This window comes from Rhipicephalus sanguineus, chromosome 6 (assembly GCF_013339695.2).
Source record: "Rhipicephalus sanguineus isolate Rsan-2018 chromosome 6, BIME_Rsan_1.4, whole genome shotgun sequence".
NCBI lineage: Eukaryota > Metazoa > Arthropoda > Arachnida > Ixodida > Ixodidae > Rhipicephalus > Rhipicephalus sanguineus.
The window spans coordinates 112,531,076-112,603,164 of record NC_051181.1 but is presented as its reverse complement, the minus strand read 5'-3'; the positions used below and the strand labels follow the sequence as shown (position 1 = coordinate 112,603,164).

Here is a 72,089-nt window from a genome sequence, read left to right as displayed (position 1 = left end):
TCATTTAACCTTCAAATGGGGCTTCGCGGCAGTGCAAATTTTTCCTGGAAATGTGTATTCACGGTATAGCACCCTTCCACTGCAGCGAAACCACCTTTAGGGGGGGTTACATGTAAACTAATACACACTTATTCGTTCCCATTTCAAATACTTCTAAATTTCCAATAATTTAAATTTAAATCGAAGTGAATCCGAATACTGTAATATTTATTCGAATATTCGCACAAGCCTAGTGATTTCTAAAAAAATGGTATGCCATAAATTGGAATGGACTAAAACTTTCCAATACAAACAATTGCTCTCGAGTCGATAATTAAAAATTCCATGAACTAGCTTTTGTTAATTAGTCTCGTCCATATCATTTTAGTTGTGGCAATGCATTTCCACCTCGACATAGAGTACGTATGTGAAAATGACTAGAGCCTGACTGTCATAAAATATTTATAAAAATCTATTGCCTAAAGAAAACACCGTTATTGGAGGTCTCAAGGCTAAATTTCGAAGCGCAAAATTAGGTATTGTAGAACGTCATGCTTAAAATGCTCATTCTGATTTACCAAAACTGCCTTTCTTCTACAAATATGGCGACGTTCAGATGAGTCAGGAGCTTTTCCCCCCTTTTCTATAAAGATTCCTCGTGTTCTTATCACATCAGTACATCCTCGAAAAGCCGTTACTTGTACCCACAATATTGTTGCTGCAAACTTTCAGGTGGCTGGGATGTACATGTGCAAAATATAAGATATTCAATCAAATCTAAAATATCAATTTTCGCACCCATGTCAATCTCTCGTGGAATCACCCCAAAACACATAAGCAGATGTTTTAGGCAGGCCCGTAGCCAGGAATTTTTTTTGGGGGGGGGGGGGGGGCACTTCTGAAAACCTTGACTTTTTTGAGAAAAACACCTATTTTTATTATTTATTTTTGGTAAAAACACGTACTTCATCAAAATTTCGGGGCCTGGTTTTAGGAATACATGAAGAACAGGAGATGTTGAGAACCTAACTAGTGAGGGAATGAACAGCTTACCAATGATACTGACAGCATCCTTTCGCACAAGAGGCTCTCCACCAGTAAGACGAATTTTGTTCACACCAAAAGCAGCAAAGAGACTTGCTAACTGCACTATTTCATCAGCAGTGAGCAGTTTTTCTTTTGGAGTCAATGGTACGCCTTCCTCTGGCATGCAGTAGACACCTGCAACAAATCAAACACACACAATAAAAGTGCACTATATGAATGCACAAAGATTATTGTCCACCATGGTACCTCTTTTGAGTGCTATGGTACAGGTACTGGTCACTATTATGGCACAGGTCCTATATAAGTGGTTGGCATGTTGTTGCCTAAAGGGACACTAAAGGCAAATAATTCATGTCAGGGTGAAAGGTCAATCTGTGAGAACATCTAAACGTCAATATTATCAACAGCAGTGCTCTACTAATCGAGAAATTAAGGTAAATGTAGAACACGATGTGCGCCACGAGTGGCACATTTTGAAGATGATCCCGATGACGTAAAGAGTCCCGAGTACAATTAACCACTAGTAATCAAACTAGTTGTGATAACAAAAGAACCTTCCGTGCATCACAAGACGTAATAAAATGCTGCTTGTTCGTTTCTGTTTGATTCATGGAAAAAAGAACCTCTTGGCATTACCATGGGGAACAACTAAAGTGGTCCAAAAAGTTCCCTTTTTGCCTAGCTGCACGTCTCAGTGGTAGTTTCGATCTAGCGTACTGCTGCGTGTGCTTGGCTCTCACTATTTTCGCACTATTAATACTTTATTGCTGCTGCTGGCCAAGTTAAGCTCCGTTACAGTTAACTATACAGTTTCGGAGTGGCCCGTGGCTGCGTCTTGGCAAGGTTGATGGCCGCTGTTGCGCAAGAAACTGTAGCATCGGCGGCTGGGCAGTAAAGGCGGGCAACATTGGGCACGGCAACTGCTACGTCAGAAGGCCCGTTCAGGTGAGATTTCAAATGCGCTAATGCCATGCAGACCACTAAAACATGATTTTCTTCCAAAATGAGCATTTCTTTGGCACGAAACAAGCACTACAAGGTTTCTGGAATGCTATTTCAAAAATCAACGTCGACTTAATATTTGCTTTTAATGTCCCTTTAACGATGGGATGCATTGTCGAAGACAATTGCACGCAGTGGGGAACAACATGGCATGCATGCATATTGATGAAAAGTGAGAAGACTTCTTAACCAAAGTGCCAGCTTAGTAATGTACCATGAGTTGAGGCAAAAGGTCGCGAATCAGACTCCTGGCTGCAGCCTAAAAGCCAGACGTTATTGACACGCCTCCAAACTAGGCCGAGGCAGTGTTCCGTTCTCAGCAATGTAAATTAAGCACACAAAAATTATTTTCTTTTTTTTTTATAATACGAGTGCTTCAGTAATACGTAGTTGCTCCAGCTGTACAGCCTTACTTTATACCAGGATGTAACAGCTGTGCATGGCACATGTAAGATAATTATACAATGTAAAACAGCATTGTGTCCTTATTCCAGCAATTTTCAATGAGAAGCAGCTTGTAAAACAGACATCCACAATACACACATGTAGCAATTTTATCCAATATGTTGCCAACAACTAGATTAAGCTTTGTTATACACTGAGGTTACAGCTGCGGCTTCTTTCGTAACATGGTGAAACACGGTGGTATATGTGAAGGGTAAAAAATTGAATATTTAAACTAGGGGTGTGCGAATAGTGAAATTTCATCTCGAATCAAACAGTTCCGAATAGTGGCCAAGAATATCGAATCAAATATCGAACACAAAAGATTTTATTGAAAATTGAAAGAATAAACAAAGCAATGAAATCTGACCATGTCCTAGAGCACATAACGCGGTGAGTGCCTACCACCGAAAGACTACAAGTAGTCATGCAGAAACACAAGCTGTTCCACATGACCTGTCTTCAGGCTCTCTCGCCGTGATGTTACATTGTTTCCTGCGGTTGAAAACATGCAGCTCACTGGGCACCTCAGTAGCAGGAATGGGAAGGCATCGCAAAGCGATTTCCATGATACATGGATAAAGTGTAGCTCCATGCTCGGCGGTGTGGCAGTGGCAACTGCACAGCGTGAACAAATTGTCACATGTGAAGCCAATCACCAAGGGTTTCACGGAGCAAAGTCTGGACGTTTTACGTTGCTTGCAGCATACGCAACTGAACTATGCGAAAAGTCCATGCTTTCGTTTCGAACGCAAAGTTGGCAAGGGCTTGATAGTTTTCTCATGCGTTTCTTTTTTTTTATCCTTTGCAGAAATGACATAGTATTCTTTAAAATAAACATGTTTGCTTGCTTTTGAACCAGGATGTCGGTGAAAGTTTTAACAAAAGGACTGCTGTAACGACGTTAGCGTCAGTTTTAGCCACCCACTCTAACCAAGTTGCACCATTGGCCTTAGTCGCATTTTAGATATTCGTCCTTTCGAGAAACTTCGAATACTGGCTATTTGAAAGCTGAATCGAATTATTCGATTACGTATTATTCGATTCAAATTCGATACTTGAATATCCGCACACCCCTAATTTAAACAGAACTTTTTATACACTTGGCTGTTATGCTCTCGTTGCACAACATATCTCAATTTACGCTTAAGAATGTGTATGTAAGTGTTCATTGGAAGTCATTATTGATAAGTCTTGCCTGTCTGCTACCTGTATTTTATCCACCCCCTAAGATAATAGCTATCAACATATATTGTGTATGTCCTACAGATGTTTTGCTGTTTAGCACAGTGAAAGTAATGCTGACTTTTCGCACACGTCCTGTTGGAAAATCCTAAAACCAGCAGCACTCAAATGCCAATGACACATGATGTAGGCAACAAAACGGCAAATCTGCATGCGACAGCAAATGACGTGACAATGCAGCAGTAATCTAGAGCCAACGTGACAAACCTTACACCTAAGGCTGCATTTTTCCGTCAAAGAAATGCGTAGATAGGTGTGTTTTCTACCGAAGCTGTCCACCAAAACCCCACCGGCATCCTGAAAACAACACATCATTCGTTAGACTGCCAGCAAGCTTGCATGTCCGAGACTTACTTTGCCACTGGATTCAATGCCAGTGGTGTCTTTTTTATCAGCACTGCAGTACTGCTTTGCTTGTGACATGGTACGTAGTATCCGGACTGCTTGGTCCACACGACGTAGTACTGAAGCTCTCAACAGCATCCTGAAGCAGTTTCTCTACAAACTTACGTTTAACGCTCTGGCAAATATCCGAAAGACCAGACAAAACTTCCTCTGGTGTGTCCGCACAATACCTGTGCACAAAATATCCGTACAAGTAATTAATTATCAGCACGCCAGCGTTTCGTGCCGTCCCAGTATCGCTTACCTCGACAGTGGCTAATTGATGATCCTTCGATATATGGTGGTGGTGTATACGGGCAGCCTGCGTAATGGAAGCACAGAAAAAAGCTATTCGTTTAAAAACCGGCTGTCTTGAATCAGCATGTTTTATGAATAGCCGGTGACGAAAGCGCTAAGAACTATAAACCGGCAAGGGAAGGAATGGAGCATTCAACTATCCGATCAATCACGTGCACACACCAATCGATGGTCCGGATACAACAGGTGCGACATAGCTGGGACTTCGTTGTGCTTATTTAAAGTTGTTGAGACGGGGGGGAAAAAGCTGCATTGGGACAGCTTGACTAGCCCAGTTCGCGATGGCAGGTGCTTTAAAAATACAACGTCACGCATCCTTGTCTCGACGGCGCTCGCAGGCTGTTGTTAGTATTACCTCCATAATATAGAGCTTTTTAGGCCTCCAGGTTGGTCCGTAGAACGCCTCGATACGGCATCGATATTTCAGCCGACGCCGCCTCCAACAGTTCACCGAAAGAACACAGACATTCATAGATGGATAGACCACAGATAGACTTCGTTCTCCCGAGAAACACTTCCATCCCGAGCCATGCTCCTGAGTTTTCGGCTCTAGCGCGGCTCCAGCTGCACTCGCCATTCGTCACGTGATTTTGCATGATCACGTGGCCACGACTCGCGTGAGCGCGGGAGATCCGGACAGATCGAAAACGTTATAAAAGGCAAGTAACTCTAGAAAACGCCCTCCGAATGCGTACGGGGTCGGGTAACGCAAGTCGAAATATGCAAAACATTGGGAAGCTGCTTGTGATGCTTTTAACTGGGTAGCACTTGACGGACCCAGCTTGTCGTGTCATCCATCCACTGCCTCAGGTCGAATGATCACGCAGTGGTAAATACAGGTCTAAAACAAGGCTGAAATGCTCATACCAGCGCAAAATAAACCATTAAGGCCTAGAATGATATAAACTACAGAAATAACCAAGATTTAATTGCGATAATTTACCTAAAATCGCGAGTAACGCTTCTGAAACGTCCGGCTGAGACCCGCGCCGCGCCACAGCCTCGGCAAGCGCGCGATTGCCAAGGGAATTGCTGGGTTGCCCGTTAGTGATGCCGAACTATCGTTAAATTGACTATCGATAGCATCGATAGTTTTCATGAAACTATCGATAGTGCAATCGGTGGTACGATCGTTAATATTACTAGCGATATTACTGTCACGCGTGTTTGTTGCTTTGTTTTCATATACTTGGGTTTCACCCACAAAGACTATTAGCACCGTTTGACCACGCCGTAATGTTTAGAAGCTTCACGATTGTTTGAGATTATTCTGTTAATATTACGTGCTGGACGCGAATAGTCAAATTTATTCGAGAGCTTATGGGAGCACCAGCGATAACGCTGGAAGGTTCGATGACTGATGTATAAAAGACGACGCGTTCCACTGATGATCAGATTACTCGACGGCCGACGACTGTTCTCGCCGCTATCAGTGTGCAGCGTGTATCGCTTGTACCTTGAGTTTTGATTTTCTGGGCAAAAGTTCGCCCAAATAAAGAGCTCCATATTTCCCATTCTTGCTGCAGGATTCTTCACCGTCACAACCACGTGACAATAGTATCGATGATGGTGTTGCTGGCAGGCCATATTGCCAAAATATTTGCGATAGCCTACTATCAGCTTAGCTTAATTTATGAGCAACTTTTGGCGAAAGCAATAAGTTATTTCCGCAGTGAAAATGGCGGAATATGTCCATCAATAAATTCACTTTTAAAAACAACCAGTCACACCACACAATTAACAAACTTAGTTTTTGATACATTTTTAAAAAAATTTGAAATCATGTAATGCAATATAAATTTGAAGCCGCGCAGTTCCGCCACATGTAACGCCTTCCTTTCCGTTACAGCTGATCAGTTTTACTCGATGATCATGTGTCAGCAAGCACTGTGGTGAAGAACATAAGCATGTTAATTTTCTTGCCCTTCAGCCTGCTCCTCCTGCTCCACGCGCGCGGGGAAACAAGTTTATTCTGCAATCAGTTGGTGCTCTTGATTATATACTATCGATAGTACCATCGAATTTTTTACTATCGATAGGCTATCGATAGTATTTTTTGCCATCGATAGGCTATCGATAGTATTTTTTACCATCGATTGTTCGATAGTGACACAGCTATCGATAGTATCGATAGTACCATCGATAGTTCTGCATCACTATTGCCCGTGCTACGCACGTCCTCAAGTTTCACGTTAGTGGAGCTGCATTGAGCGCGGGACTTAGAACTACACCAAGGCTTACACAAGAACGACATATTAGCGCAGAACTTAGCTCGGGATTTCGAACTACACCACAGCTTACACAAGAACTACATCAGCGCCACATTGAACGCGAAATTAGCGCTGGAATAAAGCAGAATTAGCGCTACACTGAGCGCTGGATTTAGAGTTTTCTTTGTAACGATTTCGTCGGCATCGATTATTACGCTAGCAATTGAGCACCTGACCTTTTATTGCACTTTCGAAAGTTGGCCTGTTAGGATGAAATGAAACCGGGGCAAAAATAAAGGTGGCGGTAGTGGCTAGGGGCGGCGGAATCCAGAGGGGGGGCGGTAGGGGCGATCTCTCCCCCCCCCCCTTCTGCCTGCAATGCCTGTCGCCCACCTTTATGAAGTTGCTTCGGCTACCATTAGACAAAAAGGGGAAGGAGAACCTTGACACCGTCCTCTCTCTCCGCATCCCTACGCTACCACTCCCTCCTCTCCCCCCCCCCCCCCCCCCCGTCATATGAAGGAACCGTCCCCCCCCCCAAAGGTAGCACACACCAAGAGAGGAATCCGCCCCTGCCCACGACAAGTGGGTTTGAATACGCTTGCTTTTAGGGTGGCAAAGGGAGGGCAGGCGCTGATTTTAGAGGGGCTGTTGCCCACCGCTGGCGCCGCCCCTGATAGTGGCGCACCACTTGGAAGTGCCCCTTTTTTCTTTGGTCTTCCTGCGCTTCTAAGTGCTGCCCTCCCCTTTAATTGTTTCCCATCGCTCTCCCTTTTCTCTGGTTAAAGTGCCTGTCTTTCCTTTGCCTTTCTCCCTCTTTCTGTCTCGTAAGGTGAAGGAGGAGCGTTTAACTAACAAGAATACGCAGCAAAACAGTCAACTAGTTGGTGTTTGTTCATCTTAATGCGAAATATGAGGCGCTCTAACAAACAGGGACAAAGGAAGAAAAAACGCCCGTGTCGTCGTTTTTTCTTCCATGGTCCCTGTAGAGTGTACTAGTTCCTGTTTGTCAGTGCGCCTAATATTTTGCATTAAAACAATAATAAATTGAACAAACTCGCCAAGAGCAGTGTTTCGATGCCAAATTGGCGCATGGCCGCAGTAGTTCGTTATTTCGGTTGCCCACGGGGGCGCTTCAATTTTGTTTTGGGCATCTATTTTATGAAGTGGCACGGGTCAGTTAGGCTACCCCAACTGAAAGCTTTCCGTATTTAAAAAATCAATACAGCAAGTACTCAGAGAACACGTCCTAAACTAACGCAGCTTACCGGTTTTCGGTGTAGCTGGGCAGACGGCTCACGACAGCTTACCTATTTCAAACTTGGTCACGTCGACCGTCCAGAACATCAGTGTCCACATGCGTGGACATAACTTGCGTTTTTTACGTTTCTGTCTAGTGGCGGCAGGGATGAAATAAATGCATGGCATTGCTTAATTAAAGCAATAAAGGCAGCGTTATCACGACAGGAACACACAAAACAGGGTGCAAAAAAATGAAAGGTGACGGATGAAGCGCGTAGGTCCGCCGCGTGCCCGTTATTCTAACTAACGTTTATTATTTTTTTTTCTTCTTTCTAATGAACCGACTAACCCGAGCATACCTTCCAATAAACTCTGTCATTGCGCTAATGGGTAAATTGAACCATCTGCCAACTAAATATGGCTTCGTTTATATTCAGCGTGGTTATATTTGAATTCCATTTCGGCACAGGCCTTCCTCGGTAAATTAGCATGCTGCAGTCGACGTGATTCAGTGCTTTGGCGATGCCGAAACACTTGTGTTAACTAGTTTGTCCTAATCCTTCGAGCGAGTCATTCAGTTCTTTTTCAAAATAGACGCAGTAGGAATGATGACGCGCTATATGGATATCAATATACGTTAGAGTTCAACTCGGAGTAGAAGATATGTGACATCCTCATACATTTTCTACTGCTTACTACTTGACCTTGCTTCAGTATAGTGTCAGCAATCGTTTTGGAATAAAATTACGCAAGTTGATACATTTAACGCCTCTCTAACGCAGCTCGTGACGTATATAGTGCGTAAAAAATCGTAATTCTTAAAGGGGTCATGAACCACTTTTCCAAGTAATGATCTAATGGCCTCAGTATCGGAGTGTACTGCCTCCCGAATCGATTGCCACAAAAATTTCTCGAATCCGTCAAGAATCAGCGGAGTTACGGGGGTTTGGCGCACGCTCCCAGCGCTTTCTCTCTTTTCTCGTGCCGACGAGCGCACTGGAAGCTAGACAGGGAGGGATGGCATGGGGGAAAGAAGTTACGCCAGCGCGCGTCATGAAACGCGATCGCTCTCCCGCTGTGATTCGCTTGCGCGAGTGCGGCTACCGTGTACTGAGGAGTGCGGCGCCGGCAAGTGGCGGCACCCCGCGGCAAGAAGCGCATCTGATCCGAACGCCGCTCTCGATTTACGTCGGCTATCGGCCAATAAGCATGCTATGTCTCTTGCGACGTACAGCGGACAGACGCCCCGCCCACCGACGAGAGTGAGAACCGGCCTCTGTTTGAAAAGAGGGTGCCTGGGGAAACGGCAACTTCGCGCTCCGCTTGTGGCCATTACGCGGCACGCACGACTGTAATATTTGGCAGAGCAGTTCACAGCCGTGTCAGCTTTCCGCAGGATGTGTTTTTTCAATCAGCCCAAGGGGTGCTTCATGACCCCTTTAAAGGGGCCATAGTGTCACCCAGCAATTTAGGGTTTTGTGCGAAAAGTAGAAGTAGAGGGTTCATTATGCCTATGCATACACGAAAAATGCACGGTAAATGAATATTTCAGTGCAAGATAAGCCCTGGAATTCGCCGGCTACAAACCCCACACACCGCCAGGGACCGCCATTTTGCTATGGCGCACGCCCTGCATGAAACGGAGCCGTCGTCTTCTACCAAAGTTTCAGCCACTGAAAATCGTTCAATTTCTCTGCCAAGCTGAAGAAAGTTGAAATAGTTCAACTGAGTGCGCAGCTGACCACGCAACAATATCGGTCGCCGGAATGCAGACGCTCGCACCAAGTAACGTTGGCTCGCACAGCAAGTGTCTCGTGAGCGCGCCAGTGTTGCCCAACTCACAGACCGTTCGCGTATTTATAAATATATTTAATTATAATGTAAGTGCTGGACCAAATGCGCTAAAATTTCACCAGCTTATTTGATAGCGCATAAGTCCACATAACACATATTATGATAGAAAATGGGGTGTCAGGGCCCTTCAAAGGGACCCTGAAACGGATTTTTGAAGTTTCGACTGCTTTTAGGCTAGAACATCATCAAATCATTCGCACCACAAATTAAGCGACGCACCGCGTACCAAGGCCGCGGCGGGCTATTATATGTATACAGGTGGTATTCACCTCCGAGCAACCCTGCGCTCCGACACCATCACCACCCGTGCGGCATGCCGGGAAGCCACCGCTTCCGGGTGTCGTGTGCGACCATGTCTAGGGTCGCTTCCCCTTTGTGTGCCTCTGCGTGATATTAAGTTAAGCCGTTTTTTGCGCCCGCCATTCGATATCATGGTTAATAGAGCCGAATTTGGGTGCAGCAATCGCACAAAATCGAAGGGTGACACACGTGAGAACGCAAAACCGGTTAAATTTTATTCGTTGTAGTACGTTATTCGCGGCAAATGTAACCGTATACTCTGGAGGTTTCGGCGAAGCGTTGTGACGATTGGTTCAGCCGCCTTCGCCCAGCTCAAAGGCTCTGTGGTAAGCGCCTGAGAGTGGTTTACCTGCAATTGGAAACTCAGTTAAGTTCAGATTGTGACAGCTGTGTATAGTAAAAGAAAGGAAAGCCATTTAATCAGATGCGAACGAAACACGACAAAAAAAAAAATCGCATTGACACAGTAAATGCATTCAGTTTCTGCCGCATTGCACTAAATGGCGAAGACGTCTGCGAAAAGCACGGCACAGTAAAGTACTCAACGTTGGACTGTCCATATTTACACGTGCGCGGTACATTGCGAGCTAAAATGAGACGTGCACGCTTTTGTCTTTCTCGCTAAAGTGGACTTTGCCCGCGAGTTTTTGTACAGTTGCATCAAAGCACACGTGACTTGTAACCTTATTTTGGTTGGTTGATTGGTAACAACTTTAAAGTTGTAACCTTACTTTCGTGAAATAATTTAACGCTCTGGAGACGACGTTTCATCGCGATTGATCAAAGCTGTGGGCGAGCCAATCACGTCGAAATTTCGGTCTCGTTCGCACTCGACTGCAATCGAAAGTAGACCCCCGTGTAACGGTGCTTTTACATGCATTCCTTCGTAAGCGCTGTTAACCCCGATGCTACAATCAGGTTCGTAGAGAATCGCACTACATCAAATTGTTTGGTAAGCTCCCCGTTCGCGCTTACAGCTGAAATATAAGTTAAACGCTAAAGATTGTCTTACCTTTGCGCGCACAACGACGCAGTCGCCGTAACTTTTCTGCGAAGGTTCCTGGACACACCCTCTTCCAAATATTTTTTGGCTTTCAGTTCCTTATGCGTCACAAAACTTGTAGCGTGCACCAAGTACTTCTTCATGTCTGAAAGTTCCACCGTCGGTACGGGTGCGTTGTCAAATGAGGCGTCCTTGCTCGTCAGGATAAGTGGGTCAACGCCACCACTAAGAGCCACCTTGTACGCGTATCGCTGTTTCGCACTGGCGTCCAGTTTCAGAGCTTACACGCTCAAGCGAGCCGAGCGCTCATCGCCCATGGCTGTAGCAGCTTCACAACCAGTAAATGTAACATCTTTAGAGCCAAATAAATTAAAACAAGAGGAATTTGCAGGAACTACAGCGTGTGGGCAGCGGACGGGGAATGCGCCGGTCGGGACCGACGGCCTCCAATATGGTGGCCACGCGGTTGCCAGCACAGTCGGCGCACTTTCCGCTATCGTTTCCGCCAACATGACGCCTCTTTCTCACCACAACACCGCTAGGGCAATTCATTGTGTCCAAGAAAAGAAACCTCGAGACAAACTGTCACTCAGCTCGCGTCAACACGGAGCACGTTGTAACACAAGCAGACGACGCTCGCTTCCAATAGGAGGTTCTGTGATGTAGACTCGACATACCCAATCAGATCAGTCGCTGGTGCGACGTGAATTGCACCAATTCTACGTGTAAAATGAGCGAGAAGTTGATAACAACGTTCGGCTGAGCCACTACGATCTGTAGCGATTCACATGTTTGAAGTCTTGTAATAAATTACACAGTTGACGTAGAGAGCTTAAATGGGTCTCTAAATGATTCTTAGGACTTGCTTTACCGGCTGAATGCGTTTATACACAATCGTCAAAACCGTTTAAGGGTCCCTTTAAGCACATCTTGCATTGTGACTGTGAGGAACATGGTATGGTGACTGCGCGGGGAAATACAATACAATACAATACAGTACAACACAATACAATACAATACAAAACAGTACAATAAAATACAATACAGCACAAAACAACACAATACAATACATACGCACAAACACGCGAGCTACAGACCCTGTCATACACACGGAGGTTTCATTCAGTGCCAATAGTGCAAGCTGATACTGCGTAACATCCAGGTCACCAGCTGGCGTATCTGTAAAGTGCGTCTGGTTCACGAGTGCGAAGGCCGGGGTAGCGCCCCGGGAGGCTTACACACGTGTCAGGCTTTAGACCTTGAATGATGATTTAGTGACTCGAATTGTGTAGCGTAAAGAATGATACGGTGAAGCGGTTTCATACTGCATCGGTACCTGGAGCACAGTGATGCAAAGCTTGATCGGAATACCGTTTCCGAAAAACAAAAACACGAAAGTTTATCTTTCTCTCTCTCCTTCGCTTTCTCACGCGGTTGCTTCTAACTGTACTGTAGCCATAAGCAGCGCCAGCTTACGTATTGTACCGTGGGTAAGGACAGATTTCGACTTTATGTTCTCCGGGGCGTTTCTTTAATGGGATGTATACCAACATTGGTATGGCAAATCATGACTGTATGACGAACATAAATGACAGGCCATAACATGAAAATCATGACATGTATGTCATGATTGGCATGATTTACATGCCCCGGTCTTGATGTGCTTGTGGCCGTTTCGTTAACTTTACATACACCAAAATTGCTATGGCGTGACAAGATTGTATGACGAACATAAGTGACAGGTCCTAACATGCAAATCATGACACGCATGTCATGACAGCATGATTTACATTACATGGTCTCGGCGCGCTCACGGTTGTTTAATTAAATGTATATATACCAAAACTGGTATGACAAAATATTTCTGTATGACGAACATAAAGGGCAGGCGGTAACATGAAATCATGACGTGCATGTCATATTCGGCATGAAATATACCTGCCATGCTCAGGTTGCGCTCGCGGCCGTTTAGCTAGCTTGACATGCACCAAATTTAGTATTGCGCGACGTCACTGTGTGACGAACATAAATGACAGGCGGAAACATGGAAATCATGACATGCAGTCGTATACGGCATGATTTGCATGACACTGTGTTGTTGTGCTTCCTGCTGTTCTGTTGACCGGATATATACCAAAATTGGTATGGCATGACATGAGTCCGTGACGAACATAAATGACTGGTCATGCATTGTATTTACCAGAATATACGTTTCATTAGCATGGTGATACCATACTGTACATACACGCATGCATGCATGACAACCATGCAATATATAGTGGACTAGATGTCATGACAAGAATGCTTTCATTTTCCTCAAAGACAAACAAGGTGATGTATGCATCTCTTTTTCTCTTTTTTTTCTTTTGTCTTTTTGCACTTTTAGGTGCTGTTGCCCCATTTCATTGTTTCACATCCCTTTCCTTTTTCTCTGGTTAAACTTCATGTCCGTCCTTTGCCTTTCTCTCTCTTTCTGTCCAGTAAGTTGAAGGAGGTGCGTTTAACTAACAAGAATACGCAGAAAAACAGCCATTTGGTCTAGTAGGTATTTGTTAATCTTACTACAAAATATGGGTCCCTGTTTGTCAGTGCGCCCTATGTTTTGCATTAAGAATAACAATAATAAATTGAACAAACTCGCCAAGAACAGCTTTTCCATGCCAAATTGGCGCATAGCCGCAGAAGTTCGTTATTTCGATTGCCCAGAGGGGCGCTTCAATTTTGATGTAGACCTCTGTTTTATGGAGCGGCTCAGGGAAGTTAGGCTATTCCATTTTAAAGTTTTCCTTATTAAAAACAAAAACAAAACAGGAAATACTCAAAGAACACGTCCTAAACTAACGCAGCGTATCTGTTTTCTGTGCAGCTGGACAGACGACTCACAACAGCTTACCTAGAGACCGTTCCCCCTCAAACTTGTTTTAGTCGACCGTCCAGGACGTCAGTGTACACATGCGTGGACATAACTTGCGTTTTCTATATGTGTGCCTAGTGGCGGCAGGGATGAAATGCCTGACATTGCTCAATCTAATAACAGCAGCGTTATCACGACAGGAACGCGCAAAACAGGGTGACAAGAATGAAAGGAGACGGATGAAGCGTACGTTCCGCCACGAGTATCCGTCCGTCATTTCAACTAACGCTTAGCGTTTTTTTTTTTAATGAATGACTAACCCGAGAGTACATATTCTAATAAACTCTGTCTTGAGCTAAGGGCAAATTGAACCATCTGCCAACTAAATGCGGCTTCATCTATATTCAGCGTGGTTATATCTCATTTACATTTCAGACCACGGTAAATTAGCATGTTTCAGTCGACGTGACGCAGTGCTTTGGCGATGCCGAAACCCTTGTGTTAACTAATTTGTCCTAATGCTTCGAGCCAGTCAGTCAGTTCTTTTTCAAAATAGACGCAGTATAGGAATGATGACGCCTATATGGAAACGTCACCTGACTAGGCCTCTAGCACTATACAAGCATTCACCGCACACAATAATCGCAAGCGTGTGGTGCATAATATACAAAAAAGTACTAGCACTAATAAACAATAGAAATGACATGCAGACAATGGTGGAATTGCATAACACGAAAATGTGACAACTTAGTGCAAGATACATCACATACAGAAATAATACAGAAGCAATGTCCGAAAAAACAGAGCTACTGGCCTCTCGAGAGTAATGGCATTACAGAACACAAATTACAAGCAATAAATAAAGAAAAAAATCACAGCATATCCACATGGTGAATGATGATGAGTGGGGCGAAGCTCCGGAGGTATTCATCGGTAAACCGTGAATCTTCCGTGTAACGCCCCATCAATCATCATATAAAGAGTTCGAAACACTGTGTGTGTATTACAAACATCAAACTTTTATTTTTCTTAATTAGATGATGCTTGGCTTGCGTTGTCCCTTCATTATCACGGCTTTATGGTCCGTGAAATGAAGGGATAGCGGTTCCTGTACGGGTTGCAATTGGAAATTTGAAAATACCAGGTCTATACACGTCCCTCGGATGGTCGTTGGTTTCATATGATCAAAGGACGTGCACATGAGAGCATATTTGGCTGCCATATGTTGTATTAACCACTCATTGTTCTTTTCGGTAATATCGACATTCAGGTCACCAACTAACACAAATGGTCTATTCTTGTACTTGTCATAATTACACAATGCCGTGTCAATGAATGCCTTGATATTCCCACTCGACAAATTGGGTGCAAGATACATGGTCATGATGATGCATCCATCAAAATCGATGGCAGCATATTCACCGCTGTGGCTCTGGGTCGTTGCTAGTAGTTTCAGATATTGTGCCTTTTCTGTTTGTTTGACGTATACGGCCACACCACCTGCAGGACGCTCTGCATCATCGATGAACACGACTGGAACGTATCCTTTGATATACGGTCTTTTGGCGTTCCACGTCTCGGCAAGACAGAGAACCTCCACCGCAGTAAGTATGGTGTCCCGTTCCACATCGTCTACGTGGGCATGCAAAGTTCCAACGAAAACAGTTTGCCTTCAGCCATTTTATTTACATTCCTCCTGGCTTCTTCTACCTCTTCTTCTAGCCTCTTCTTTTCCGCCTTGTCCAACCAATTGCTTTGGTTCCTTTGGAACTATGCTAAATCTAGCACCATCTAGCGATATTATATGCAATTATATATATACATATATAAATACCCGCAAGGATTTAATGTCATGTGTTACTGCATATCACACGCTGGTAACATCAATCCAAACAATATTTCCTTGATTGTGATGCCCGTGAACTCTTATAATTTCATTTCTTTTAGGGGTGAAGCTCCTTATGCCATGGGAGCTTCACCACTATAATATATATATATATATATATATATATATATATATATATATATATATATATATATATATATATATATATATATATATATATATATATATATATATATATATATATATATATATATATAGTGAGCACTTCACGAACTAGAGGTGGCTACTACAAACAAATAAACGGAGGATGGACAGACCCATGGCATAAGCAGCTTCACCCCTAAAAGAAATGAAATTATAAGAGTTCACGGGCATCACAATCAAGGAAATATTGTTTGGATTGCTTGCTGAATGTTACCAGCGTGTGATATGCAGTAACACATGACATTAAATCCTTGTGGGTATTTAAAAGATTTGGAATTTGCCAGTTTGATAACTGTAGTCCATAATTTGTTCTGGTCTTTGGCATAATGAAAGCCGAATGTCTGAAGTGATACTTAGGGGAATTATTACTATAAGCGGATAGAAACTTTTGAGAATCGGCTGTATATTGAGAATAAATGAGCTCGGAGAGTCGATGAGCATACATCGCTCGGATACTATGTAAACGATTCATGATTAAATAGGAGGTTACGTGTTCATGATATGATAAATTATGAACAAAGCGGAGAGCTTTCTTTTGCATAATAAGTAAGTTATAATGTTTTGAGATGTAACCCCCCCAAACAAGTATGCAATAATGAAGGCGCGAATGTATCAAAGAATAGTAAAACTGTCGCTTAAGGTATGTAGGCAGTAAGTTGCGATGTTTGTTTAACATACCCATTGTTTTGGAAATACTGTGTATCATGAACTCTACGTGGTTAGTCCGTCGAATGTTTTCCTGAAACTGAATTCCCAGAAATTTTTATTGCGTAACACACTCTATTTTTTCACTTAGAAATGTAATAGCATCATTCAATATCACCTATTTATTAATGGCGTGAAATACCGCAAACTTCATTTTACTGACATTTAATTGTAGACGATTAGTATATAGCCACGCTGATAAATTCTGTAGCCAGGCATTTACCAATGGTACGAGAGTAGCTAAGTCTGCAGAAGAATAGAATACGCTCGTATCATCTGCATAAAGTACTATATCTGGGGTTAATGGAATTGAAACTATGTCATTAATGTAGAGAAGAAATAATATCGGACCTAGAATTGATCCTTGAGGGACGCCATACTTAATTGATTGCAAGTCTGATTTTGTGTCATGAATACCAACTACTCGATTTCACAAATAGCTTTGAATTAAAGTCAGATACGTATCACGTATTCCATACTTTGGTAACTTACTAAAGAGGATATCGTGTTTGATAGAATCAAACGCCTTCTTAAAGTCTAAAAACACGCCTAAGGTATATAAGTGATTTTCAGTGTTGGATAATAATTTTTACTTGACATAAAGTAACGCACTTTCCGTCGATTTATCTTTCTGGAATCCATATTGACGATGTGATAGTAGGTTGTGCTTCTGTAAATATTTTACGACTCTTGAATGGATAACTTTCTCTATTAGTTTCGAAAAACACGGGAGTACAGATATGGGCCGGTAGTTATTAAAATCGTGAACTGAGCCACCTTCATGCAATACAGCGATTCTCGCGATTTTAATCTTATCAGGAAATACTCCAGTAGACAAAATAACATTGGCTATGTTAAATAATTCTACACTTAATATATTGGAAACAGCTTTGATAGGTGGTACCTTACTCCCGTCAAAGCCTGCTTATCAGTTGTTTTTTAAGCTAAGAATAATCTTTAAGATTTCGCTCGGCGAAGTCGGATCAAGAAACAAGATGCTAGGCTCGGAAGTTTTAAAATGCAAGTCAGAATCCTTTGAACTACTCCCCGAGTCGAATGACCCAGATGTGAGGAAGAATGAGTTAAGTTGATCGGCGAGATCATTTCCGGTGTAAATCTGGTTACCTGAGACAATTTGAGTGGGTAGAGTAGTATGTGTTGTTTTAAAATGACTTTTAGAGTTAACCATGTTCTACTGGGATCAAGATGTATTTCGGCAAATTTGTTTGCATAGTACTGATGTTTTGACTTTTTTATATCAGTCCCCCCCCCCCCATAACTTGTTTCTAAAATGCTTAAATTCTGCAAAGATTTCTATTTCTTTAGGTAATAAAAACATTTTAAAGAGCCTGTTGCGTTTCGATAAACGTTTTAAAAGAGAACGGGTTATCCAAGGTTTTCTAGCTTTTTTGCATTGACGTCTTAAAGTTACGGGGAAAGCGTGATCATATAATTCAATTAACTTGTCTAGAAATGGATCATATAACGCATTAGGGTCATTTTTGTCTTTTATTAGCTCCTTCCAGTTCACTGCTGATACTAACGCACGAAACTGTTCAATTTTATCAGTGGTTATGACCCTTGAAAGTGTGGCAGTAGTAGACCGCTCGAGGAACTGAACCGATGATTTGGGCACCGTACAATATAAGGACAAATGATCACTTAGGTTGCAATTGATAACACCAGCACTAGTAACACTGCCATCTGTGATAGTTAAACATAAATCAGTCAAAGATTCACTTGAGGGTGTAATACGAGTGGGAACATCAATAACATTAGTAAATCCATTTGAGCTTGTGATATTGGAAAACTGCATAACTGTTGGACCAGCTTGCAGAAGGTTAGTATTGAAGTCGCCGAAAATCACAACCGGTATTTGAGACGAGGCGAAGTGATGTAGTAGTGAGTCAATAGATTCGAAGAAATCAGTCAGAGACCCATAAGGTGGTTGGTAAACAACCCCTATAACAAATGACCTACATTTGACAAACAGGGCTTCATAGCTAGGAGTCATAACCGAAAATTCAGGAATAACAACATACGCACGATATTTCTTTATGTAAAGTATAAGGCCACCCCCCGTCTTCTGGTCTCCGTATAATGCCTCATAATTATATCCGGACAGTAAGAGCACGTCACAGCTACTGGTGTACTATGTTTTGCAAAAGGCTAAGACATAAAATTCATGCCGAAAAGAAGAAAAAAAACACGTCCAGTTCATCTCCCTTATTTCTTAAACTACGCGCATTTAAATGAAACAACGTGAAAAGTTTTTTTAGATTCTTATCCTTAAACACAGTACTATGAAACGATTCAAGATCGATATAGCGTGAGCCAGCCTTTGTTCAAAAGAAGCAATTAACTATGATGTGAACGGTCGTCACCTCACACCACTTTTTTATGGTGGCCATGTTTCATGGCCGCATATTCATGGGAGTCAAATTATCAAAAATTTTTAGATCGGGTTGTTTTTCTCTTGGGCAGGAGTGACTTTTAATCCATTTTTCTTTCAAGAGCTGTGAGCTGTGACGAGAATCGTGCGATAATAACCGGTTCTTTTCTAGCACGTGATGGCAGCCTGTGCAAAGCTTCCAAATCCGATTCTACAAGTTCAGGTAGCCCAAGCTCATGTGCCAAGTTCTTCATTTTTGCAAAAATGTTTGCATTTTCCTCTCGACGGAAACCGTGCACTTCAATGTTTAATCGACGGCTATACTGCTCCAAGTCATTGAACTGAAGCTTCAGCTCGTTGCTGCATGTGGTTGAGCCCACCTCAATGACCTCGACACGTCTCTTCAGTGCTGACATGCCGCTGTTTTGCTGATCTAATTTAACTAATACTCTGTCATACTTTTCAGAGAGAAGCTCAATTGACTTTTCAATTCCAGACATCACTTTCATTCCTTCAGTCAGGGCGTAAACCTTAGTGACAAGTGGAAGAAGCAATAAAATCTCCTTATTCAACTCATTTAGCTTTCCATCAATATTTAAAATCTGAGGATTATCTGTCACCAGAGTACCTCTGGCCTTGGCCGTCGTGCACGTCACACAGGTCCAAGTGCTGCGAAAGGTTTCGTTCTTACTGCGCAAGGATGCAACAGTTACACCAGAACATTTCCCTACATGGTAAGAGTATTTGCAGGCCATGCAGTTTAGGAACATCGATGTTTCGGTTATCAGTTCATGGCATGTCAAACATTCAGGTTGGTTCATTTCCGCCATTGCAAGAGCAGCAAACAGCAGTACAGCGAACACTTCAGCAGTTCAGCACAGCAGCAGCCTAGGACATGAAAAAAAAAAGACCAACCTGCAAAAGCAGTGTGGTATAATCAGTCAGTGCTGTCGCTGCATCGCGTCCACTGCCGCTGCTGTGCGAAAATGCGAAGGAACCCCAGGAAGCGCCGTCTTTTTATGCCGGAACGATGCCGAGTCAGCCGAGTGAAGCGCTGCAGTTGGCCCATTTAAATCCCACGCGTCCGCTTCTTATCATCCTCACGTGGAAATTTTGCACGCGTAGCAGCATGCAAAAGCAGTGTGGTATAATCAGTCAGTGCTGTCGCTGCGTCGCGTCCACTGCTGCTGTTGTGCGAAAATTACTAGCGATATTACTGTCACGCGTGTTTATTGCTTTGTTTTGAGGTATTCGGGTTTCACCCACAAAGCCTGTTAGCAATGTTTGACTCAGACCACGCCGTAACGTTTGAGAAGCTTCACGATTGTTTGAGATCGTTCTTTTAAGATTATGCGCCGGGCGCGAAGAGTCAAGTTTATTCGAGAGCTTACGCGAGCACCGGCAATAACGCTTGAAGGTTCGATGACGGATGTATAAAAGACGGCGCGTTCCACCAATGATCAGATAACTCGACGGCCGACGACTGTTCCCGCCGCTATTAGTGCGCATCGTGTTGTCGCTCGTATTTTGTGTTTTGATTTTCTGGGCCCAAGTTCGCCGAAATAAAGAGCTCCGTATTTCCGAGTCTTGCTGCAGCATTCTTCACCTTCACAACCACATAACAATACTATCGATGGTGGTGTGAATAATGATGCTGTTGCTGGCCGGCCATATTGCCAAAATATTTGCGATCGCCTACTATCAGCTTCGCTTAATTTATGAGCAATTTTTGGCGGGAGAAATAAATTACTTCCGCAGTGAAAATGGCGGAATAAGTCCATCAATAAATTCATATCCAAAAGCAACCAGTTACGCATTACAATTAATGATCTTAGTTCTTGATATCTTTTTTTTTATTTTGAAATCATAAAATGCAATATAAATTTGAAGCCGCGCAGTTACACCACATGTAACGGCTTCCTTTCCGCTAGAGCTGAACAGTTTAACTTCATGATCATGTGTCAGCAAAGCACTCTGGTGAACAACACAAGCACGTCAACTTTCTTGCCATTCAGCCTGCTCCTCCGGCTCGACTATGTACCACGGGCGCCGGGAACCAAGTTTATTTTGCAATGAGTTCACGCTGTTTATTTTATACTATCGATAGTACCATCTAATTTACTATCGACAGCGCTATCGATAGTATTTTTGCCATCGATAGTTCGATAGTGACTCAGCTATTGAAAGTATCGATAGTATCAGCGATAGTTCTGCATCACTACTATATGGATATTAATATACATAGAGTCCAACTTGGAGTAAGCAGTAGAAAATATATGACATCGTCATACATTTTCTACTGCTTACTACTTGGCCTTGCTTCAGTATAGTGTCAGCAATCATTTTGGAATGAAATTGCGCAGCGTTCATACGTTTATCGGCCCTCTAACGTAGTTCGTGATATATAGTGCGTAAAAAATCATAATTCTTAAAGGAGCCATGACGCCCAATTTTCGATCATAATCTGTGTTAGGTGAGTTAACCCTTGTGCATTCACAAACGAGCTGGACGAAATGGATTAGCGCTTTTGGTCGAGCAGTTAATTTATAATCGAATAGTTTTATCAACACATATGAGCGGCCTGAGAGCCAGGCAACACTGACGCACACGCGAGCCGTGATGTAAGAAGCTGCTTGCTGTGTGAGCTTTTGCATTCCGAAGAACAATTATGTTCGATGCTCATCCGCACCTGCAATCGAGCTATTTGAAATTTGTCCAACTTGGCACTGAAACTGAACTATTTACAACAGCTGAAACTTTGATGGATCACGACGACTCCGTTCCGTGCAGCACATGACGTCACACACGCTATGGCAAAATGGCGGTTCCCAGGTGGTGGGCGGGGCTTATAGCCGGCGACTTCTACGGCATATTTTGCACTGAAATATTCTTTCACAGTCCATGTTTCATGTATGTATAGGCACGATACACCCTAAACGTATATTTCTCGTTGTAAACCGCAATTTCCGGGGTGCCATGTCATGGCCCCTTTAAATATCATGTTCTCCGCACAACCTGCTTCACTCCATGCAGCGGATACTTTCGACACACGTACGCGAAGCAGATTGATGCGACATGCGTTACTGCTCTCGCTGCTTCAAGCAAGGTAAAAGCACATGTCGCAAGAACGAGACGACTCGAGCTTTTAACAAAACAATCGTTTTATTTCAACTTGGTGTGCATATTATAGCAAAGAGGACTAGAATGATAAATTACAAAATATCGTGCATTTCTATAGATCTCTGAAGCCTGACGGACGGGAAGATCGAAGGAGACGAGAACAAGGTCGCGAGAGAAAAGCCACCAAACCAAGGCGTCCAACTCGCCGACAAGACGCGCGATGAACACCCCGGCTACCCAAGTATATATGTTATATGTTGTATGTCTTCCTCCTTGCTATAATATACATCGTAACAAATTAACAAATATGTTGCACGCATTCTCATCGCGATGAACACAGCCACTCCCGGAGGCGACGTGCAATACGACGCGCCTCCGCCGAAGCACTCACACTCACGCGCGCACAGTCACCGGCACTCGCTGAATATGGCCAAACAACACGCATGGATTGGTATCTTACAGATCCGCTCGATTCTAGGACGAGGAAAGAAAACTGGAGCGAGACAGAGAGAAGCCGCGGTTGGAGCATTGCGATCGTCTTAGTAGTAGCTGGGATACTTGAGCTGTCCGCTGTCCGGGCCGCCGTTTCCGTTTCCGTTGTTGTCGCCGTTTCCGTTGCTGTCGCCGTTTCCGTTGTGGTGCGGGGACGGGAGCTCTGGGGCGGCTGTGTGACCGCCGTGGTGGGCCGGGCCGCCGGTAGTCGGCCTGCCGCCTCCGGTGACAAAGTCGTCTCCGCCCGCCGCGTAATCGGCCGCCGTCGTGCCGAAGCCCGCGCTGAACTTGCCTCCTCGGTGGCCTCCTCCGCCGCCACCGTATCCGGGCCTGCCGGCATCGCCGTAGTCGTCTTCGTCAGTGTCAGTGAGGTCAGCAGAGCCGGGACCGGCATGAGTTGGTCCTCCGTGGTGAGCGGGACCGGTGGTGCCACCGTGATGCGGCCCGCCGTGAGTCGCTGGTCCCGTGGTTCCTCCATGGTGCTGCGGCCCTCCGTGAGTTGTGGGGCCCGAGAAGTCTGGACCTGCGGTGCCTCCGTGGTGTGGTCCGCCGTGTCCGAGGTCGCCGTGCGTGGGACCGCCGTGATCCGGACCGTCATGACCAGCCAGACCTCCGAGGGTCGTGTGCGCTGGACCAGTGTGGTGGGTTCCGGGTTGACCGAATCCGGGAACGCCGTGCGTCGTGTGCGTGGTACCAGTGTGTGTCGCTGGTCCGTCGAACCCAGGACCACCGTGGTGCGTGGGACCAGTGTGATCTGGTCCTCCGTGAGTGACACCCGTCACTCCGGGACCTCCGTGTGTGGGACCGCCAGTGTGACCAGTGGTGCCGTATCCGGGAGCTTCATCGGTGAAGCCACCGTGAGCAGGTCCTGTGTGATCGCCGAAGCCACCGTTCGGGACGTGCCCGTTAGGAACCACTCCTATATGTCCGGGACCATGGTGGGCGGGACCGGTGTGGGGGCCACCGGGAGCTCCTGTAAACGAGCCGGTAGGGGTGGTCGCGGGAAATCCGTCAGTTGTGTGTGGACCTAGGTGTCCCGGGGTTACGCCAGGACCTTGCTGTTGTGGTTCCGCAGCGCCATAGACGCCTCCCGGAGCACCTCCCGCAGGGCCGGCGCCAGTCTGGCACCGACGTAGAGCTGGGAGTTGAGGTGATACAACGAGGGCGTTTCGTCGCACTCGAAGTTGTACCACCAGTCACACACGAAGAACCTCTGGTTGAAAACGGTGCCGTTGGGGCACAGGAACGCGTCGTGTCGGCCGTCTTCTTGACAAATGTGGAAGACCTGCGAACACGCGGACGTATTTTACAACACAGCAGTAGCTGTAGATAGCGTCAGCTGACATTGATTGGCGAATCCAGATTGACAGAGACCGAAAAAATATGGAAGAGTTCTTAAAAAGTTCGTTCCACCTTTCACAACGACACTAACCCCAAGTTATAGCAAAGCACTTTTAAATATTATTTTCAAGTATAACCATCATTTTTGTCCGGAACGAAGCAGAAATGTCTTGCTGTATTTTTTTCTACTATTCTGCACCCTTTCTAAGACCTCACTCTCTTCTAAATGCTTTCTTATAGAGCGATTATGTAGACGAATATACACAGAAAACCCACTCTGCTTTTGAATTCCCTTCCCTGACTCTACACAAAGGAGGCACATAGAAGGCCAAAGAAAACGCGAGTACAACTGTTGACATTGTTCGAGTCTGTCAGATCACATTTCATTCTACGTCAAAAGCTTTCATTATTATTAATCGACCTTGTAGTGTAGGGACTCCTAGCATTTATTAATTGTGAATCGTTCATACAGTACAACGAAGTTTAGCACAAATGTTCGTTTGCACACGTTCCACTTCACTTACCACCTAACAATGTTGCCGAGAAACGAAAATCCTTAACCATTATAATGTATTCCAGAACAAGATCTAAATTTTTCTTTCAAGGGCGAATAAAATGAAACCACAAAGAGCGATTTGGTAATCGATTTCATCCCAATGACAGTCTGGGAATCAAATTTTGCTTAAGTCTCTCACCTTATTGTCAACTGATCTCGCAGGGAGACATTTTACTCACTTGGCACTGTGCGTCCATGTCACCGTAGTACCCAGCATACTGCTGCTCCCTGCAGCTGAATCCCGTGCGAGGAATGGAACTGTATACAGGGTAGTCTTGACCGGGTGTTCCTCTGATAGCTGGCCAGGGCTGGCCATCGTGTCCGTCGTGGCCATCGTCTCCGTGGTACTGTCCATCGTCATGTGGAGCACCGCCAACGTGTTGCTGACCAGCATGCGGACCACCGTTAGGGAAGCCGTTCGGTAAACCGTTGGGCCCCGCTGGAGGAAGTGTCGAAATCTTCGGTAGGCCGTAGTCGGGAGCATCGGTAGGCGCGAAAGGGCTTCCAGTGACACCGCCTGGTCCGCCAGCATGTCCAGCGTGCGGCTGCCCTGTGAAACCGTGTGACGGTGTTACGCCTGGTCCTCCGTGGGTCGGTGTGTCGGTGGGCCCGCTCGTGACTCCATCACCACCGAAGCCTGGTCCCGCAGGTCCGGTTGGTCCACCTGGATAGTCTTCAGAGCCGGGCCCAGTCGTCTTGAAAGGTTCGAAAGTCGTATCAGGTCCGGCACCGCCACCGACAGTGGGTCCCGTATGTCCGTTTGGCACAGACGGCGTGTAGGCGGGAGCAGGTCTGTGGCCGGGGTGCACTCCGTGACCAGCGTGGTGTCCGTGAGCCGACGGAGTTCCGGTGACCTTGAATGGCTCGAAGCGATCACCCGTTTGATCACCGCCAACCGTGGTTGGGACGTGGCCAGTGTGACCGCTGCCAGGATACGCTGTAGTGCCGGTCGTGTCGTCATCACCGCCGTGTCCGTAAGGTCCGGGCGTCACGTGGTGCGGGCCAGTACCGAGGTGCGTACCCTGTTCCGTGGTGAGGGCCGACCGTGTGGTGCGGAGCACCGGTTCCACCAGTGTGGTGAGGACCTCCGGTCTGAACAAGATCCCCAGCGTGAAGAGGTCCTCCGGTGTGGTGCGTCACACCTCCAGTGTGGTGAGGAGCTCCGGTGTGGTGAGGTCCATCGGCGTGAGGACCTCCGGTGTGGTGAAGGCCACCAACGTGTGGCCCGCCAGTGTGGTGAGGTCCATCCGCGAAGGGGCCTCTGGTATGGTCAAGGTCACCGGCGTGTGGTGCTCCAGTGTGGTGAGGTCCATCGGTGAAGGGTCCTCCAGTGTGGTGAGGGCCACCGGCGTGTGGGCCACCAGGATGGTGAGGTCCATTGGTGTGGGGCCCCCGGTATGGTGAAGATCACCAGCGTGAGGTCCTCCAGTGTGGTGAGGTCCATCGGTGAAGGGTCCACCAGTATGGTGAAGGCCGCCAGCGTGTGGCCCACCAGTGTGATGCGGTCCATCGGTGAGAGGCCCTCCCGTGTGATGAAGCCCTCCGGCGTGAGGGCCTCCAGTGTGGTGAGGTGCGCCAGTGTGGTGGGGCCCTCCTGTCAAGTGCGGAGCGCCGGTGTGGTGTGGTGCGCCGATATGGTGCGGCGCTTTAATATCAGCGCCATGTCCTACGTGACCGTTAGTGGGGGTGTGTCCGAAGCCATCACCATCCGGCCCCGTGGTGTCACCGAAGCCACCGGGCTTCCCGTGACCGTAGCCGCCGCCACCGTTGGGGAAGGCGCCGTCGCCTCCTCCCTGGGGCGCCGGCAGATCCGCGGATGTGTAGTCGCGTTCGTCTCCATAGTCGCCCGGAGTAGGTGTGGTCGTGCCGGAAATTTGGTTAAGGAGCTCGTCAGCCCCGCCGTAACCGCCGGACAGCCGCTGCACAGTAGAAAGAAAGAACGCGAAAGCCTCAGTAAAAGGTGAGGCGGCGACGACAAGAAATTGCGCATGTATAGCATACGGAAGTGAGTCGTAAAACGCCATTGCGTCAGGCATACGGTCTGCAATTTCCTGCTGAACTTCCTCGGTAATCAAAAGTCTGAGCGTTGATGGAATGCCGATCGGAAGTTTCTCTTTGTGTGTGGTGACTGATGGTGAGGAGTTGGGCTAATCCTCTAGGTAATGACGCTCACCGGGTGCGTCTTTTGTATGCAGCAAGAAAAGAAATGAAAAACAAGCACCACATCGAATCACTTACTCGATTTTTTTATGCTTTCGTTATCGCGGGCTCGTAGAGTCCGCATACCGATTAATAATGCATAAGCGAGCCGAAGATCGACGGCGTGCCGGAATAGGTTCCTCGAGCAACGACGATTCAGCAAAGAAGGAAGCGAAGCATGCACGACGCGATTTGCAGCGTGGACTGACAGCAGATAGACGTGCAAGCGGTACGTGTGTATAGGAAGCCTGTGCCCTCAGCTGGGGGGCACGAGCCGCCGGCACGAGCGATGTACGAGCGGGTTTCTTCAAAGGTCGCCGTGACTACCACACTTCGTGCGTGACCGAAATCGCAGCGTACTGCGGACACTCACCGCCCTACAGGCTCGTCCCTGCCATTGCGTTTCTCGAGAAAAAGACACACGTTACGGAGGCAGGTAAATAAAGCATCCAGGAAAGGTGCGACTGTTTGAGAGCGGTCAAGAAAATGGGCACACAATTCTGTCTCTTTCTTTCTTTTTACACCAACCGCGCAACGGCGCGTCCATATATTTGGAAGAGACAGGCAGCTGGAGAAGAGAAGCTCTGTTTTTTTTTCTTTTATTTTGTCCGTGTCGCGGAGGAAACACCGTGGAGCGCAAAGAAATGTTCCCCGGAAAAGAAGCGCACGAGGTCTTTGTTCTTCTGATGCATATGTGATGTAAGGGAAACGGGTGATGTTTTTCGCCTGCTAATGCTTACGCCGCATGGTGTTGCGAAAGCAAGCGAAATGTAAGAATCAAAGGCGGTGGGTACCACAGGGGTCTATGGACGACATTAATAACCTCCGTAAACTTTTCCACTGGATGCAACACCAAGTATGGTGTACATACTTGGTGGCACCTAACGTGAGTGTATAGTAAACTCACGTTAGGTGCCAGGGCGTAGTCATGTCAATCGAAGGATTTTTTTATGACGTCATTCACAGACGCCTGAAGCCACCGCATTTCTGGTGCCATTTTTCTGTTTGTTATTGCTACCGGCGGGTTCTTTCTTGAGTCCTGACATTCCATTGATTGTTCTGTGTAATGACGCTTACTTCTCAATATATGTATCCACGTGGTATAAAATCACCCCCGTACCCGCGACCTGGAGGGATTAAGTACGATGTAATACTGGGCCAGTTGGCATATATTCAACAGCGTGACTAACGCGGACGAAGAAAAGAAGGGGATTAGGCCATCGTACAGGTTCACCGCCGCTTCATGGCCAATCCCGCGTAGGGGATAAGAGCCAAGGTTCAAGGGCCAAGCAAGCAAGCAAGGTTCACCGCCGCTGACCTTCGTCGCTAGAAGCATATGGTCCCTCGCATCGGCTACACCTTCACCGCATTACCTACAGGGCGGACCCTATTTCCTCACAGATTATGATGATAGGGCACATAATCTCTAATAGAAAAATATATACAGGTAACAGCAAAGATGCCGGAAACATTATATGTAACCGCTGTCACACTTTTTTTCTTTCGTTTCCTGAATCGCTCACAGATGGCATAGAAAGACGTGGAGTATAGGGTGACATGTATGAAACAACCTAGTGTACGACATTAGTATAATTGGATGAAGTGGCGTAATAAGAGAGTTGTATCAGTGCAGTGCCTGCTCATGGAAGCGCACTGGTAGTCCACAACGTTCTATGGGGCGTTTCATAACGGAGACAATGCCAAACTATTTTATCTTGCAAGCTTTGTCGTTGAGCGTGCAGTGCAGACAAAGACTGTCACTTGTGCCCCTGAGAGAGAGGTTCGGGTGTCCCAGTGCCCGTCATAGCTCCTTTTTGTAAAGCAGCTTGTACTGGAGAAAGAAAATGAAAAGAAAAGCTCGAAGCCAAAGAGATTCTCAATGTCGCTGTCACGCAAGCGCGCATATATCGCATACCGGCTGGCGGCTGGCTATAGTTCTACATGTACGAACGCTGTCCGCCCGTGTAACGTCGTGTGTCACAGATTAAACGGAGTCGCTCCATCGGCGCTGTCCTTGCTGAGACACGGTACTCTGAATGTTCGCGCAGAGATGAAGTGGGCGTCGCATACACGATCCGAAGCCGCGTATACATATAACACGACCAAAGCACGTGCACGCATTCGTTACTGCGCCTGACAGGGCCTTCAGCATTGCCTTGTGCTTGTTTGCATGATACACGCGGCAGATGTCGGGAGGCTGGCTGCACGCTGAATGCAGTTGTTCGGTCCAGTCAATGAAAGAATGGGTGATTACAAAGCGGAGCAAATACAGCCCCGGTGTTATACGATGCCATACTTTTCTCGATATACGTATGTCCAACGCCTGCTACCGTATGGACGCGAATTTAAAGCTTCCGTGCTGGGGCCGCGAAATCACTCTGCGCTTAGAGCGAAATCGATAACGAGGTAGTGGGTTCGAACCGGGGGAACTCAAGTGTGGCTTGAGTGCGGCCGCATGTGCTTTCTGCTAAGCAGTCCGCTGTGAACAATACCGCTATTGTATCTTGGTTCGAAATTTAGAAGGGACTTGCATCGAAAGAATTGAACTGCATAATTTCACAGCTCCACATAACCGTATGTATGCCTTAACCTATGTTACTAAATGGGCGATGCGTAATCTTTCCTGCAGTGAACATACTGCTACACAAAACTCTTCTACTAATTTTCTTCTCTTAGTTTATCAAAATATAAACTCTTGTTTGTGGTCTATTACTCGCCGCTATCTCTTTATCTCGTGATGTAACGCTGTATGTAAGAGCATAGTTTTCACTGGCAGTCATCAGCGGCTATCATGTGGGCTAGACGCTGGTGAAGAAAAAGATCTGCGTGTCAGTAAAATCCGCTTATCTCTAAACACGGCCTTAATGTGAGGTCTGTGACGTCCCATACACGGTATATCACTAGGCATGTATAAATCAGCGAGCAGTGTACAAGAGTGACCACCTTTTAAATCGCTGTCACTCTATACTCGGTAGTAATAAATATTGTTGGGGTTTTACGTCCCAAAACCACGATATGATTATGAGAGACGCCGTATGCGGGCTCCGGAAATGTCGACCACCTGGTGTTCTTTAACGTGCCCCTAAATCTAAGCACACGGGCATCTAGAATTTCGCCTCCATCGACATGTGCCCGACGCGGCCGGGATTCGATCCCGCGACCTTCGGGTCAGCAGTTGAGCACCATAACCACTAGCCAATTACGGCAAATTACTCTACACTTGGGCATGAACATTTTATTCCACACTTTTTCTCTTACATCGAACTTCGTTTTTCCTTATTTTTGGTGAAGATTGCACACAGTGCAAGGCATCGTACTGTCGCATTTGGCGTATCAGTGAGGGCTTCTTATAGAAGCGAAAACCAGGTACCAGAGGGAGCTCGCCGAAAATAAGACGCGTACGGAGCGCGGCGCTTTCACCGATGTCTCGATCCGAACCGTTGTACAACCTTTCTCCGGACGAGGAAAAAACAAAAATTCGGTTGCGAGGGCAGGTCTTCGCCCTTAATCGAGTTTACGGACAGTTTCGGCGGCCAGGGGTTACACAATGGGACCCTCCACGCCGTTGCTGCATGCGCTGCCGATCGCTCAACAAGACGATAAAACGAGGCTGCTAAAGTTTCCGTCTCTCGGCTCTTTTCCGCGGCGGCGTCTCGTCAGTTACCTGCAGCACTCTCTGATGTTGAGATGGTCACTGTTTGCGACGAGTCTAACGCTCCGAGCAGGAGCTGTCATTGTCGTATACAGTGACAGCGAACTCGTTGTTTGAGCGACAAATGGACATGATCTGCCACGATCAGTTAAAATTACGCAGCATATTAGGCCCAGTGCCCGGCCCTTCAAAGCAGCGACGGGTTTTACAGTCACTGTTTAATTACCTGTCAAAAAGTGGCCTAGTCGGAAAGCTTTAATGGTTGGCTATTTCACATAGCAAAGGCTTAACTTACCTGACATCCTCGTTGTAAATATTTCTACCAGGTTCACTTGCGTATTTCATTTTTTTATATTCTTTCTTTTTATTATTATTTCCTTCCTTCTATTCTTTAGTCCGTGAATCCCATTCCCCATCCTTACACAGAGTAGCATGCCAGCGGTATACAGACGCCGGCAAAAATCTGTTTTTCTAATAAAGAGTCTCTCTCTCTCTCTACACACACACAGTGCGAACACCGAATTATACGAACATAATCGCTGTCCGCTACCACGTTCGCATCTCTAAAACAACAATGGACAACTTACTAGTCCGTCAATATCCACTGAGCGAGCAGGCTCTGACCAACTACTGTCGGTAGACGCGTTGCTGTGATCTACGTAGCTCCGTGTTTAGCGCGTTATAGCCGATCTCAACAGGCAAAAGCTGTCGTTCAGCTTTCAGAGGCCCGCCTAAGGTAACACGAGCAATATTTTAGGGCACTTATTATTTAAGTCCAATTTGTGGAAGTGTAGTACAGAAAAGGAAATGGGAGGATGACTTTCTTTTTCTTTTTTGCCGAATATACTTGTGAACACACTAGGAAAAAAAAAATGAACATAATTGGTTTGACATGTGATGCACACAAAAATGTCTATCTTCTAACACTGTGTATCGAAAACAATGCCATAATTTTTTTTCCAGTCTGTTCTTGCAGTGCATCCTACGCAGGGCGTCCACCAGACCGACGCAACAAAGCGTGCTCCTTCCCTGAGCATGCTGCGTAGAACTAATCGCAGCAGATGCCCTCACCGGCCTCCGCGGCTTCTTATACGAGCTCGACGTTTGCGTACTTCATTACGCTATTGCCGCCACCACTCTGCTCATCTTCGATACACGAGCGCAGCGGAACAAGGCTCACGACTCACTCATGTGTGCCCGGAGGGTGACTATCGCATTCTTTTTTTTTTTTCGTTGCTTTCATCCAAACCGTCGTTCTCTTCCGGGAATGACGTCACGGGCCTGTCGACGTCGTCTCTTTTCCTTCGACTCTAGGTTAGAAAGGCCCCCTTCAAGAACGACGGTGAGGTTCACAGGAGACGAGGAAAGACAAAAAGAAAAATGTAACGAAGTTGTTTTTGCGGACATCTCCGTGACAGAGGCCTGGAGAACGTGAAGAGATGGCTGCCTCCTCAAGAACAGGCAAACGCCGAGCGCGACGAGGAGAGTGGAGGCAGGTAATGAAATAACGATAACAAGGATGCGACGGAGACAATGAAAGGAGCAGGTGGAGCTTCGGCGCTTAAGGTGTATACGCATTTGCCGACGCTCTCCAGTGGTCTTCAAAAGAAGACCAGCGCACGACTTCTCGGCAAATACCCTAAAGTGACTTTCCTCGCGATCGTCACAACAGCCGAACCACCGCGTTTCTTTCCTCTCAGTTTCTCTTTCTTCTCTAGCCACCGCCCCCTACCCGTTTGTTTTTGTTACCGTATTTTAAGAGACACGGGGGGGGGGGGGGGAATGGGCGAATGAAGAGGTTGTAAAGCAAGCCCCGAAAATGCCCCAGGAGGTATACGCTTGTCTCTAACGACAACTTTAACAGGCTAGAAGGAGTGGAGAAAACACCGCCTAAAGCGTGCTGCCTAAGGGGACAGAAAAAAAAAAGTGTATAGAACCCGAAGAAGACGTCGGAAAAGCGACGTTCTCCTCGCTGTAGTCACCGCAGACGGTGACCGGGCCAACGGCGGCGTCAGCCTCCCGTCGACGCATCGTGACCTTATTCCTGGCGAACAATGGGCGAAACGGGCAGACTAGGTAGCAACGATGGTCTACAGAGAAGAAGCGACAAGATGGGAGGGGGGCCCGAGAATATAACGAAAGAGAAAAGCCGATCGACTAAGCATGAACACGAGGAAGGAAGGAAGGCCGGGCGTGCTGTCGAAAGCGAAAGACAACGCACAAAAATGGCGGGCCTGACCGCCTCCCAAAGAGCACCGCGTGCTGCACCTTGAAACGATGTAGATTTCGTCGATCACCGACCGCTGCAGTGGACGCTCCGGCGGACGATTCGTGTTTCCTTGCTGGGTCACCTCCTAGTAGAGAGTGTTTTCCGACGAGGATGCTTCGCAGGAAATACAGAGAACGGCCTGCAGCCTATAGTTTTGTGGGGCTCGATTCGGAGGATATGGTACAAGTGATGGTGCGTTGGATGTAACACTGTGCAGGAAGCCGCAAACGCTGATACCGTTACATCGCGATTAACATCGCGAGTGATGTCAGTCAGTAAAGAGAAGTAAGTGCACTAAATGAACAATTTACCGTGTAGACGATTTTGCGATGAAGCTAAGGACCGCGAACGAGCGATTGAACGTAGATAAGATAAATATATAACGTTACGAAACAGGAAAAGAGCGAGCATGGTATCACTGGTGTTATAAGTGATATTAAGATAAAGAAAGGTTACTTGAGCAGTTCATGTAAGGTGTAGAACACATAAGCGTTGGTCTACTAGAGTAACGTAGCATGTACACAGGGAGAAAAAACGCAGTAGCGAATGGGAGATGACTATGTAGGCTGCGATAAGATTAGTAAAATTTGATGCGTAGGACGCAGTCGATTGACGCATGTCAATGGCTAATTAGACGTCGCAGGGACCGGATACAGAAATGAGGCTAATGACGATGAAATTGATTGACGGGGTTTGTGGTCCCAAATTTCTAGTGTCCTATACGATAATGCCTTAGCGGAAGTCTCAGGGCATCCGGAAACCAAGGTACTTTTTTTTTTCTTCATCTTTCCTTTAGCTCCTTTATCGCCCGTGCGCGTTACTTCACGAAAATCTCCTGCTGAACGCTGTCCTCCAGCACGCTGCACAAAATTATTCCGGCAGATATAGGCAAGGCAGCCGCAAAGGCTGAGCGGTGACCGCCACGTCTTGCAGGTGAGAGCGCAGAAACTGGACCTGACCATGAATGAATGCCGAGCTGGCTTTCTCAAAGAGGACTGGTCGGCATCTCGAAGGAGGACGAGGGAAAGTATAGAAGAATCTCGTTCTAAACTTAGCCCTGCGTTCGCAACCGACGGACACCAGCGTGCGGCGGGCGGCTCGCTCATTTTTCGCATCTTGACCGGCGAGATTTCGGAATGACCTCCGGTCGCCGCCGAGGGAAGCGGTCGCACGCAGACGTCCCGCGGGGAACACACGTGCGCTCTCTTCACGCGGTGGTAAGGCACCTGCAATTCGTGCGCCATTCACTGGTGAAATCGCTGAACTATTTCGCTGAATCTTCCGGACCTGTAGCCGCCGCTGGCGGACACCGTTTAAACTCGACGAAAAGTGTCGCCTACTGAAACACCGCCTATTCCTCGCTTGACCTCTACGTATCACACCGGGAAACCTTCCCCTCCTCTCAAATCTCTGCAGGCCCACAGCTTTACTAGTTCGCCCTCACTCTCTGAAAGGTTGACTGATGTGAGTAAGCCCGCTGGATTACAATGATTAGCGCCGAGTCGCTTCATTAAAGAGACTCCCGCGCTAAGCGACTCGACATAACTGCGCGACGCTTCTTTCGCGCCACTGGGAAGTAGACAGCACCGGACAATGTGAGTCGGGACAACCTCGGAAAAGGAATTCGGAGAACAAGAGAAAACAAAACGCGCTATAATCGCTCGTGTCTACGCTCGCGCACCGTCGCCTATGAATGGGACAGGCTGCGTCCTTTTGCGCGTGTGGCGCGGGAAAACGCGTGAAAGAAGCGCAGCTCCTGCGGTGTACTTGGTATGCATGAGCGCGGCGTCCCGTAAACGTGGGATCAACGTGACGAGAACGTCGTCGGCTCGCACGTGCTTGGGAAGCGGTCCACGCCGCTTCCTCGGCGCGGTTTGCTTGTAGTGGTCAGACCAAGGACCTATATTAATTGTTCGTTCCGCACCGCCGCTTGTCCGCCGCTTCCATTTTCGCCATTTTCAATGGTGAACTGCCTTTCTTTTATCCTTCTTGTCCTCACCGATCAAGATACAAAACTGACGGCGCTCGATAATTTGGCCCATTCATCGTCCTTCCAACGCTTCGCGCACAGATGGAGATGTCGCGCTGAAACCTGATAGCGGGGGGCCTTCGCAAGCATGACACTAAGTCGTAAAAGGGAAGGGAAATATCGTAACAATTCGTGCTTGCATATGCGCCTAGTTTTAATCAAGAAGATGTACTTTCTTCACTCGAACGTATCACTTATCACTGAAGATGCTTGTGAAGTATTCTACTCAAAGGCTATCGAATACGCCCTCGTTTTCTTTATCTTATTGTGGATATATACAGAGCTAGCTCACACTTGTCCAGAGAATGTCCCGGTGGTAATGTATAGCTTTGGTGAGCGCAGTTTAACGGACTCGCTGCGTTCAAGCACATTATTCCTGAATGATTGGCTAAATGTCCTTTAGCTACAGTTATCCTATAGCGAACACCAAGACAACTGAAAACTGACGCAGGCTGACGACACCCCTGCTGACACTTGGGGACCTTAGATGGCCCATCAATAAATACCTACTGAAGCGTTTTGTGAACGGGGGCTATGGACTCATTACATGCTATTTCTGTGGTATCTGTACAGAAATTATCACAGTTAAGATAAAATGCTCGCCAAATTCGTACAATACACGTTTACAGGATGTTGGAACGTTGGCATCCGGTACTTGCCTTTGTACTGCGAATATTATTGGCCTTTTATGGCTGTGTTCTGCTACCAAAGATATTAGATGATATTACGAAGCTCCCAGGTGGGCACAACTGAAACCGAATGTTCCAGAGGACATCGCTGGCTGGATAACGAACATAAATTTCTTTAATTCATTCGTGCGTTGCGTGCCTCAAACGAGGATGTATATACGTGTTTATCTGATGCTCTTTACAAATAGGACTATACGTAACATAAAACTATACCTTAATTTAGGACTGTACGTATACGTAGTCCTATGGGCAACATCCTCAAATAGAAAAAAAAAAAGCTAATGACCGGAGCCGTACAAGGAATGTAGGTGAATCCAACGTATACTATAGCGCAGTTTTTTTATAGCTGGTCATTGACCTTCACTCGTGTACACCAGCAGGCGTGCAGCTTTCGACCTTGTTGCTTCACTGTTATTCGCTTTATAACCAGTTCAGTAACTCTTGCGCAGGTTACTATGCGGCATTACTGGTCTGCGTAACGCAACGTTACGAGAGGGTGCGCTAGCTATTTTGATTATTTAGGCAGATGTCCGTGGCATCAAAAACATTCATTTTCCTTCCCTCCGTCTGTATACATTTCCTCAAACAACCACTTACTATACTAGAGCAAGAAATGGTGTAGCGAGCTTGGTTTTGCCCGGTGTAAACTACTGCTGTCTGCACTCTCTGGCAGGGACACCGTTAGCAGCTTACGCAAGCATCGACTGTGCAGATTGTTGATTATTAAACGGTGGCGTGTGGCAAAGCAAATATACAATGTCACGAACGACGTACTGGGGAACTATACCGATTAATCTGGCACCTCTGAACTTATATCACCCGCATGCATGTAGTGAATACCAAGGCGTTGGACTGGGCTAGTTGGTAGTGAGTACCCACCGGAATTCGGCATTCCCGACCGGAATCGAACCCGCAACCTCAGATTAAGCCGGAGATTGTGCATAGATTATTTATCGGGTAGAATCACTCTTGGGTGGTAAATCCACTCACCCTTGCAGTGCTGCCGGCGAGGAACGCAGCTTCTGAAAAAAAAAAAGAACGAAAAATAAAATATGGTCGAATGATCCTGATGGAATTAAGCCGTTCTCTGAACAATTACTATAACGATTCTTCACGAGTAGCTGAACGAACATTCTTGTAAATGCCGAAAAATATTGTCTTTCGACAGGGCGTTACGTAGCAAAAGTGGGTTCGCGGGAACTTGAGCACTATTTTTCTAGAACGCTTTCTGCCGAAGCTTGCTCCGTTAAAAAGCTTTAAGTTCTTGTAGCTGTGAAACATTTTACCACGGCAATCGCGCGGTGCTCACGGAGTAGAAACACAGGTACCACAACCGCTGGACTAAATATCGACAGGCGATTGTATTCCAGCGAGTGCGGTTTGTATTTCTATCGCTTATGCCTTATTTCTCGTTACTGCAGTGGCAACAAGTTGAACAGCTTTGTAGCTATACGGACAAACACGTCGAGCAACGAGGTATCGTAACCTTGGGCTTGTTAGCTAACCATGGTCAAAAACGAGAGCACAATCACGTCGCAGGCTGTAAAGGACAACATCTTCCAACAACATCGCCTATCATTTCTGTATGTATCTTTTTTTTTCGCTTTCGCCTCTCGTCTTTCCTTACTGGATGTTCTAACTGCAGCAAAAACGTAAAAATCAACCAATGTTTACAGCAGGGTCACAAGGCAGCTTGCTTAACCATACAGATGAGCTATATGGGAGTGCGAATGCCGCTTCTTCTAGATGCTGATAAGATACGTACCGATTACGAAGAGGACTAGCAAGGACCTCATCCTGAAATGAAGGAGCAAAGAAAGCACATTAGAAAAGACAAGATATTTGGGGGAAAATTGCGCATTCACTCGATACATAAATGCCAGCCTCGTATCCTGTCAGTGAAGATATTCGGACACAAAATGTCCCTAAAAACATCAGTTTGCCCAGCAATGTGAGCTTATTGTGACGCCGCGCTACGCGGGGGCGAATGACGCAGCTGCCCATCGCACGTATTGATCAGTCACAAGCTTAGTTTGCCAGTTATAGCGAACTTTTGTCAACGTTTGCCTGTCACAGTCTTGCTATGACTACGCGGTCGTAGCAAGAGCACGAATATAGGAGCAATGGTGCAGCCGGCATTGAAACGTTTAGTAACCAGAATCGCAGCTCTGTTCAGATTTCGAAACATGTTACGGAATGCCACACATGTTTTCAAGCACACAACTAAGACGGGGAAGAAGATCGTCGAGGATTAAGATGCAATAAGATGTTGCACGGATCTAACCTCGCAAAGATATTTTGCCCATTGACTCCATCGCCTGAACCTTACACTGAGGGTGCCATACATGTCACAACACTAAACGTGGCGTGAGCAGGTTGTATTTTAGAAATAAAAAAAAGAAAGGCCAGCAAAAACGAAAGACACTTGACGAAGCAGGACCAAGTCCACTAAGTCCACGCCCCACAGGAGCACTTGACTTTCTGCCGGAAAGAGTTGTCACGCTGAAGCTTCGTAGTGACGCTTATCTCTTGAGTTAGCGGTGATGTTTAGCATCGCTTGCTAAACGTGGCCGTGCAGCGGCTTAGCAGGGTTGTCGTAGTGGTCGCGAAATTTATTATCCGGAGTGCTATTCTGTGGCTCCGGAGTGCTCTTGTGTTTTCTATCAAACTGTAGCTGCGAGGAGACAATCGCCCATCTTCTCTGTGAATGTCCTCGCTTCAGTGCACAAAGAGAAGAACTGTCCAAAGCGTTAAATAGACTTGACAATCGTCCACTGTCGGAGGAAAAGATTTTAGGACACTGGCCGAAACCATCCTCGGCACGGAAAGCTTTCAAAGCGTTATTGCGCTTTTTACGCAAAACTAATCTCATAGACAGACTTTAAGCAGTGTCGTTTATCGTACTATTGTTCTTTTTTTTCTTTTTCTTTTTGTAACATCTCTTTTCTATCATCTTTCACTCCCCCTCCCCCTTTCCCCAGCACAGGGTAGCCAGCCGGTCTGAGAACTGGCTAACCTCCCTGTCTTTCCGTTTTTCTTCTCCTCCTCCTCCTCCTCCTCCTCCTCCTTAGCATCGCTTGCTAAACGTGGCCGTGCAGCGGCTTAGCAGGGTTGTCGTAGTGGTCGCGAAATTTATTATCGGGAGTGCTATTCTGTGGCTCCGGAGTGCTCTTGTGTTTTCTATCACACGCGAAAACCCCATTCGTTAAGTGTACCATATTCAGCTGATACACACTCAATAGGAATCTCGAGGTTTTACCACTGCCGGAAAAGCAATAAAAAAGAAATAAATGACGTTAGAAGTTAACTGAAGTTAAGGTTGAAGAAACATGCGAGTTAAAAAGAATGCGAAATCAAAGGGGGTAGGGGACTCGGGAACATTTATACTAAATGAGGTACCCGGCATAATATGACCGATCCATCTGAAATGTAGCTGCTCTTCATTGAGATCGTACGAATGCTTCAGCTTCTCAGTATATCCGAATCTATAGATACCTCCAAGTGTGCTTGAAGAGGTATACCTCTTCAAGCACGCTTGGAGAAGCGTCTTGGGAAACATTCCGAATATAGGAACCGCTTAACCTCACTTTTATTTGTTTATACGCCTATTTTTCATTATGTCTTCCTCGCTTGCGTTTTCACTGTGGGATCTCAAATGATCGTGCATGAACGTGTACAGATCGCGTTCTGTTGCAGCGAAATTGAGAATTCGTGAATCAATACTCTCGAGGAAAATTCCGTCCTGTACGCAAAGCGAACATGAGGAGTGTCAAAGGGTAGCCATTCGGAGTAGCCGGGTAGGCGTAAGTAAGTCATCAGTCTACTCGTTACTTGATGTGTGTGTGCATCTGAGTACCGAGCGCTCTATTGAGTCGTAATGGTCGTCCGTGATGGTTCATCGCGATCTATTTTTGCCGCGCGTTGCACCTCCGCCACAAGGTTAAAAAAAAATAAGGGAACCAGACGTTGACCTAAATTTGAAGCAGACGCTTCCGCTTCGTCGCAAAGGGCAGTTGGCCATAGAGAACGGAAGGAGCGGTGAAAAGATAAAACCACCAGAAGCGACCGTGAATAGAAGAAGATGGAGCAGCCGACGTACTTCATCATCTTTCAGTGCCAAAATGAAAAGCATGTTATAAAAAAATTAACTTACGGTCGATAGGTATATGCGACCGCTTATATAGACTTAACTGGTGTACACTTTCAAGTGTGCGCACCATCAGTGCATTTTTTGGTCATTTTCTTTCGCTAGCAAATCGAATTTGCGTATAGTAAACCTCCTTCCTTTTTCTGGCTTCTCTCTCTCTCTCCCTCTTTGAACATAATGCAGTTCTTTGTAAATATCTTGCAGCCGATAGCAACACGATGGGTGCGCTGCGAAGTGACACATTGCGTTAGTGGTGCTTGGAAATTTTGCTGCGATCAATGTGGAGTGGTTTTTTTCTCGTAACTAAACGGTCTGGCATAGTATACTTACAACCTAGAACTCGCGTAGGCTTTGCCATCGTGTAGCTACATATGAATTACACGAAGCGAGCACGAAGTTGGGCCATCGCCGAAAGATCTCTCTCCTGATCGGCCTATGTGCCAATTTCTGATCATCGCGTACCGCATGCAACTAGCTACTGAGCCGAAATGCGGACGAACGCAGGTGCGGGCAACAACGTGCACGTTGATAATGAGAACACGTGGCGTGTCATGTAGTGCTGGAGACACAACGCGGGGCTACTCCTCTACGTAAATAATGTTGCGACGGCGTGCGCGAAAGTGCAGAGTGACCTGCGAGAACCCTTCGAGCTGCAAGTCGTTGATAGAGGAGTAATCGCTCACTGTCAGTGTCGCCCAATACCGCCACTCCGATGGAGCGCTCGGCGGGTGTCGCCATTTCCCGGTTTTCTGGTTTGTTTCCTCTCCGAAGAGCGCACTGTTCTTTCGCAAGAGTCTGTCTTAGCGCGGAAACTGCTTAAATGTCGCGGCGTGGTGTCACAGAATGTATTGAAATTCGTCCGCAAATGAATCTATCTATCTATCTATCTATCTATCTATCTATCTATCTATCTATCTATCTATCTATCTATCTATCTATCTATCTATCTATCTATCTATCTATCTATCTATCTATCTATCTATCTATCTATCTATCTATCTATCTATCTATCTATCTATCTATCTATCTATCTATCTATCTATCTATCTATCTATCTATCTATCTATCTATCTATCTATCTATCTATCTATCTATCTATCTATCTATCTATCTATCTATCTATCTATCTATCTATCTATCTATCTATCTGGGCGACAGTGAAAGCAACGACTTCGCGAGAGGAAGTTCGGTAAGACGATAAAAAAAAGATTAAAAAAAGAGGTGGCGAAGTGACCTTGAACCTTCCGCACCTGTGGGCCAGTGAAGACTCCGCTTTGAAAATTTCACAGGGCTAATGCCGTTCAAACACGAAGAAGCTGCCTGGCACCCATGGCTTTACACTGGTGCATAGGCCCTGATATCATGGGGCGAAGTTCAAGAGGGAGTAGTTTTGGCTTTCGGCTTACTCCGCTCGTAAACGACGGTTACGAGCGGTCGCAGAATCAAAATTTGTTTAAAGAATAAACTTTAGCTGTTCGAACCCGATCTAGTGTTGCTATTTATGGCGTCCTTTTAAGCTGTAATCAGGGCGTCTTGTATGTTCACATGTGTTTCAACAACCTACTCCTTATCCTACACGGAAGTAAGCTACATCCCAGTGATTAAATCTCTCTGCCTTTGGCAGTATTAATACCTTTCTCGTTCCTTTCTTTTCTCCAGCTGCTTTTTGTCAGAGAAAACAGGAGTGGTATGCTATTGGTGGCAGCAGGAAGGGGGCGGGGAGGGGGGGGGGGACAGATCGACACAGTCGCACCCCAATCTCACGGATGCCTATAGACATCTCGTCTATACAGTGTCACAAACGGACGCTCTCTCGAAGCGAGCTAGGTGGTGCTGCTGCATAATGCACATTTATGCGACAGCTTGCATGTAGAAGACGACGCTAAAAGAAGATGGCAGTCGTCAGTCGTCACCCGCATTCCCCCATCAGCGACGCCGGCTGCATTGTTTTCTAATGCGCCCCCAAGACGTCACTCAAACATTGCCGCCATTGTAACGAGAGCGCGTGGCGAGCTATGCGGCAGGCGCCGCCGCAGTCTTCGGCACCGGTTCCGAAATAGGCTAGGTACCCAAAGCGGGAAGCGACGCTTTGGTGCAGACAGTTGTTGCCGCGTATATGCACGCGCAGATGCACGCGCCTCCCAACGAGGTGTCAGCGAAGATGGCTTTGACGATGAAGGCCTTTCACCTTTGGACTCGCGCGCCGCCAGCACCTATTGCAGCAACCGCTATTGCTGCTGCTGTTGCTACCACTTACAAAGAAGGTAGCCCTGCGGGCATATCGGGGCAGTGTACATAAAACTCGCCGGGGTCTCTCGCAAGCGGCTGACAAGGAGTTGGCTGTTTCCTCTCCGGCTTAGTATACCGGTTGATGGGACACTGGAGCACCTTTTTGCGGACGAGCCATCACGAGGAGTGAAAGTGCTCTTTTTTTTCTTCGTTCTTTCTCTCGTTTCACCCATTCGACCACGTGTTCTCTAGTATGCCATCGTCTTGTGACTTCTCTCTTACTTCTTGCATTTCGACGGCGAGGAAGGCAAACTAAAGGAGTTACTGCCGCACGAAACGGTCGGGGGAAGTATCTAGGTGTGTGTGAAAGTGTCCAGCGTATCGTCTTCTCCCTCAGTAAAAGATGTGTGCTTTCCTGTTTGAACTCGAGATGGGTAGGGGAGTGACCGCAGGTTGTACGGTGGTCCACGATGCAAGGCTGTGGAGCTAAATTTGAGACGAGACGTGGGAGAGGTGGCGAGTGGCGTAAGCGTGGAGGTTACGCGAAACGGAGCACCCCGGACAGGTTGATTAAAGGTTGTTGCTGTGGTGGTGTTGGAGGAAGTTCACTGCCGCGGCTGCAGCTCTTACACTCCGCTCTGGTTTACGCTGTTTTCGAAGGTATCGAAGATACTCCGCAAGTCGAAGTGTTCAAGGTTTCATCTCGATGAAACGGGAAAACGGGCCAGGAAAACGTTCAGGGAAACGTGCGAGTGGCTGTGAAAATATTGGTGGCATCCGATACTCCCTAGTCCTATTGCTGACACACTTATACGCACTTTCCTGAGCGTAATTTCTCTAGTTCTCTTTTTTTCTTTTAGAAAGCGATGCTTCATTTTGATAATTCGGCAGCCCTAATATCTAGGAAGCTGCACTTACTTGATCGTTCACTTTCTCCGAGAACTATAACTAGACTAAAGTCCGGTGCGAAATACGGTTACGGTAGTCGTTGTTTCTTAAGAGTATTCTAAGCAGTCTCTGTGCTGACGTTCACAGCGTAAAGCGAGGGGCAGGACGCTAACAGGCAAGCACGCGAGCGCACGTGTTTGCCTGCCGCCGTCACGATTCTCGATTCTTCACTACAAACCACGGCAAGGTAAGGGTTACCAATTATCCCAGTCTACCAACGTTCAAGGTAAAGCCCAGTTACGCAAAGTGTTAGAATGCTTTGAATGATAGAGGCTATCGCCTCCTAAATGTTCTATTTTTTTGCACGCTTGCTTTTTATTTCCTCTTATCTTGCTATCTTTCTTTCCGAACCTTTCTCTTCCCCCAAGTGTGGGGTAGCAAACCAGATGCTTCGATTCCTGTTAACCGCCCAGCCTCTTCTCCCATTTGTATTTCTCTCTCCCTCTCTCTCTCTATCCCTCAAGGGTGTTGCAAAGTTCTTTTGTGACACACTGCGAATTGTTTAGCTCGCGAGTTAACGCTTTCCGTATTGAAACTTCAAACAAATATTTATTGTAATCGCTGAAGCAATTACAAGAAAATTTTGTTGAACCTAAAGTAAGAGGTCATACTGCAACACTATGATAATATTGTTTTGTTATTACTGTCTTAAATTTCTGGAAAAAGACGAAAAACTACGAATTCGTAGGTTGAACTAGACATTAAGCATGGAATGTATAATTTCGTAACTGCGCACCAGAAACCTTGCCGATATCGAATGCTTAACATTTACCCAAAATTGATATTTTGCTCAGTTAAGTGCTTTCGCAGGTTTTACTACAAGTCATTGCACATGCGCACGGTATGCCATTTGCGTATAGTCTAGGAGTTACGACGGTCACAGTTAGCAGAAGTGTGATAAGTGATTTCTTTACGCGAAATTGCTAATTTGCAAACTTCTGGCTTCAGTTTTTTTTTGTTACTGGATTTTCAGCAACTGCTTAGGGTAACGATAAAAAAATAGCATCTACCAGTCAGCACGCGTCAACAAAATCAACAAAAAATTAAAGAGATAATAAATTAAACAGGTTTGATTGAAATCGGTTTAATGGTCCCAAAATTACATTACTGCGTTTCATATATAGTTGAATGGGATGAATGGACCAAGTTATGCTTCAAATTCAACAATTTTTTTTCTGCTGCCGAATTTTTAAGATTCTTATGCGCAAGGACCACAGGATGTGTGGATTCACACTCGCTTTGTAATAAAAATCGCCAGCCACCCGCTCTGCTGTATAAATTTGGAACATTCGCCGATCAAACGTAATTGAGCATCTGTGCATTCTAGTACATGGTAAAATAGCCCAGCAAGCATTACATCTGTGAGTTATCCAGAGGTACCTCTAATTACCGTCGTTCTGAATATAATAGCGAAAGTGTTTAAAGGAATAAGTGTAGGTAGTTGGAAATAAACTAATGTTAGCCTTTACGCTAGCATTATGTTTGGTACTCAGCCGTGAAGATCTTTCGATGCTTCATTGAATTGCCTGGTGTGAATTATTTCAATTACCTTATCACCATTAGTGATAATAGAATTAAAACACCATTAGTGACGTTGTGTGATTGTAATTAAAGCGAAATGGCATTAGTCATCTTACAATGGCGACGGCGCTTTTTTCTTTATTTATATCTTGTTTAGGAGGTCTTGGCGCTTTTGTATAACTCCAGCTACTCATTTTCACAGATGCTAGAATTCGTGAAATTCACAGCCATGGGGGGAAAAAATCACATGAAATCACACCTAGAGGCAGTTCATGCGAGTCAGATGGTTCCTTTTCTTTCACACCGTAGTAATATAGAGCGATAACAACGTAAGGATCCATGAGTTGAAATAATTCAAGCCCGAAGAAGAGAGAAGTTTGCTTCACATTGCAACATTTAAGCACAGAGGCAAAACCTACTGTCAATTCTTCGATATTCAAGTTTGAACTGCGACTGAAAATTTTTCATCTAAACTACTGCATCACCAATCACAAACTCGCACTATACTTTTTAATTCAAGTGAATATGCACTCCTCTCTCTCCCTCTCACCCCCCCCCCCCCCAGCGAAAAAAAAGGAGAGGGGAGGGGGCTGCAAATTTCCTTTCCACTTGACACCCGCGGGTTTTCCTTCACAACCGGCGTGATTAATTCATAGGAAGACGTGTTAATGCATACATGACGACAGAACGCGACGACGTGTCGCATGTGCATCGCGTCTCGTACCTGTGCACACATCCGACGTGTCGAAAAGAAAGATTGCGCAAGGATGGCTACATATGGTAACCTTATACAGCGCCTGCTCATTCACTGAACGAAATGCTCTCGTTTGCAAATGAAAAAAAAAAAGCATGCTCACTCGAAAGCCGGATGCGGCAGCTCGAGATTATTTCGAAGGTCGACACCGGGCTCGCCTCGCGCCGACAAAAGCGATTCGCTTTGGGCGTAGCAGGCGCACGCTCCGGTGACCACGCGACTGCAGAAGCGTGAGCCCGCAGGTATTTACTACGCGTGATGTATTCAAGGGTGTCTTGATACGCGCTCAAGCGACGTGCTCGAAGAACGAGGATGCATAAAATAGCGCGCCGAGAGCTTTTTTATAATTTGTCGGCTGAATAATAAGCAAACGAAAGAAGGCTAAGAGATGCGCGCGCGACTACTGCTGATGCTGCTTTTGCAATATAGGAGCATCAACCTACTGGCCTACTCGCCGAAGTAAAAGGGAACCTAAGGAGGGTGTTTCGTTAGTGTTTAAGGACAGATAATTGTTTCAAGGTTCTTAAGTGGCAAATTTTGACGACTCTCAATTCTGATCAAAATTTTGTTCCTGAGGTCTACTTGTTTGTGAGACGGATCTTCCTTACGTTAGTTTTATGCCCTTCTAACGTTACACAATTGACACATTTATATCCGACTAATACTACGCACATGATTGGAATGTATTACTTGCCATCTTAATTATACCGTTATGCTCTTCTGTAGTGTGAAATATATATCTTCGGTGATTAGGTACAGCTCGTCCGCGTGCGAACGTGGTTTGGAAAGCTGCGCACTTAAAGTCATTTTCTTTATTCACTTGCACTTTTTAAATGACTATGCCAGCCTTCTCCGAGCAGAGCCTTTTTAAATGGCTTCATCGGCACCAGTCTTCTTCCGTAACTGTATCATTACCAATCATTCAGATTTAGACTACAAAGTAACGTTGCTTGTGCAGTAACAAACTCTCACATTTCAACCATTTTTTATTTTGTTTTGCAATTAAAGATATTCATGAACGAATTACTGGATAAAAATGTACATTTATCACGTTTTACTAATGCCTCTCTACACACCTGAAGCTCAACCAGCTGCAGCAAAAATCTTATCGAAACATATACTGAACACTGCCTCCTGGAGAGCTGCTTCGGTCATCAGTCGTTAGTTTTCAGAAACAAAACTCAGTCAAATATTCGCCTAGCCCAGCAATGTGTTATTAAGCTAACTTGCACTTCTTACACTGCGTGTTATGTTGTCGGTGGAACGAATACGTCTTTAAACACGTGCGACCAACGCTAATCGAATTGCCATACGCTTCAAGGAGCGAAAAGCAGAATGAACACAGCGACTCCTTTCATCGCGTGGAGAATATCGACGTTAGTTCAATCGGTTTAGGCGCACTCGTAGTAACAGCCTTACTTTTTTTTTTTTTTTTTTGCTGCGCTACACCGTCAAATTTGCGTACCGGGACGGCTTGCGAAAACGTGACGAACAAGCTGGCTTCACTGCATAGCAAGCGACAGACTGATCGCGCTTCCCGCCTCTTGTCACAGCGGCGCTTGTTCGACGGGATAACTCGGCACAGACTTAGAGACATTGTTGTACAGTTTTGCATGGCGTGACTAAAGCAAAAAAGAAACGATGAAACGATCGGTTTGAAGCCTCGTGCAGTCATGAAAAATGTGGCACCCCTACCCCACGTGCTTTCTCGAGCTGATCTACATTTCGGCTGCGATTACAACAGATTGAAAAAACTGAACAAGAACCGCCTAGAACTGCTATCGATCCGGAGTACGTGAAACGGAAAAAAGAAAGCGAGCCGGCAGGCGGATGATACAATTGAAGCGGCGGATCGGCATCGTCGTATATCCACGGAAACACAGAGCGGAGAGCATCGCAGTGGGCGGCGGCGCCGGGAGACGGTAGCCGTTGTCGAGGGGAGTAGCCGGCGAAGAAGCGTGGGCAGCAGCGGTAACAGGTAGGGCACGGGAGGGTGGCAGAGCCGTGGTCGACTCTCTCTAACAAGCAGCCGCGGGATGGGAGCACGACTTCCCAACACAGGTCTCCGGCTCCAAGCTTCGTTCTTACCTGTGCGCCTGGTTCTTGCGGGCCACCGAAGTCCCTCAAACGTCTGGACGGACGCGATCACCACTTAACACTGTCTCTTTCGCGGGGCGTTGCTGCTCGGAGGAACCGAGCAGCCGTCGAGTGCGCGCTGTGGTTAGACCCCGCTGTTGCTGATGCGGTTGCACCGGTGGACCGATGGAGCACTACTCCGCTCGGGGAGGGATTAGGAAGGGAGATGCACCTCTGAGAGGGCACCGCGGGGACCTTATATACAGGAAGCCATCCTCGCGACCACGTGACTTCGGCGGCGACGGAACGGCGGCGCTCGGAGGAGTTTTCACTTTCTTCGGATGCTCCAGATTCCGAGCGGAGAGGGGTTGCCGGTTCGAGGGGGGGGGGGGGGCAAGACAGGTGAGGTGCTCCTCTCGCTACCCCCACCCGCCACCCCCGCGTCGCGAAAGTGCACACTCTCTCCTGAGACGGTGCGGCAGTTTCACTCTTCCGACAGACCTACTCTCACCTTCGTCGTCGCTTTCCACCCCTCTCCATCCTCTACTCTTTCGGGGCGCGTCTCCGATCATCCCGAGATCCCGTCACCGACCTTCGGTGTAGCGACGTCACGGAGACCGCTCCCTGCCACGGATGCCTACACACGTGTCTCCCAGCGGGGCGCATGCATACAGCATACGAGAGAAAGAGAGAGAGAGAGAGATACGAAGTGTTGCAGGAGGCAGGGGTAATGACAAGTTGTTTGTTGTTCGAGACGAAAATGAGAATGATGTACCAATGACGACGACCTTGTCGGAACCTTTCCTCTCTCTGAAGAAGAAGAGGAAGGGTTCATGTGTACCCGCTTCTGCGCATTGCAGGTGCACGAGCGTTACAAGTTGCCTAGCTGTGTATATAGAGTGCCCCTTGAGGGCTTGCCACTTAGGAGGCGCGCTTTATAGTCGAGTTGCAACACTGAAGCTAATCGTGAGATGTGTCCCGAAACACCCATCTCGTTTACTACACACACAGCGCGATTGAGACAGAACTGGCCCAAGGACGCATGTATACATCCTTGGGAAAATCCCTCTATCTGCCGGTGTCCATAACAATAACTTAGGCTTGGTTAAGCTCCGTGCAAACTATAAGTGGGATGATTGACGCCGACGCAGGGCAATTCAATCAATCAATCAATCAATCAATCGTTTTTTATTTCAAGTTCTTATTACATGAAAGTACACAACACTGATTAGACCCATAGCCACTGGCTAGTAAGGGGTCTAAATAAATATGTATTTAAAGGAACAGATTGTGTTTACAAAGCAGATATTTTATAGGTACACTTCAATCATAAGAAAAAAAATGGAGCAAAATATAAAACGGGAACATATTTGTGATAGGTAGATTGCAGTATCGTGCAACATGTTGCATGCGTGTAAGGGATTGTATGTGCAATACAACAAATATAAATAGAGAGAAGTACGTAAAGCATGTCAAGTATGATTTTGGTTTACATATAACCAATATATAACGCAGCACAGATTACAACAAAGTGTGTGTTAGTGTTCCTGTTCATTTTTCTGCAGAAAGTATTTTTTAAGCGCACAGGAAAATCTTTTGCTTTCTTTTATTTCACACTGTATATCATTCCAGATCTTAACCCCAGAAAATTGTAGCAATCGTTTTCCATAAACATTATTAGTAGGCGGAAGATTGAAATTATGTAGTGTGGCACGTCTGGTAAGGCGGGAAGAGGATGAAAATACTGATATATGAAAGGGCAGATTATAAGAAATGACATTATGGACGGTAAGCGCAATTTTTTGCTGTCGTAAATTATCAAATGGTATGATTTCCATGTTATAAAACAATGGCGCGGTGTGTTCATCATATCTAGCATTGTTTATTATTCGAAGTGCTCGCTTTTGTAGTATACGTAAGGGTTCTAGATACGTTTTAAAAGTCCATCCCCATGAATCTATGCAATATGATAGGTGACAATTAAAAAAAGCGAAATAGAGAATTCGGAGGATACTAGTTTTAAAATAATTTCTAGCGGTTAATAACGTACTGCATCCAGATCCTAGTTTAGGATCTGGATGATTGAATCTCATGCACCTCGCTGACAGAAACGGTAGAAGGCCCATGGCTTCACTTCTAATTCATTGTATAGCGCAAAGGACGGTGAGATTGCTGATGCAATCACGGAAATCATTACATGATTAGTCTGCTAAATGAATAAGAAAAGTGTTGAGGCAGCTTCACAAAACTGAAATTTCTAGCGTTTTTTAACACTTATCTTCGAGGTGTTTTGGCAAAAATATCCAATTTCAGTGTCTGCCACCAATCTTTCAGCCTTACAGCGGTTGTCGATTTACCGCAAATTTTTAGTCTTTGATGCCCAGTAAGATATCAGTTCTATACCTTCCTTCCCCCTAGTTCCAAGTTCAATAGGGATCAGTCGGTCACACTAAGGCTATTGCAGACGCGAACGTATCCCTCTCCTAGAGCGCTTAAGCGTCTTGATCCTGACTTTCCGCAGACATGCTCTAAATGCGGACATGACAATATGCTCTTGACCATATGCCACAAGGCACTTCTTCACTTCATACACAACACCGGCCTGGCGCGCATTTAACACAAATATAAAAAACAAATATTATGCCTTAAGGGCAAGTCTATGTCGCAAATAAAAAAAAATGCTCTGGCTGTGCCCATTCAATGTGGGCTCCGGTCTGTACAGAAAAACGAAGTGGGACGAAGTATTTCGAAGTTTGCTCTTCAACTACAGGCTGTCCAGAGGGCCCGGGTCGTCGCCGACGGTCACCGCCTCTCGGTTCCGTCTTGGGTGAGCCACCGACTTGATGGGGAGCCCTAGGCCTCCCCTGCCTCCCCCCATCATTTTCTTCGGGACTATTCAATAAAGTCCTTGTCACTGTCACCATTTGCATATTCTCTGAGTTTCTTTTACTTTTTATACCTTTTGTTTCTAGAACTTCCAGTCTTAAAAAAAGATTTTTTTACAGTGTTGTCCAACACACTGTGTCTGCGTTTGGTATCCCATGATGCTTCCAATGCGCCATGATAATCATGGGTCCAACCATGCAAAGCACACTCGACCAAAAGCTTGAGAACCGTTGCATCGACCAAACAACAATTTCTTTAACAGCTCTGCAATGTGCACTTGATTCAATACATCGAACAGTCGAAGAGGCGCACGTTGAATTGGATTTAGCCGGCATGGCAAAGTCGCAAGAAATAATAATTCCGATACCAGCAGTCTCTAAACTATTGATCCTGAGTGTTCGAGGGATTGAATACAGACTTGCATACTTTACAAAACAATATGTTACAATTACTTCCTTCAAAACTGTTATTGATAACAATTACCATTTACTGAAACGAATTAAGGAACTTTCGAAAGGTAATCGATTACTGCAACGTTACCTTCCCAACAATTTTTTTCAGCTTTTACAAATACAGTAAATAGAACTAGCTGACATGGTTATTCCACCACGTCATATGTGGCCCTGAACGCCTTGGTTGTCACTAGCAAGTGCTGTTCAGAAATTTCTGTCGGTCATCCTTCCTTTTTTTTTTCTCTCTCTCTCTCTTTAACACCAGCACCAACACCGATAACTCTAGATGTGCGCGCTGAGGAGAAAGGTGGTGTTATGTATACGGACACCTTGCGCACGAGGAGGAGGAGGAGGAAGGAAAGACAAGGAGGCCCACAAGACGCGCGGTTTGCTACCCTGTTCTGAGAGAAAGGGATGAAAATAAAGAAATAAAAGATAGGAAAGCGCTATCGGGGTGGAACATGTGTGCCTGCCCAGTACATGCCTACAGCTGATCAATATAGAAAATCCGCCGTTTCTCCACTATGGCAAAGTAATTAATGCGATAGCAAGACACTGGATTACTGTACGCAGTAAGATTAGCAGCTTTAGGGGCGATGTGTTTCCGCTTTGTGCTCCCGAACAATGTCTACAAGCTCTGGGGTTCTCCAGGACCAAATAAAGTTCATTTCATCATCATCATCATCATCCGACGTAGGGATGCAGCATGTCTCGAGAGCAGTTGCACGCTGTTCCTGCTTGTGAGAACACACATACGAGCGCGCTTTTTCTGCAGCGCAACTAGCGTTTCACTGAATCTTTTTGGCCGGTGTTGCGTCGACACGCGATGCGCGAGCAGCGAAGCACGTGATCGACGCGCTGTTAACGCTGGAGAAACGTCGGCGCGAACTCAGCGGCTAGGGTGCCTCGATGTGTGCGTCTCATCCGCTAAGCAGCGGCGCTCCCATCGATGCACCCTATCAGCGGCTAAAGTCCCTATCAGCGGCGAGAAGTTTGCGCCATCCCGCGGGTAATGTGTAAACAATTTTCTGTACTGGTCGATGCGTTCAAGTGCTAGTCGCTGCGTTGCCTGCCATACTTTCTTGCCAGCAATGTAACTAATTACAAGTGATTGAATACTCAAAAAAGATAACCGCCAAAGTGATTCATTCAAACCATATGTCTAAGACATTTCCTACGATCAAGATGTGACTTGTTTTATTATTTTTTGTCAGAATGAATAAAATTAATCGATTACCTACAAACGCGATAAATTATTGCTCTCGTCTCCACGTGGCGCATAAACCAATAATTCTAGCGCGTGTATCACGCACTGAAGAAATAAAAGAGCATGTGTTACTCTTTTTTGTGAGCCACGACTCGCCACGTATATGAGTCTCTTCTAAGAGACATCCTCTTTGGCGACCATTATACACTCGTCGGAGAGTCGTGTGACCCAAGAGAGAGTTAACGTGTGTCTTTAAAGAGAGTCACATACGTGGCGAGTCATGGCTCATCGGATAGAGTAACACTCTCTATTATTTCTCAACTCGCGAGCGTGCGATTTATGTTGCCTGCCTCTTCTCCGAGTTTACCCTCGATAATACCACTGGCCGACTGAGCAGCTGGGAAACAGGCCGTGCCTCCATCTTAAGTCGGTGCTAAGCAAGCGTTCAGGATGTCCAGGATGTGCTGCTTGCGGCAGTTGATATTGGTAATAGAGCGTATCCCCCAGGTCGTAACGCTTCCGGCAAGTTTCTGCTGATCTCTGACGTATTTCCTTAAAAGGAAAAAGTGCGCTGGCCGGGTGTTAAGGAAGAAGGTGTTAGTTAGCGATTCCTGTCACTAAACGCACCCCCTGCACTTTCATTATGCCAAGAATGTTTCCTGACCGACACCTACGACGATAGGTTTAGCGCCCCACGTTTTCTTCGGCGCTATAGATTGGGTGAAGACAGGCGTGTAATGTGGTACGGAATGACTGAGCCGGTTCGCGTTTACGCCACAATTTTCGGTCAACGGACGCCGTTGCGCGCGCAAACGCGAGTCGATGGACAGTCGGAGGTTCGTATAGTTACAAGAGGTTAAGTTGATGGTGAACCGTGCACGTTTTCATCGCTGAAGGGCCAGATCGGGTTAGGTAGAGTCAAAAATATTATAATCTTCAATTATAGGAAATGACCTAGGAGGCCGACGAGGGAAACGTCGGACTGTGGAACGACGCGTTTGGCTCGTTTCACTGCTCGTTCCTGACGGACGGTTCCCTTCTTTGCACACGTCGCCTCACTGAGGAGGTGCCCATTTTCTCTCTCTCTCTCTCTCTTCATCACACGAGTTTAAAGACAGGTTAAACTTAGTTTGCATTGTCGCGGCAGATCTTCCGGTTTCATGCGGTAAGAGTACCACGATCGTGTGACGTTGAATCAATAGCACGAATAATAATAATAATAATAATAATAATAATAATAATAATAATAATAATAATAATAATAATAATAATAATAATAATAATAATCTACAATATGGAGAACACTAGAGGAGAGACAGGAAAGTTTCAGGAAATCGCATCATAGCTGCGTTCTTTCGTTAGCCATTATCCTCTTTATCAATATGAGCATCGCCGAAAGAAAATACAAAGATTGACTCTTTTATATCTATCTATCTATCTATCTATCTATCTATCTATCTATCTATCTATCTATCTATCTATCTATCTATCTATCTATCTATCTATCTATCTATCTATCTATCTATCTATCTATCTATCAGGGGCGTAGCCAGAAATTTTTTTCTGGGGGGGTTCAACCATACTTGATGCATGTTCGTGCGTGCGTTTGTATGTGTGCGTGCCTATATACGCAAGCAAAATTGAAAAATTTCGGGGGGGGGTTTGAACCCCCCCAACCCCCCCTTGGCTACGCCCCTGCTATCTATCTATCTATCTATCTATCTATCTATCTATCTATCTATCTATCTATCTATCTATCTATCTATCTATCTATCTATCTATCTATCTATCTATCTATCTATCTATCTATCTATCTATCTATCTATCTATCTATCTAAATAAATAAACTAAGCGAGGTGATATTACGACTGTCGGTGCGCTGCTTTACGATGCAATTGCCTTGGTCACATCGTGTCACAGATACTGCGATGAAAAGCGTTCTTCTCATCTTTGTTCAGTAGTTTTGTTTTCTCGGTCCACGTGACTAGCAGCTACAAGTCACAGTTGGTCGGGGTATCACTGTGTCAGACGATGCGGCGAACACAGGCCTTCTTGCTTTTCTCCCACGGATGGCCATTACACTGAGCGACACGAACTCTGCAACGAGATCTAAATGGGACAACCCATTAGTCAAAGCGATCGAGTAAAATTGCACAGCAGAGCGAAGTGCACGGTGTAATTGGGCGATTAAGCTCTTGAAGACGTTTTCAAGCAACGGGAACAGGCTGATAAAATGAATCGCCATTCTGCTACGTTGTGAAGTTTCTTTTTTTATTTTTTTCTGTCGGGCGAAGTGCTTTTCAGGATAATGGGTCCCGCTTCGCTCGCTTCGTTACTTATGAGACTATCATTACACTTCACTTTGGTATTCGTTTGCATTTGTGTGAAGTCGACTGAGTAATCTAATATGTGGAGTAACATGTACCAGATAAATGCCCGAATTAGGCGTGTACACACACACACACACACACACACACACACACCACACACACACACACACACACACACACACACACACACACACACACACACACACACACACACACACACACTTTTTAATCAACAGCAGTGATGCCATAACACGTCACGTCCCACAACCTGCGGCCGATATAACCTGTGATGCCCACGAACCAAACCGACGCTTCCTCTGGGAAAAAAAAGGAATCATGATGGTGGCATCGCACACACTGTCCACCGCTCATCGTTTCGCGAGCGTACGTGCCAATGAAAAGCGTGTCCATAATCGCGCTTTTACCCATGCAGTGAAGAATTTGGCAACGCCGCGAAATACCCGTCACGCTCTGCCTACACCGTGCGTTACTTCTCAGGTGAACCGTGGGGCGCCAAGGCATTCGCCTTGGCAAGACAGCTATGTACAGTAAGTGTATCGACAAGGTCACCTGTTGTTGCGAACGCAGTGAATTCCTCCTTTTTTTTTGCGTATGCCGGGATTGTGTGCGTATACACACTACATGACACGTTGTTTCGTTATGCAGACGCCCACGTTGTTGCACGCCGAAGTGTGTTGCGCGTTGAATGTTCCATATATGAAAAGCTGTCTTTCGCGCTTCTTTCTACGTTCCCAAAACCGTGTACGCTGTCATTCCACTAAGAGATTCTTGGGTATAACCTAATAAATCACTGCATAAAGGTCGGGGGATGGAAATGACACAGCGGAAAAAATTCACCCTCATTAAGTCTGCAGGGGTGAAACGCCTCACACAGGTTGGCTGACGTTTCGAAAGATAAGAATACACTTGTCGTTGTCAATGACCTTAAACATTGAGGACATGTACATAATCTCGTGCAGTCATGTTTCATGCGACATTGTTTACTTTTCTTTGTATGGCTGTAAGTAACAAATGAAAAAAGCATTACACAGACCTAACACACTTGTTGGAATTTAATGAATCGAAGTTTTACTGAAGTGGTGTTAGTTGAATCCTTACGTTTAACGGCGATGCGCACAATTTTATTTGATTACATCACATGCAGCGTGTAACCTCGAGCAATGTTCACTTTGACACACTGTAATTTCATGTAATTTTTTATGTTTATGGACGTTGGGCCATCTTAATCATCTCCTACACATTTTCATATGTTTTCACAAATCTATTTTTCTGTGAATAATATCCGAAATTAATGCGGTATCCACTTTAAAGCAGAGTTCTTACACTAGAGCAGATATTAAATGTCGTATATGCTCCCAGTGAGGTTACCTACGAATGGCAAGCAGCTCTTATAAATAACAAACACCATCTGAACACGGTCGATATTTTGCATTTTGCATGTGTTCGCAGTTGGTGCGGCGTTCAATGAACACATTTAACTTCATACGATTAGGCCGCAGGCGTTTATTCTCGATATGAAATTGAAACATCGTTTTTCTTACATCCATTTTACGCCATTGCCGCTTTTTAGCAGTTTGGTTTCACCCGGTCCATAACCGTTCTCGTCAAACAACAATCCCCCCAGTGTGACGCAATAGTTGTTCTCGTGGTTGTTTCGTAAACATAAAGTAACTTACAGATGCACGCGTACGGCGGAAAAAGGTATATTACTTTATTTTTGAAACATTGAAAATGTTTGGAATGCTCACCTCTTTTTTTTTCTTTTTTTTCCGCAAGAAGACAATTCTCCAAACAGTAGCATTGGCATGCGAATAAAAAAAATTATACAAGAAGCCGAAATCGATATGGTCTAGCGAGGTTCATAGAATAATTGTGAAGAGAATTTCTCTTTTCTTCTTTTTTTAGCTATGATACACAAAGCAATACACTATAAAAACAACGAACATATGATTAAATAGGGTAAAACGCTCCTTCGCTCAAGCCATAAGACATTTTGCGCAACAAGACCGCTATACATGCATCATGGCCATGAGTGGCGCTGGCTAACCCCCTTATACGCTTTAGATCCTCTGCGCATGCACAAATACCCCAGAACACGTACGGAAGAACCGCAGAAATCCTAGATGAATTGTTGGGGCATCGCACGCGTAATTCGAAGGGCGTGGGTACGGCCACGCCAGGCGGCATGTTTTTTCCTGTTTTAGTTTATTCTTCAATTACCCATTACGTTGTTATTTAGACGCTTGAGTTATATCATGAAATGTCTTGGTAGCAATGGCATGCGAATAAACTATCCTTGATTTCATTATGCGTTCGCTTTACATTGTTGTAAGGAATGAAAAATCGCACCTTTCGGTTTCTGTTCTTGCTTCTAGCACCACCGTAGGTATTCATATAAAACGGCAAAAATGCAATATTAGGACGAGGCAGAAAGATCAAAGTGGACGGTAAAAGTTGGAGGGATAGTTATAAACAACGCGGCTAATGAAAGACATGGAGGCCACTGAAAGCGATCGAAACAATAGGTGTAATCTTTACCATTCAATTTGACGAACAGGCTAATGTGATGATTTACAACCTAGGCCCACACAGCGACTCGTGGAAAACGTTACCAGCTTTAGAAATCAATCCTTGCTTCAAGACACTTATCATATCACCTCTTCTGCCTAAACTGAAATCATCACTACAATCTTGCCGTGCTTTTCGCAAAAGGGACTTTTCGTTTCTATTATTTCAGATGATAGAGTAGTGCGTAACTGCATACCTTTTGCTTCCCGTTTTTTACACACCTGCAGGCCGGCTTTAGTTTCAACGCAATGGACCTGTCTCCATGCTGCTCATTTCTCGATACACTTATCAAGAGTTCACCCAAGAATATCTTAGACTAGACTACTACACCAGTTCACCCGTTTTATAGGCCGGCAGAAAAGAGAATAGAACCGCTCGGTCTTTACTTATACACTCTCTAATGTGACAAATGCCCTTGAGGAAGCGTTTCTGGACTGGTTTGATGAGGTCACTGGGACAGGAGCGTCCACGTCAGGCCGAAACTAGTAGCCATCTTGGGGATGCAGTAGGAAAGGAAGAAAGCAATGCTTCGCCTACAGCGACTTAAGATGGCGCCCTAATTACCTTTTTTACGGTGTTTCTATAAACAGGGCTTAGATTGGTGCGACGGGAAGTTTGTCTAACGGGACAGCGAAGGCGCTATGTGTTCTTGCTTTTACGTCGGACATACGTTGGATCGGGTTAGAAAGAAAAGACGAAGCGACGCTCTCCTTAACATAGCGCCATTCGTCCGTAATTGCCATAAATAACATTTTCATTGTCTTGACCACCACCTTTCTCTCTCATTTCACCTGGTGTGGAAGACGGTGATTATCCGAGAGAGAGCTTTCTCACCAATCGTGTGCGTAGACTCATGGACTCATGTGTGTGTGTTTCCAGATTCCGGAGCAATATGCAGTTTTTTAACAGCTGTTAACCCTTTCCCTACCGAAGACGAGCTGCAGATGAGCTCGTCCACGCAGTTTGTACAGCTCCTACCGAAGACGAGCTCGGCTCATCCACCATGAAACAAGCATTTGGGGGCGCCGCAGTTAAGCTATAGCCTGATTCACTTTGCTGTGTTCTCTTTGGCTTCAACATCCCGGCCGCGGCGGCTGCATTTTCGATGGAGGCGAAAATGTTCGAGGCCCGTGTACTTAGATTTAGGTGCACGTTAAAGAACCCCAGGTGGTCGAAATTTCCGGAGCCCTCCACTACGGCGTCTCTCATAATCATATGGTGGTTTTGGGACGTTAAACCCCAGATATTATTATATTATCTTTGGCTTCAACATATAGTTCAGTAAAAAAATTAAAAACGCTAAGTATGCATTTTTGTCGAGAAATGACTTTATTCATGTAAACATAGTTAGAAAATGGCGTCCCCCTTTGTGCGCGAGCGGTGCGGGCGTGCCGGAACAGCTCCGTTCAGAACAAAAAAAAAAAAAAAAAACCTCTCGTTCGCCGAAGTTTCGTGAGAGAAAAAATTTCAGATCTCCTGTGTCTGTGGCAGCGACTACACATTTATATCTATAGCAACATAGTTTCTCTAAATTATCGGATTCGGACGACGACCATGTATCGACGTATCGGCAGTGGAAGCTCTTAGATGTAAGCACACCCCCCGGCGCGTCCAAAAGGTTTGTTTTCACGGACTCGCTTACTTGCACCTTATTTTTAAAATTTCAAAGAGACATTTTCTGCACCAAAGACTGCAGAGGTTAGGGCACTTTCCGTGGTGCAGGGCATGCTTCGCCAACTTTTAAAAAATTAAATATATATATAAGGAAAGGTTGGTACCAATGTGCGGTGTCGGATACTCCTCCTCTCTTGCATAATAGTTGGCGTCACGATGTAGTGGACAAGCAGAAAAACTATACAAATGTATGCATATGCACAAAAACTCACGCACTTAGTTCCCAGTTCTTCAGTACAAACAAATGTCACACGATAGAAAGTTAGGCTAGTTGGTTCAGATGCATCCTTGAAGCAGTGCTAAAAGACGTAGACCAAGGAGGTACAGCGCTCGTCCTGTGTGTTTGTACCTCCTAAGTCTCCGTCTTTTAGCGCTACTTCAAGGATACAAACGAGTTCCCACTCAACAATATCTCGTTTGCTCTTTTATACGGCAAAAACCTAATTGCTGTTGTGTTCTCTTTCGGCTTTTAATTTAAAGGGACGCTAAAGAGAAACACGATTTTTTTCTCGTATTAGTAAAGTGCTCTGTCACGATGCCATAAATACGAAGCTTTCTGCGGGAAAGCGCTCGGTAAGCGAGAAAACGCGCAAAAATAAAAAGAAAGTGAGTGTGGCGACGCCACCTTGAAGTTCCCCGACCAGTCGCCGTGACGTCATAGATTTTGACGGCGTCTACTAAGAGTCTACGCAGCTCCTAATCGGTAAAAATGAAGTACATTGTCTTCCGAGGGAGCCATAGAGTTAACATACCAATTTCAGGAAATTAAGTCGAGCCAATATGGTCAAAATACAAGAAAAGCACTTTGAAAAACGTGACGTCACCATCGGAGATTTCGGCGAGAAATTTAAGTTAAACTATTGACATTGCTTTTCTCATCTGTTTATCCCTTTCAGTCACGAATTATGATGCACTGTCTGCAAATGCATCAAATTTCCATGGCATGATTTCAAGGCACTCAGCATTACATTCCAAGAAATAAAATAAAGGAATGTGTTGTTTTGTGTGAGTTACTGTAATTGATGCTAATTAGCGTGTAATTAAATATCTAATTATTCTGCAATCTGTGAGCTTCAATCTTTGCACAAAAGGAATCAACTATTAGGCCCAAAATGCATGCACAGTTTGTTTTTTGGTTGTATGCTTTTCGAGCGAAGAAAAAAAATACTCTTGAGGTCGGAACGTCGCTCGTCGAACGATCGTCGAACATGGTAGTGTCTCTAGCAAAGTGATCATCTGCAGCAGTGTACAGCATAATGAAGTTCAATAACCGTTAGTTGTCCCCTCATGAAGCCTGCACGAATGTGCACACTAAGTTTCAGGTCATTTGAAGAAACACGCGGTGCGTGTTGCGACCTCGAAGTTGATGTGTACGAAGTTGATGTGTACACACCGTGACTGAAAGGGTTATGAACCCTACGGTTGTGAAATTAACGACACAAGAGTTTTCGTAGTATAAATTATCAGCCTAACCTTTATTGTTTCACTTTAGTGTCCATTTAAACTCAATCAACAGATGTATGTATCCGCGCATTCACGCATGACGAGGACCAGCAGTGGACCGCCAAAGACGGCGATTACTTTGTTTTCCGCATCATTTTTTTAAATACCAGAAAGGAAGAGAGGGAAAGAAAAAAAAAAGAAAAGAGGCAGAGAAAGAAAGTGTCTATGAGGTGGTCAACGTGAGGGCGGTTCCCTTCGGGATTACGTAACAGCAGCCGGTCCTAGAAGCGACCTAGTGTCGCTCCCAACTTGCCCCGAGGCGATGCCTCACCTTCTGTGTAAGTTGATGCTGCGGACCTTCCGTCGTGTTTGTTTTTGCTCGACATGTCTTGCGTCTATGCTCTGTCTCCGTAGTTCCGTGCAACGCACTGGAAACGGAATCTTTCTTTACGTTACGGGACATCCGCAGAGTTCATTCGCTATATGCAGTGTTCGTGTGCTCCGAGTTGCGCAGTCAAGTCGCTCTCGCGCTGAGGTCCACTAGCCTTCTGGTTGTCTGAGATTGAAGACAGAGCGACACTGAAAGGGGTTGTACCCGCGTTATAATCCCTGATCGAGACAAACCTTTGGTCATCGATAAGCTTCATTTATTAGATATTCGCAGGGGTTTCCCTTAATAGCTTCGTGCTACGAATGAGCGAATTGATTGCTGAATGGGAAAACTTTATTGAGGTCTATTAGGTGGCGCTATTTTCCTGTCAGCTTTTTTTTTAACTGACGCGCCACTCTTGCAAGCCATGCCAGCGCATCGGACAACGAAGAGAGCAAGTGCGTCGTAGTCTATTTCTCGGTGTCTTGTCGTCGTCCGCGGTGCTTTGTTACTCGCGCAAGCGTCGACCTCTGTGCACTGGCCCTGCAGGTTCGATCCCGCTGCACGCTACTAAGAATAAGTACCGGAGTGCTGGACGCCACGACTGCTGCTCTTATTGTCAATGCATGCAATAAAAGTCCAGTCGACCACATACCGTGCCCTGAAGAGATCAATGTCTGCCGTCGCCGTTGAAACTGAACATATATGCGGTAGAACCTAACACTGGCCTCATTATTTTTCTCTTCTCTTGACAAGGGCGAAGCCACGTAATCGTATAATGTCAAAAGTAAAGAAATCATTACGCCGATCCCGCGCGTCTTTTGGGTGGACGCACTGCCAACTGGGCGACGGCTGCCCGGATCTTCCGCCGAGGCAGCCTCTATAGGCCTTTAGGTGTTCGGGGAGTGGTCTTACGTGTAAAACACTTTGCACCACGCTGCGAGTCCGGGCAGGCTGATATCACCGGTCAATCAATCGAACGTCTATCAAAGGCAGAGCCACGTTTCACTCGCTTGTCTTTTTTTTTTTGTATGTTTTCGCTGTTCTCATAGTCTTCTCACGCTTGGTCTTCTTTTTTTAATTAGTTAAATATTTAGGCGACAGCAGTTCATCTTTACAAGGTGTGCCTGCAGCGCCTCGCTCGATTAGAAGTTTAGTACAAGGGTCCGTAAATGCAACGATGGACCTCACGCGACACATCAGCACTGGGACAGCCCGGGTATTGCTAGGACGAAGCTGTATGCAACTAGGCCATTCGTAACTCCGCGAACAGTTACCTACTCAACAGAAAATTATCGTCATCAATAACGTCCTTTACCTTCAAGCTTAAAAAAAGGGGGACCAACACTGTCGCTCTCAACACCAACGTTCTCAGCGCTCCTCTCTTCTTTTTTTTTTCCAAGCGGAATCCCTAAATCACACATTGTCTGTCTGTCTCTCTTTCTCTCTGAAAATGGACTCGACACATCCGTTTAATTTTTTTTTTTTATCCTACGACCGCACGGAGACGAAGCGATTCGTCAAGCCGTTCGCGCATTTGTATGGCGCAGCAGCATAAGCGGCATAAAAAGGCAAGAAAAAAAAGGTACTGGCCTCCACGGGAGCTAACGCGCGTCTTGAAATGCCCCCGACTCGAAGCTGAGGACACGTGGAAAAGCTTATTTCTTTCCAGTCGATTTCCGCAGTCTATTTGCAGAGAAGCCACCGTTACAGGAACCTACCGGCAAACCAGGGTCAAAGTGGACCGCTATGTAAACACTGCTTCGATAGGAACCGGCCGTACACCCGAGATGGAATCTGTCAGATTAAGAAGAGCTGTCGCGCTATTTTCCGAGAATTCGCGCTCGCGCGTCGATTATTCGCACTCGATAGAAGTCTGACTGCGTCGCCGTTGTCAAGCGTATTTCCAAGTTCTGTTTATCGCTCGGCCGTGTATGTTTACTCCGACGATTTCGTTGATTATATCCTGTCCTTTCCTTGCGCGGCGATTCCGTGCAGGAGTCGTTTGTCCGCGGTACATAGAATTATTTCGGGATTACAGCGATTGTGCAATGAAAAGCACGATTAGAGGGAGCGGAGGAATTAAGAAACAAATCCACGATTAACGATGGCAGTCAAGATTACGGGGAGCCGACTTCAAAAATGTATATTTATTAAAACTAAAATAAAGTTTGGCGCTTGCAGATTTTACGATGGAGGGCGTGAAGCCGAGTGCTAAGCTGGTTTGCCCAAGGTCACGACGATAGGCCAGGTGCGTGCGTGCGTGCGTGCGCGCGCGCGCGTGTGTGTGTGTGTGTGTGTGTGTGTGTGTGTGTGTGTGTGTGTGTGTGTGTGTGTGTGTGTGTGTGTGTGTGTGTGTGTGTGTGTGTGTGTGTGTGTGTGTGTGTGTGTGTGTGTGTGTGTGTGTGGTTGGGATCATGTTGCAACATTTTACTTCTGTTTGGGCTTAAACAAAAGAAAAAAGAACGTTCTTCGTCATTCAAGTCGAGCTCTTCATTCTCCCACAAACGCACGATCTGCGAGTTTACAAAGTTCCTTTTCTCGTAATGTGTTCGTCTGTATAGTGTAATGTCAGAACAGTCTCTAATTAGTTAGTTAGTTAGTTAGTTAGTTAGTTAGTTAGTTAGTTAGTTAGTTAGTTAGTTAGTTAGTTAGTTAGTTAGTTAGTTAGTTAGTTAGTTAGTTAGTTAGTTAGTTAGTTAGTTAGTTAGTTAGTTAGTTAGTTAGTTAGTTAGTTAGTTAGTTAGTTAGTTAGTTAGTTAGTTGAGTGTTATGATGCAAAAGTAACAAATGCTCTCAGTAGGTATAGTGTTCAGGTGAAAAAAAGAAATGAAACGAATGAAAAGAGCAATACCTTCGTTCGTTTGCAGCATATCCGAGGACTTGTGCTGCATAGACGAATACGCCTTCTGATAGTATAAAATATAAATGGAGCGGTGCTGCCTGTGCTGTAATGTGTATTTCGCGATATCCTTATCTTTCTTTCTCGAACGCGGCACATGTTAATAAATTATGATTTATGGAAAAAATCTGTTTTTATTGTTCACGGATGCAGTAAATAGCTTGCTAAGCTGCAAAGAACTTGCGCACACAATTTGGCAAACATATGCGATATAGCTTGCCTCTGTTTTTCTTGAAGACATAGCTTGCGATACCAGAACGGCTTTTCATGGATGCGTTATATGCATGGGTAATTAGCGCAGAAAAATGTCGTGAACCGAGGGGTGATATTTCTCGTTCCCACGTTCTTTACAATGTTTTTAATATTTTTCGTGCTATTCTTTTTTTCCTCACACGACGTTTCGGCTCTAACACTGACACCAAAATCTATAAAACGAAGATTAAAAAATGGGCCTCAATCGCGAAGCTGTAAGGCAAATGGCGGATTCTGTGTCCACCTCAGTGGTACAAAGTTCAAGGAAATGACAATCGCTCGTGCTCAAGCAGGTGTGTTTACGCAACCTACGTTTGTCCTCCTGTCACTTAACGGAAATCACTCCAGTATTGAATGAACGTGTGCTAGTATGCATGCATGCATGCATACATACATACATACATACATACATACATACATACATACATACATACATACATACATACATACATACATACATACATACATACATACATACATACATACATACATACATACATACATACATACATACATACATACATACATACATCAGGGGTCTCAGATTCACCCCAGCTAACAGGCCGCAGTCACGAAATTTAGTCCTACAAGGGCTGGGACAGTGAAGATGGTGAAAGGGGTTGGGGGGGAGAGTTTGAACAAAATGTCCCCTAACGTTGCCATTTTAAAGAACGCCTTTCCTATATCCCATATATGGGTCAACTTCTGAATGGGGATTCGCCGTAAAGCTTCCAAAAAACATATCGATACTGATTTCTACAATGATTAAAATCTGGACGCCGATTCTGAAATACAGAGATTTCGTTCTACGATGACGTTCGAACTCATAGTGAGAGCATGGGGTGCCTCACAAAAAAAAAAAAAAGATGCTTGAGACCAGTTCCATCTCTGTAGCTTACCAGAACAAAGTAGTGCATCACATAAATACCGGCGACGCCCGGCAAGCTCACTTAGCAGAAAGTGTGGGATTGCCTTCTATAAACCTTCACGAGGTTCGGATTCCCTGCCCAGCTGACCACAGACAACGCTACAGAGGTGGAACTGGTCTCAAGCATATGTATATTTTTTTCGTGAGGCACGCCATGCTCTCACTATGAGTTGGAACATCATCGTACAACGAAATAATGCGAGAGTCACCGATCTTTATTCCACGTGAAGCCGCGGGCTGCATGCGGCCCGTGTGTTTGAGACTCTGCATACCATGTGGACGAGAAACAAAAACGATGTTAAATTGAAACGGGCAAGTTTGAATGTCAGACATTCTGTTCAGATCTGTTCGCTTAAAGAACAAAAAGAGAGCTCGAAGAGCGTTATCTCTAGAATAATTATGTCAGTATTTAGCAAAATACTTATGAGATACGCGAACTAAATCTGCATAGGAACCAGAGCACATGTTGCGGCTCTTCAATACGGTTATTTTAAGATGTATTTCCGTATACTTGGCTCCAACGGCAGCAGACTTCGCTGAAGGCGCTTATTGACTGGCACACTGCTGGTCAGCACAGCAGTGTGCCAGAAATCGTTAACCATTTCTTCTAAACTTCTCAGTCAATGCGCTTCTCTAAACACACAGTGTTGCCGTTCATCAGACGGACAGCCTACAGTCTGCCATAGCAGAGTAGTGCATAGCGAAGCTTTTATAACTCGCAGATTCCGGTGGCGGCGTACGCGAAAAATCACAGCATATCCACGGAGTGAATGCTGATGAGTGGGCGAAGCTGCGGAGGTTCATCGGTAAACCGTGAATCTTCCGTGAATTCTGCCCAGTACATCATCACCGACGTGAGATCGGGCGCGTTTATACTAAAGGTTCGATGAGAGTTATGACGACTTGCAGCTCACTTTAATTTTACATGTACGCTGTGAATTTTCATTGCTTAATCACGCACAGGAGAAATCGCACACACGCACTACCTTGGAGGTCAAAATCCAGTGCCTATATATACGGGGTGGTCAGTGAACGGTCGTGCAGCGCGAGCGGTCGGTTTCAAGACGCTGCCGCGGCGCTGCCTCGCGACTCTGCCTGCGTCGGCGCCGCTGCGCCTAGGCTTCCCCCTCTTTCTCCTCTCCGTTTAGGGGGAAGCGTAGGAGAGGAGAGGGCGATACATATCACGTACTGTCGCAGCGCATTGTCTTTAGGGAGCCTTCATGTGTGCACGCCCCCTCCGTTCTTAAAGACGATAGTCTTTCTTGGGGAACTTAAACGCAGAAATTTTGGTCTGTCTTTCTGTCTGTCTGTCTTTCTGTTTGTCGGCACGTCCCTCGATTCAGCCACTCGGCCAAAGTTGAACCACTTGCCCAAGGGCCAGCCGTCTTGAACTGGTACGGCTGTTCATACTTGTGAACGTTGTCGATCAAAAAGTAAATATCATGCATATCTGAGGTGCAACATCAGTAGGTAAGTATCAGGTGGCGTATTCCTTTAATAGAAAATGCATACATACGTAATTTTAAGGACCCTAGTTTCTTAAGCTGCGCTGAAAATGCATAAGAATGGAAGCTTGAGCGAGTTGGTATGCGTTCATCTTTGTTGAAACAGCGCTCACTAGACGACGACGAAGTAAAAGAAGGCACAGGACAGGCGCTGCCTGTCCTGTGCCTTCTTTTACTACGTCGTCGTCTAGTGAGCGCTGTTTCAACAAAGCTGAAAATGCGACTGCGCTGAAATTTGCCTTCCTCCGTGCCCTTCGCACGAGCTCATGGTTGTGTTTCGGTTTCGGTTCTGTATTGCACTGTACGAATGCCATGGGTTGGTGTCGAAAAACTTTAGTTTTGAGAAGGCCAAGAAGGTGAAAAAAATATTTAAAAAATGAAAAAGCAGCGTTGTGGGCGGCCTTCAGGCTGCCGGTTGTGGCGCCGCTCTGGCGTTCCTGTTTTACCCAGGCGACGTGTAAATAAAAGAGTGTGTGGAGAGTACTCGTTGAGTGCGGACGTTTCTCTGCTTTAGCGCATCGCGCCAAACCGCGTTTTCGGGCTGGCTGGCGTCCCCGCCGGTCGCGTTGGTCACCGCCGGTCTTCGCCTGCTGCTGCGCCGGGACTACCAGCACGCAACACAGCACTCATGTTTCCCGACGTATTGCCAGATGGCGTCCATATCTCACACAGCGCCTCTTCTATCGTCTTTACACGACATTTGCAGCGAAGCATGCAGATACGCGGCCAATTTTTAAGACTGGTTACACACTACTACGGGACGAACGGGTGCCGCTATAAGGAGCTTCGCCCCTAAAACACGGCGCCGGCGAGAGTACAGAAATGCTTCCCTCGAAGGTGTGCCCGACCATGCGTACTTGTGTATGCGTCGAATTTCGATAATTGATGCTCTCTCAATGGTGTGCTTGTCGGCGATCTTATCTTTTACCGAGGTCACTTGACATTTTACGTTGCGACATTTTAGTTTTTTTTCCCCGGGATACGAACGCACGACCGTCGTTGTTGCCTGTAGCATAACTGAAATGTTGCACGGCTAAGCACGCGGATGAAGGTCCAGTTCCCGGCATGGAGTTAAGAAAGCAGCTATGAGGGATAATTGCACATTGTATATGGTGGAAAGAAAGAAAGAAAGAAAGAAAGAAAGAAAAGAAAGAAGAAAGAAAGAAAGAAAGAAAGAAAGAAAGAAAGAAAGAAAGAAAGAAAGAAAGAAAGATCAGGCACGCCCACGCCAAGCTCCTTGTTTCTAATTTTCTGATAGGGGAATGTCTCCTAAACATTTTTCTATACCCCCGCCCCCTCCCTCCATCTATCCCCGCCATACACTTAAGCGACAGCTGTATGAGTTGGTGTGTGCTACACCGACCCACACACAGCCTACACAGCATTGCAGCGTAACGTCGAGAAATGTTTGTTGGCAGTGGGCAGTTGTAATAATAGATCGAGCCTCGAGGTTGTATAAACAACAGTCGGAGTTAAGTCTTTTTTTTGCTTGACTTCTCCCAGCCAGAGGGTTCTTGGACTAGGGAGCCCTCCCACCTTAGGGTGATACCGAGCATCGCTCGGAACACTGTTTCACAAATAAACGTTTATTTCTCTCTCTCTCCCAGCTCCGCTGGTCTTTGGTGTTTGTAATAGCACAGCCGCGCTTAATTATTTATTCACTGCGAGAAATTCCTAAGCAAACGTCATGTAACTTCTTTTATTCCACTGCGAGAGAAGAGGACCGCCGAAGCGAGCGTGCGGGGAACGCAAGCGCACAAACACGTCTGAACATGCCCACGCCGCGACCGTGCTGCAACGCTGTAGCACAGCGTTGCTCGACTAAAACTGTGCACGACGACATCAGAAATTTAGCGAGGTTCTAAAAGGCCCGCTGTAGAAAAGAAGTAAGGCTGAAACAAAGATTACTACATCGTAAGCAGGGAAAAAATATATGATATTAAAAGAAAAAAAAAAGGCGAAGCTTGCATTAAGTCGCGAAGGCTTGAAACAGCGAAGCTAGACGATTCTGAAGTCTAATATGGTTTGCTTCTAGGTTGTGTCGAGGCTTTAGCTAGGTGACGTTAGGTTGTTTCTAGGTTGCTTCTAGGTTGTTGTTAGGCTTTATCTAGATGATGCTGAATTGTTTCTGGGTTGCTTCTCAGCGCAGGTAGGTTAGAGTTAAAGCACAGACGGTCACAGACATGACACGGATGTCCAAACTCCAGAGACAGAAACGCACGCTGAAACCGAGAGTTCGCACCTCACATAGATCTACGGGCGCGTCGTCGTTCGCGTATGCCTTCCATCGCTTCGGGGTCTTCTCGCAGCCGCCGTTGCCTTTCCCATTCTCTAGTATTCTCTCATTGTGCGTACCGCCGAAGCACTCCGTACAGATGCTTCAGCGAATCTGAAACGTGCGGCCACCGTGTTTATCACTGGGTTAATTCCAGCGGTTTATCAAAGCTTTTTCTCAATTGCTGGTTACGTTTATCTAGGAATAATAATTGATGTTTGCCGCACGTCTGTTGCCTCGTTCATTGTTAGTGGACCAGCGGTGAGTCGCGGAATTTCATGCCCGTTCTTGATGATTTTGGATTGGAAAAACTTTATTTACGTCCTGCAGGACGCGCTCAGCGCGTAGCGGGCGTCTCCCACACGCCAAAGTTCTAACGGTCGGCTAAAACGGCTTCATCGTTAATATCGTTATGAACGACAAATAAGCTATGCAGTTAGAGTGAGACGTCATATTTGTCGGTGTTCAGATTGTGGGAAAGCTTTTCAAAAGCTTGCTAAAGTTGAAGACTGGGCGTGTTGAAGCATGACTGTAGATTGACTGTCTTTCCATGACTGTCTTTTCATGCTCTTGCTTCTGTATTTATTCCGCCAGAGAAGGGAATAAAATTCATTCTTGAAAGTTTGCGCTTGGTCGTGCGTGCATGTTTCTTGTGTACCGTCGATCAGTTGCGCTAAACAACGTACAGCCATTTTCAAAAGCGCAAATTCAGACACCTGTCTTCTAATACGTTAGCTTAAAGGATACGAGGGAAGCTCGAAAAGCGCTTTCTCAGAAATAATTTATGATATTGTCTTCTGAAACACTTAAAAGATGTGCACACCAGATATGCAGACAAAGCAGACCTTACGTGGTGGCTCCTTAAAATGGTAATGTCGTCGATGTAGCGACTCTAGCTGGCTCCAATAGGTGTGTGAATTGTTCGAGCGCATGCACGTGTTGCCTCCGCGTCATTCCATGTGTTTATTTATGTCCATGTTACTGAATTATGTTTTGTCTTTCTCGTGAACGTATTTCTAGCAAGAAAACGTCATGTTCAATTGTTATTGATGTTAACCGTTTGTGATACAATAAATGTTTCTAAACACACGGTCAAAAGACCGGGGTTTCAGTTCTTGGAGGGGGCAGCTCTCCCATAGTAGAGTACTACCATAGTCCCTCAATACTTTTTTACTGGTCACGAAACTTCGGGCCAAGTTTGGTATAGGGACAGCTCCTCCCGCCAGGGGGCATTACTGCAGTCAAGGGGGCTTTCATCGCGGCCGCTTAAACGGCGTTTTTGGTGCGTCGAGAGGTTTCCGTGGCGGAAACTCGCTCTGGTGGCTTCACGGACATATTTTCGTGTGTTTTTATATACTGATCACCCATCGCGTATAGGCAGCGTGCTCGTACCTGCGCGTAGCGGTCATCAATGTCTGTTCGGTTGCGGCAATGTTCTATTCCTTTCGATCGCGGTGGAATCGGCGTGCAGCCTTGCCCTGCACGCTGATTTAGCAAAGACTGTTTGGTCATGCCTTTTTGAAGGTTTTTATTTTCCTCGAGGCTGTAGCCGACGTCGGCGGAAGAACCGCGACCAACATTGCCAGTACACAGCCGTACGTACGACAGGCGTGAATCCCGCCTCTTCACCGAAAAACATATAGCCGGAGCGACAGCGCGGCACACAGCATGTCTTTGTCATCGTTCGTGAAGCTGCCGCTAACTGTTTGTCACATACGAAAATGGTCACAGGCACACACAGCACCACACACACGCGATAAAACGACGCAAACAAAGCGAACGCAGAGCGCGTCGCCGCGCTGAGCTCGACGAGTGCCTTGTTCGCCGGAGCGACCGTGCGGAACGCAGGACGTCTTCTACATCGTTCGTCACGGTGCCGCTAACTATTCGTCACGTATGAACACGATCAGACGCACAGAAAGCACCACACACACGCGATACAGCACGATGCACAAAAACAAACACACCACGCCGTCGCCTCGCTGACTACTTCGACGAGTGCCGCGGGTGCCCCCCTAACGCTGGTGGCGCCGCCCCGCGGTCAAAATTGACGACACACAAAGCTCTCCACGGCCGGGCTAGACCGCACGCGCGCTTCTTTTCTTACGGCCTTCTCACCCGCCGCGAAAGCAATGGGAGAGTTTCTCAGTATGTTTCGCCGCCCGTCGGCGGTAGGGGCGCTGCGACCCTGACCGTGCATCTCCTGCGCCGCGCACTCGGCACAAGAGCGTTGCTCGATGTGAAACCGCGGAATGGGGGTTCTCGACGGAGAGGGGGGAGGGGGATTATTCAGGAAGTCGGGGGTAGAGGGAGGATCGTCTCTTTAAAAAAAAAAAGCTAATGTTATCAGACGGCTCGCCGCATAATGTAGGTATATATGCATGTGCCCGTGGAGAATACAAGCTTAAACTCAGTAAAACTGCGGAAGAATCGGCTAACGAGGCGTAATGCAGGACGGTAGCGAATTGGGCGAGTTGGAAAATGCTCATGATGGTTAGCGCAAACGCAACACGGACGAAAAGAAGAAAAAACGACGACACAAGCGCTATCTGAATGTTTACTGAATGTGAACAACTGAATGTTTACTGGAAAAATCACATATATATATATATATATATATATATATATATATATATATATATATATATATATATATATATATATATATATATATAGGGCAGTTTTGTTAGCATACACGTTTTTATCTGTCAATTATCTTTGGCGCATGTGCGGGTTTGTTGTTTTTTCTCTTTCTTTTATATATATATATATATATATATATATATATATATATATATATATATATATATATATATATATATATATATATATATATATATAAAAGAAAGAGAAAAAACAACAAACCCGCACATGCGCCAAAGATAATTGACAGATAAAAACGTGTATGCTAACAAAACTGCCCTTTCCAGGAAAGACACTTCCTCATCAATCAAAGCGATAGAAGGGCAGCTCACGCAGTTCTCTTTCTTAGACATGTATATTTGTGATTTTTCCAATAAATATTCGGTTGTTAGATAGCGCTTGTGTCGTCGTTTTTTCTTCTTTACGTCCGTGTTGCGTTTGCGCTAACCATCATGAGGCATAACGCAGGAGGCATGAAGCACTGGCAACGATCAGAGAGAGAGAGATAAACAACGGTGCACCTGTTCTGCAAGCAGAGAGCATCAAATACCTTTGGCCCTTGGTCTCGTTGGACAACGAGGCCGCAATGAAGAGAGGTCGCTTACATAAATGACGAGCACGCCTTCCCCTTGCTAGCTATTTTCTATTTCTTTATTTTTCCAAATATATTTGGAGTGGTTTTCAGGGCTAAAAGCTGCAGTCTGCAGCTTGACAGCTCTTTGAAACACGTACGTGAGTTGTATCTCTAAGGGTTGAAAATAACTGCGTATAGGGAGAAAGAAAGTAAAAAAAACATGAGAGGACTCTTGCTGCTGAATAACCCCTTCGGACGGCACTCCCCGATAGTGGTGGTGTGCATTGTCAAGGTGTTAACACCACCTGGAAACATTAATTGCGGGGACCCCGAGCTCTTTCGCGTTCCTTTTGTTAGCGTCAGGATGGCTGGGCCGTAAAATAAGACACAATAAAAAACGCAACACACGACACACAGTTAAAAGGGAAAAAGAAGTTTACATTTTATTCTCAACAACTTTGTTACAACGGAAAACTCAACACAAAGTCGCATACACATATTCGCTCAAATCGCACTACTAACAACGCACAACCGCTCTCGCACCGCTCAAACACACAACCGCTCAAATCGCTCGCACTTTTCAGACTCTCCTCATCGCTTATTATTATTACAGACCTCGGATGTGACTCTTGCGCTGCGCTGCTGACGACCAACAACAGGCAGCACCAGCTGTACAAGCTACTGCGAGCACAAGACAGGAACGAACTACACTACCCGAGGCCTGAGTTTCTATAACTCTTTTGGTCAAGATAGTGGTCTTTTTTCGATAAGGCCTCTGAACACCTGCCACGCAGGAATGTGCTAGAAGTTTTGGAAACAGCAGTCCAGCCCTAATTGCAACGCGCTCCCATCTTAAGCTGCCCTGAAGGCATTGACGACAGCCACTCCCGACGATCCGCAGATCTCATAGCCGAAAAATTCCTAAGATTTTTCCTCGTCAATCACTTAAACCAACTGACTGACGCAAACGACAAGCCTTCTACCTACGCACACAAGCCGACTAGGTAG

The 72,089-nt window shown here is 45.8% G+C and overlaps 2 protein-coding genes across 2 annotated transcripts in view; both read right to left on the bottom strand.

Moving 5' to 3' along the window:
• Positions 1–5,005, bottom strand: part of LOC119396192 (molybdenum cofactor biosynthesis protein 1) — a 16,745-nt gene extending 11,740 nt beyond the window's left edge. Inside the window, exons 1-5 of the mRNA XM_049416988.1 lie at positions 4,775–5,005; positions 4,367–4,423; positions 4,072–4,292; positions 3,930–4,014; positions 1,033–1,200 (exon numbers count right to left, since the gene is read on the bottom strand). Coding sequence (XP_049272945.1) covers positions 1,033–1,200; positions 3,930–4,014; positions 4,072–4,200 — 382 coding nt within the window. The 5' untranslated portion in view covers positions 4,201–4,292; positions 4,367–4,423; positions 4,775–5,005. The remainder of the gene's footprint in view (positions 1–1,032; positions 1,201–3,929; positions 4,015–4,071; positions 4,293–4,366; positions 4,424–4,774) is intronic.
• A 17,184-nt stretch (positions 5,006–22,189) lies between these two features.
• On the bottom strand, positions 22,190–47,297 carry LOC119396191 (collagen alpha-1(III) chain-like). Its single transcript, XM_049416987.1, is given in 6 exon segments — positions 22,190–23,687; positions 23,690–23,926; positions 24,718–26,457; positions 36,367–36,398; positions 37,142–37,173; positions 47,064–47,297. Coding segments are annotated over 5 exon segments (3,039 nt in total). The 5' UTR covers position 37,173; positions 47,064–47,297; the 3' UTR covers positions 22,190–22,688.
• Positions 47,298–72,089: the final 24,792 nt, after the last annotated feature.